Source organism: Euprymna scolopes, chromosome 32, assembly GCF_053919585.1.
Source record: "Euprymna scolopes isolate OS-2025 chromosome 32, ASM5391958v1, whole genome shotgun sequence".
In the NCBI taxonomy this organism is placed as follows: domain Eukaryota; kingdom Metazoa; phylum Mollusca; class Cephalopoda; order Sepiida; family Sepiolidae; genus Euprymna; species Euprymna scolopes.
The window spans coordinates 78,651,114-78,723,202 of record NC_136513.1 but is presented as its reverse complement, the minus strand read 5'-3'; the positions used below and the strand labels follow the sequence as shown (position 1 = coordinate 78,723,202).

The 72,089-nt window shown below is 34.7% G+C and overlaps 1 protein-coding gene and 1 pseudogene across 1 annotated transcript; both read left to right on the top strand.

Annotated features, from left to right (window-relative positions):
* Positions 1–32,734: 32,734 nt before the first annotated feature.
* LOC145256454 (uncharacterized) lies at positions 32,735–69,794 on the top strand. The gene is made up of 7 exons (XM_080115380.1): positions 32,735–32,927; positions 34,951–35,266; positions 42,328–42,428; positions 45,268–45,335; positions 47,977–48,082; positions 63,454–63,505; positions 69,541–69,794. Exons 1-7 carry the CDS (start codon positions 32,852–32,854, stop codon positions 69,683–69,685), a joined length of 864 nt encoding a protein of 287 aa, XP_079971506.1. The 5' UTR covers positions 32,735–32,851; the 3' UTR covers positions 69,686–69,794.
* LOC145256547 (5S ribosomal RNA) lies at positions 42,531–42,648 on the top strand (annotated as a pseudogene).
* Positions 69,795–72,089: the final 2,295 nt, after the last annotated feature.

Sequence of the window (72,089 nt, the reverse complement as noted above, 5' to 3'; positions counted from 1 at the left end):
GTTTGAAAGGGATGTGATTGCAACATTGAAAGAAAAATTTAAGGTGGGATCTCATGAAAGTGGAACATTCAAATATGTTGGACTGAATGTTAATCAACAGGAAAATGGGATCACTGTAGAACAAGATCTATATGTATCTTCCATATCTCCAATAGAAATAAGCAAAGGGAGGATACTGAGGAAAAATGATGAACTGAATGAAGAAGAAAAGCATGAGTTGAAGAGACTTGCAGGTCAGATGATGTGGGTTTCAACTCAAACACGCCCTGATATAGCTTTTGATGTGTGTAAAATGAGCAACACTGGAAAGCATCCCAAAGTAAAAGCCTTATTTGAGGCGAATAAAGCCTTATCAAAATTGAAATCCAAGAAGGGTTCTATAACATTTCCAAAATTGGGAAAGCCCTCAGATTTACACATTTTGTGTTATACTGATGCCTCTTATGCCAGTCTGGAAGATGGATCTTCACAGGGTGGTTTTGTTGTCTTTATTGGAGGAAGTACTGACAAAATGGCCCCCATGTGTTGGGCGTCAAAGAAATTGGACAGAGTGACAAAAAGCCCATTGGCCTCAGAGACTCTTGCTCTGAATGAGGGAGCTGATGCTGGTGTTTTGACTGCGGTTATGATACAAGAGGTATTTCAGTTATCTAAATTGCCAGACGTTCTCTGCAAGACAGATAATGCATCACTTGTGGAGACATTGAATTCCAACAATCTGGTAAGCGATCGACGATTGAGAATAGATGTAGTAAGGCTGAAGGAAATGAAGAGTAGAGGAGAGATACAGATAGAATGGATCAAGGGTTGTGATCAGGTCTCTGATTGTTTGACCAAGGCAGGAGCTTCGTCTGAGCTTCTAAGGGACTTGTTAAATCAGAAATAAATTATTCACTTGAGGACAGCAGCAATGTTAATGTAGACATTGGTTACCTCCCTTGCTTCAGTTACATGGTTACCTCCCTTGCTTGTGGTGATATAAATAGGAGTCGGCCATCTTGGTTTAGTCAGTTCGTTCGTACAGTTTAGACAGACTACAAGTGTCTCAACATTTCAGAAGAGAAATTTTTTTTTTTTTTTTTTTTTACACTCGAGGTTAAAGAGTGTACAGTGGTCAAAAGGAAGGATAATATAGTAATCGTTAGAAGCGTAAATTTGGTAAATTGAATTGCAGGGAAGAGAAAATGGCATCCCTACTAGGCTATGAAGTCTATTCTGAACTCTGTTAAAGCAGGATAAGGTCTTTCTAGCAGCTCCTGCCCAGATGCGGTAACAATACTCCATCCATGGATGTACCTGGCTCTTATATAGGTGGAGAATTGCATCACAACACAAGGTAGATATCAACTGGATCGATAGAAGGATCCAACGATTTTTCCAGCGACCTTGGCAACAGATTTGATGTACGTGTTCCATTTTAGATCAGAAATAAAGGTCAAGCCCAGAAGCTTGTCAAAACATGGAGCCTCCTCAAGATGAAAGCCATTCATTTCAATTCATGCCAGATGGGGATCAGAACGTTGATTATGTAAAGATAAAAGCTTCGTTTTAGATGCATTAAAAGTAACCAGCCACTTTTTTCTCCCATTGTCCCACGTGATCAAGATCAGAAGAAAGATAATCAGAGAGAACTTGGTCATTTACAGTCTTTGGTGCATTGCCATAGATGGCAGTGTCATCAGCATAAATGTCTATGAATGATCCAAGGATATGATTTGGAAGACCATTAATGTAGATCAGGGAGAAAGTTGGACCCCTGAGGGACTCCAGCATTAATACTTTCTGATATAGGAGGAAATATGAGGGATTAGTGGCCTTGGGCGCATAGGGTAGAATTAGCTGCAAAGTTCTTGGCAAAGAGTTTGGCTTTGTCTGATGCTGATGAGATTACTTCAGGTCCATTGATAAAAGATGGGATAGAGCACATGCTTCTGTTCAGGATCGTGTTTGCTATTTGCCAAAACTGGTGGGAACCAAGCCGCTGCTCAGCCACTTTGAACGTGACAGACTGAGCATACAACTCTCTCACATTCTTTATTACTCTTTTACAATGGTTGCTGGCAGTTCTGAAAGCAGCTTTAGTCTCAGTACATCTGTTATGTTGGAAGCAATGGAAAAAGTGATTTTTCGTTGCCGTACGTTTAACCGTACGGTTAATTCGCATGTCGTGGGAAGAAAGAAAGACAGATTTTCTACGAATGTCGGAACAGGAAAAGAAAAAGGATTGTTGTTTTTGCATACGCCGGGAACATTGCAAGCCAAAGAAAAAACATTTTTTTCCCCAAACATTTGACACATTTGGCAGTTCAAAAGAAAACTTTAATTTCAGCCCTAGAGTAATATAATGCGGAGGTGTAATGGATAACTGCAAACTGAAACAAATGAAGATGATGATGATGGAATGAGCGATGCAGTTGCAAATCTGCAAAGTGTTCCAATCATTCAATATATCTGTAATCGCACTGAACCACAAACCAATCACTCCGTGAGTGATAACATGTAAATGCAAAAGAAAATAGATCTTACATTCTAAAATGAATACCGTTACCACATCTGAGCAGGAGCTACTCAAAACACTATCCTTTCTTGACAGAGTTCAAAACTAGTTTCAAAACTTAGAAAGTGATGCCCTCTTTTCCTCCAAGACACCTCTTTCCGTGCAGAAGAGACGTTACAAACCTGTTTCTTCCTTTTTTTTATTTTACATAGGAGTCACCAGTTATCAGAGCCCGGAGGCCACTCGAGGATAAGGGTTATTGAGTGTTTAGTAATCAATGGGATAATATAGTAGTAATCGTCGTTAGTAATGGAGATTTGGTAAATTGAATTACTTAAGGTGGCGGTTCATCAAGAATTTGTTTATGTTGGACTTGAAGACAACCAAGTTGTAGTCAGCTGGGAAACAGGCAAATGGAAGAGAGTTCCACATGCGCGCACTTCTAAGAAAGAAACTTTGTTCATGGAATCTACGGTATGATTTAGGCACAGATAAAGAGTGGGGAAAATTATTGACAGTGGTTTCAGCTAGACAGGGGTTTTTCATGAAAGATTGGCGGGGGGGAGGGGGACCAGTGATTGGAGCTCAGATGAGCACTTGCCATTGAAATAACAATAAAACAAAGACAGGCTCACAACGTCTCTTCTGTGGGAAAGAGGTTCCAGGGAAGAGGAAAGGGCATTCCCCACTAAGCTTCGAAGTTTATTTTGTACTTTATCAAGGAAAGACAAGCTGCTTCTAGTAGCTCCTGCCCAGATGTGGCAGTAGTATTCCATCCGTGGACGTACTCGGTTTTTATATAGATAGAGAATTGCATCAACAGTGAGATATCTACTGGAGCAGTAGAAGGATCCCACCATTTTTCCAGGAATCTTGGCAACAGATTTGATGTACGTGTTCCATTTTATATCATTATTTTTATGGCAAAAGCTCGTCTCAGCTTCAGCTTCCGGTGCCCTTCGCCCCTTCGCCACCAAATTTCACAAAAAAGTACTCGTAAACCTACAACCACTATCAATAAAACCACAATCAACACTTTATGACCAGGTTGACCTAATTCGTTCAGTCATAAAAATATTAAATATAAGGCATAAATAAAATGAGAATTGATTCAAACACACCTTGTACATATTAGTTCAGTATTTTCTATTGAAATATACGTTTTACAGTTTGAAGACAATTATAGTATCATTACTATTTAATATTTTTTAATCATCTACATCATAATCTACATCACATGTCCATCTAGCCTGGTCGTGTTTCTGTTTTTTCTGACAACATGCCGGCCCATTCTCTTCCTCAAATTTACACGCCCATTTTTGCACTCTGCTTCTCCCTTCATTTCACACGTCCTGTGACAAGTATGAACTGTATGTCGCAGTTATGAAAATATCCAAAAATTACGAAAAATGATGAGGCAGAAAATTATTACAGAAAATAGTTTTCAAATAAATTAGCAATTTTAGCCTAAATCCTACTTTATTTCGTTTGTGTTTATGTCATATGTCCCACGTGACAAAACAAATATGGCCGAAAGCATTTTTGCGTTGAATCATGAAAATGTGTTTTATGTAATATTCCAGACATATTTAACAAATCGTGACATGACAATTGGGTAGATAACATTGCTTATTGTTGAAATTGATAAAAAAACGTAAGTTGTTATAAATATCATGTTTTTTTTGTTTTTTTTTTTTTTTTTTGCTTTGTTTTTTTAATGAATACTCAGTTTTTCGGCTGTTAGATTTCGCTACAATAACGGAGAAGAACTAACTTTTTTAGGGGAAGGATATTCACCTTACACCGGTAGATCTCAAAGACGGGTGGGAGGGATAATTGTTTCTTTTCGGGGTGTTTAATTCAAGGGAGGTAATAACTGGGTCATCTTCGCATGTAACAGATGGTTGTTCTGGAAATTAATTCAACTCCAAATATCTCCGTTTTCTTTGCTTTGTAAAGAAAAAAAGTGCACCAACAAAATGATAAGACTATCTTGTTATTTCTACTGTTTATACTTACATGTTTTATGATAATAAATAAAATAAAATAAAAATTAAAGCTGCTATTGCCTTAGGCGTGTCGTATATGAATAACTTAAAGATGTTATCTATTTCGCGAAATGAATTAGCAGACGAATTTTTATTTTATTTATTTATTTCTCTTACTTAAGCGGCCACGTTGTAAAAAAGACGTTTGCTTGGCCTAGATTTCTCTAACAATAAAATTCCGTGTCTATTTCTCGGAGAAATAGACACACGAGAAATTTTCTCCTGTGTCTGTGTGGGCGTTTCTCGCATCTACGTAACTTACATATTTCTTTTTTTTTAATTATTATTTACTAGTAATTGAATAGCTATTGAAACCAATATGGCATAGCGTGACGGGCTAAAATCAAGTTCCGTTTGTATTTGTTTACATTCTTCGTCAGCTGATATGTGTGGTTGTTAATTCACGATGAATGCCCTGGAAAAGTTACGGTAAATATTACCTTACCCTACAACAGAACACCGACCACTCTAATTTGTTTTTCTAGCGGTAACGAATCTGATAATTGAACCCGTTGCAAATTTACCGTTTGCATGGTATGAACCCCTGGAACCTGGGACTATTTTAGGCCATTTTACCGCCTTCAGTAGTGTTTTCTTACATGATGCGTTTGCGTACGCACGCGCCTAGTAAAGTGACTTATCACATCGCGGAGGAATCTTTTTAGCGGACATTTGAAATAACAAAGTTTTTTTAAAAATGTGGTTCATTTTTTTTTTTTTTACGTAGTTTTTAATGCATTTTAATTTAATTGTAATTTAACAGGTGCTTCTGTAGGTGTGTCAGAATTTTTTGGGAATTTTTGATACCACTAAGACACAACTGCGAATAAAATATTAAAAGAACTCGTAATTTCTCCTTTTAAAGTAGGTTGTTTATTTTCTTTATGGAATATACTTAAAAAATAAACTATTAAAGTTGTTTAAAAAATAATAGAAATATTATTTTTTATTTAAAAAAAAAAACCAGTGTTTACAAAGTGCCTGCGCGCTGCAGCGGACCAGGGTATAATACCCTAGCTCGCCACAAGAAAATAATGAAACGAATGGAATCGAAGGAAACAAAGACTCAATTGATGGATAAGATAAACGTTGTTTATTTGCTGTTGAAAGAATGAACGTTTTAGTTATAACATGTGTTCATGTCCACGCGAGTGTAACCAATGTTCGTTGCGGGACTGGTGTTGTAACAAGAATAGGAAATGTGTTTTCATCTCAAGTTTGGGTCACTATCGTTTGTTCGCGCGTGGGAAAAGAAATAAGTGTTGTAGTGGAAATTGAGAATGATAGTCCAGCATTTAGACAAAGAAGAGGATATGAGAGTTGACATCAGTTAGTAGTCAGCTACGCGAAGGTGTTCTCAGGGACCAGTAGTAGATAGAGAGAGAAAAAGTGTGAATGCGTGCATACGGTCTGTTAGCTCGTGCCCCATACGTAGTAGTAAGGGGGTGCGAGCGTGCACCTCCCGAAAGGGAGGCGGCTGGTTAGTCCAACCTCTTTGGTCGAGAGCTAGTCCTAAAAGGGTTAGAAACAGCTTGTCTCTTTGTTTTATACTCGTTTCCGGTGGTCTTTTGCGCATGTGTATATTTCCTTAGAAAGCGGAAGTGACGTCGTCCATGTGTTCGTTTGTGTGCGCGTGTGTGAGTACATGTGTATACGTAAGCGTGTGTGTATGTATACATGAATGTGAGTGTATGTACGCAAACGTGAATATGCGTACGTGTGTGGACGTGGGCACGTATGTTTGTGTGCGCGTATGTATATGACATAGCTTGAAATGTGAATGTGTGTTTTTGTGTGAGGCTTGAAAAAGGCTCGTACAGCGCGTTCATGCAGCCATTTTTTTTCTACATAATGAAATCAATTGAATTTTACAAGTTAATTTTTTTTCAATTTTTAAACTTTAAAAATCTATCAAAATTTTTCTAATCATTCAATTCTTACGATATTTGCAAGTTCAATGTGAAATGTTATGCTCTTTCCAATAAACCAAATATAATATTGTAGACAAGCGTTTTTTTCTAATTGACCCTCCTCATTTTGAAATATCTATTCAAATTAAAATCATTAATTTTCTCACCTCAAATTTATATATCACAAATTGAAGATAAAAGATCAATAAATAAAATTAGCTTATTTAAAACAAAAAAAAAGAAAGGACAGTTATTTGCAAATTTACCTGTACAGTCCAAAGTTAAAAACCCCTTTTTTTAAAAACCATGTTGAATTTTTTGTTTTTTTTAAGTGAAACCTTATAATCTTGTTATATTGTTAAGAAAATTTCGTAGAATTATGACAATTTTTTCTGTTTCATTCAATGTTTTTTGTGTGTTTTTTTTTAGATATTGAAAAAAAAATTTCGCTCCATAAAGAAGAAATAAAATATATTAAATCAAAAACTCATGTATTTCTTTGAGAAAAGAAAAAAAAATAATCCAAAATTCCTCGAGTGGTTTTTTCTTTACAGGCAAAAACTGATAAGTGAAATGTGACTATTTTTAAACTACGGTGGCCCATATTCACTAACTTTCGTTTACAGCCAGCAATAAAAAGGGAGGTTAATTCTGGCGCTTAAAGCCACCAAAGTTCTCAACTGGAAGAAAAGGTGGCATTTGTCTTCCTTTATTCCAGTTGTGAAACATCTCATGCCACGGTATTTTTTATAATCATTGCTTAAAAAAGTATTTTATTTAAAAAGGACATGGAATATAAAATATAAATATGGATAAATTCTTAACAATGAAGAATGGAAGTACCCATTGAACATTATTTTTTTATAGGAAAGTGATTTTTTGGAATTTATATATATTTTTATATCCGAAATAAGTTAAAATTCCTTGATTTTCTTTAAATTATTTTTTAAGAAAACCGGTTTAAAAAAACATATATTGCATAATTTGCTATTAAACCTGTTATTTTAAAAAAATTTGGTCTTTGCTCCTTTAATTGAAAAAAAAATAGGGTTTGAATTACATTTTTTTAAGCAGTTATAAGCTTCGAAAGATAGGAGGTCGAATTATTCAAGTTTTTATCACGCATTTTTAATGGCGATTTCTGACTGTTAGTGCTTCTGTAGTTTAATTAACCGTTTTTTCCGTAAGGCGCCGACATTTACCGAATAGAATACCGTTTAACATTTCACAAAAATTCTGTTTACATTGGGGAGGTCCTTCTAACTTTAACTGTTGTTGTTTTTTTTTTTTTTTAAACAGACATGTCAACGGTACAAGTATTATAGAACACTTATGTAAGAATCATCTGTAGTAGTTAATTACGCCTGTTACAGAGAGAGAGAGAGAGAGAGAGAGAGAGAGAGAGAGAGAGAGAGGTGAGTAAACGTGGAGTGTAGACACGTTTACCAGAACCGAAGGTCAGCTGACCAGATTACGTATGAGTGACGTGGTCAGGTTGGCTAGATCTGTGAGATTTGATTTGGACTTTGAAGAAGACGGACGGCTTCCCGTTGTCTCCCCCTCTCACTAGGGAGGAGGGAGACGAACGCTGACGTGTGTAGAAGAAGAACCCACACAGGCCGATTTCACTTCCACCTTCTGCAGGACCTCTGGGGAAACTGAAATGAAAACTATAAACTAATTCCTTGTCTTGGAGTGATTGAATCTTCATCCAAAAACAGGTATCAAGTCTCCCTCCAGGATGAGAAATTTCCAGATGGTCCAACATCGAAGAAGCAGAGGTAGGTTCTGAAAATATATGTCAAACACACGATTCCCTTTATGATAATCAAACACGCAACCCTTTATATTAGAGACAATCATACGCACATGGAATCCTTTTTATGTTATACACCAAACGTAAATGGTGCTCCGCAATGATAACCCTAGGATAACTTCAATGATAACTATGTAACAAACGTTCAATTTGGTGCCGTAACTGACCAGACCACCTAGCAAGGGTGGGTTTAAAAGGCGCATCACCGATGCGATAATCGAACCTGTGTTTAAGAAAATACAACGTGGAAGCATGGAGATTTAGTGTCAAGAAAAAAAAGAAATAGACTAAAAAAGAAAAAAAAACAATACAACACAATTTAAATGTCTGGAAAAAAAAAGAAAGAACAGTAGAAAAAAATACAAATCAACACACACAACGTAGGGTCCATTAAAACACTAGGCGAATTAGAAAAATAATTAAGAAAAAAAAAAGAAAAGCAATACACACGTACAATCTTTTCACAAAGAAAGAAAAGGAAGACATACAGACACACAGATGTAAAACTTTATGTATAGAAATAGTTTTTAAAAAATGTTTATCGTATTAGGAATTAGCTCATTATAGAAGAAATTGAAAAAAAAAACAGCTATGACGATAGACATACAGATAATAAATTGTAAATTTTTAATGAACAGCCAGTGAGTAAACCAGAAAGAAAAAAAAAAGAAATAGAACATATGACTTTAGTAAGTGTGCGTCAGGAATGAACCTTTCAGCTTACCAAAAGATAAACACGTCAATCATAAATATGTGTTATGAATATTTTGTTGAATTTTTAAACTATGGAACTAAGTGTAACTTTTAATGAAAAACAATATGTACTCTTGATGAAAAACAATGGATAGGTTCTGAAATGTGATTTTTTTCCCCCTTTTTCACTAATTGTACGATTTTTTATTTCTTAGGAATTTTTTTTCTGACATGTACAATTTTAGTTCCATCGAGGTTAGGATTGTCTGAGACTTTATAAGTGAGTCGTTTTATTTTATTTTAGAAACGACTATGTATTTTAATTGTAAATGTCTAGGTATTTTTTGTAAACGATTGTGATTTTTCTTTAATTTTGAATTCTGTGGAATGGTAAAAGATGATGCACTATGCAGCCGACCTAGTTGATGACGTGGTCAAATTGGTTTCCACGAATCTGTGTTTTGTTATTTGGAATTTTGTTGTTAGTGAGATGGGACTTTGTGATTGCTTATAGGATATTTTTGTATTTTTTAATTTATTATTTTTATGCAATTGATGTGTTGTCAAACGGTATTGGCAGAATTTTCTTGTTCTTTGACATGTATTTTTTTTTTCGCAGAATGGGGAGGTGGAATCTTTGCTTGTGGGGTCTATTGAAAGAATGATTAATAAAAGAAAGAACGTGTTGTTAATTAATTAATTAATAATCATAATAGTAATAATAAAATAGGGAAAAAGAGAAAGAAATAAGATTTAAACAGTGTAATAAATAATAATAATAAAAAAAAAAGTTTCGGAAGAGTCAAAGGTTCAGTCGGTATTAATTTTAATTTTCGAAATGTAGAATAAATGTTCTATTCGACATGAGTGACGTTTTGACCACATAAGTAAGGTAGAAAAAAAAAAGGATAAATATAGGGTTAAATAAACTATATGAAGAAATGAAAGAAAAAAGTGGGGCGTGAATGGAATTTAATTTCTGTGGTAAGCATGTTAGAATTTTGGAGAGGTGTTGAATTACATGGGTAGTTATTAATTTCATTATTCTCGAGAAATGATTCTAATTTTATTTTTTTTTTATCGTGATTTCTATTGATTTCGAGTAGAATCAACATGGAGCAACTTTGAGTACTTCATGTGTGGAAATCCTATGTTTTCCGTGAAGCTATGTGTCTTCAAGGCAGGTTGCGCTTACCGACTTTGGAAAAAAAAAGTTTTTTCTGACATAGCAGTAAACGGAATATATTCTGTCCAGCGTGAGCGGATCTAGTTGTAATCAACTTCAGGGAGCAAATGAAATGCCCTCTGACATGGCGTAAGGGGCAGAGGGGGTGCAATGGCTGACGTGGCCATTATGTTACAAATCGCTCAAGAGAAGATGAATGAAATATGTATGCAAGTACTTAGGAAAATAGAAGGCTACCCACCATAAGGAATGTTAAGAGGTTTTTTGTTTCCCACAAAATACTAGTAATAAGAGTAGGCTTACGATGAATAGGATAAGGCTTTGGATGGGAAAAAATTTTTTTGTGTGCTACCTATGGGAAGAAAAGCTGATCTGTAAAGCCAAGGACGATGATAGTCCGTTTTGAAGAGGCAGATGGACCTCGATTTTATTATTCGGTTGATTGCCGAGAATTTATCGATCACGTGTAGTGTCGACGGGAGTAAAGGATGCTCCTGAAATTCTGATTTAAATTATGAAGAGACCATGGGGTCACAGGGAGTTGTTGACCTTCGAGGGCGCAAGGATTAGCGCCACATGGTATTAATTGCTGATATTATTTTACTTAGTATATGTTATTAATTATTGAATAAAGGTATGACAGTTTTCTTTGCCAGTGGGGTGAGCATATATATCCCATTCTTAGTAAATGTGGGAAGTAGAAAATGTATGCCTTCGCCATACATTTTGATAAAAAGGGGGGAAGGAATGTTACAGAAAGAGAGAGAGAGAGAGAGAGGGGTGAGTAAACGTGGAGTGTAGACACTTTTACCAGAACCGAAGGTCAGCTGATCAGATTACGTATGAGTGACGTGGTCAGGTTGGCTAGATCTGTGAGATTTGATTTGGACTTTGAAGAAGATGGACGACTTCCCGTTGTCTCCCCCTCTCATTGGGGAGAGGGGAGACGAACGCTGACGTGTGTAGAAGAAGAACCCACACAGGCCGATTTCACTTCCACCTTCTGCAGGACCTCTGGGGAAACTGAAATAAAAACTATAAACTAATTCCTTGTCTTGGAGTGATTGAATCTTCATCCAAAAACAGGTATCAAGTCTCCCTCCAGGATGAGAAATTTCCAGATGGTCCAACATCGAAGAAGCAGAGGTAGGTTCTGAAAATACATGTCACACACACGATTCCCTTTATGATAATCAAACACGCAACCCTTTATATTAGAGACAATCATACGCACACGGAATCCTTTTTATGTTATACACCAAACGTAAATGGTGCCCCTCGATGATAACCAATATATAACACGCCTATGAATCGGCGTACTTTTCTGACATATGTGGGTTGTGGGAAATTTAAAATAGCACTTACTGTCTCAGGTAGTGGCGATATTCCATCTTTGTCAATCAAATGTCCGAGGAAATTAACCCCTGGTCGGCCAAAAATGAAGTTCTCTATGTTTATTTTTAGACCATAATGTGACAGTCTTTGAAAGATTTGCTCCAAGTGTTGTCTGTGCTCGTCAAGGTTTCTGCCGGCAATTAAAACGTCATCAACATATGCAAATATGAATGGCAGACCTCTAAAAACTTTGTCTATTAGCCTTTGAAAGGTTTGGCAGGCGTTTCTAAGCCCGCAATGCATCCGTACGAACTCGTAAAGGTCAAATGGTGTGGTCAGTGCAGTTTTATGAATGTCTTCTTCTGCCACTGGAACTTGGTAGTATGATTTTATGAGATCCAATTTAGAAAATATGGTGGCACCTTGCAGTCCGGCGGCAAAATCGTGGATATGTGAAATAGGGTATCTATCTATATTTCGCATTTAATCTTCTAAAATCACCACAAGGGCACCATGATGTAGCGTCCAACTTTAGCACCATGTGGAGAGTGGAAGATCAAGCATTTTTTGATGGTTAGATGATCCCCGCTGTAACATATATTGAAACTCGTCTTTTGCAATCTTGTATTTATCCAGTTTCAATCGTCTGGGGGTGGTGTAAACAGGTTGTCCCATTGTTTTGATGTAATGCTTGGCATTATGCTTTATGGTGTCTGTGTTTTTAAATGGTTGGGAGAGTTGTGGATGTTTCCTTAGTATCTGGTGAATGTACATGTCCTTGGGTAGGGCAGAGCTGATTCCAGTAGATTGGTATCTCGAGGTGATTCCTCTTACCGAAATCTTGCTTTGATTGTCTGTTAGTGTCCACAGACAAGTTGAATCTGGCTAAAATATCTGCTCCCAATATTGGTGTTGTTATACTGGCTATGGTAAAATTCCACAAAAAATTCTGTTGCATTCCGAGATTTATATTAAAAGATTTCTCTCCGTAAGTTGGTATTTTTGTACCGTTAGCTGCTTGTTGATGGTAAAACTATGGCATAGCCTTATGATTTTGTGTTGGTAGTATCACGCTTATTTCAGCTCCAGTATCTATTAAAAAATCATATTCATAAATTTGGTCGCGGATATAAAATAGATAACTTTTGTTGAAAATCCAGCAACAGTTGTTGTCTCTACTGGCTGGAATTTCTGTTTCTTTGTTTTATGCTGTTAAAAGAACACAGGTGTATATGGAATCTTGCTGTATACACCTGTGCTCTTTTATAGTTAAATATGTAGAGATTTTTAAATCCATCAGAATACATTTTGGTTTCTTCTTGAATAAAAATGCAATTATGTCAATATTAAAAATAACTTTTGTTTTAAATAATCTAATTACGAAATTAAATCCATCAGAAAATATTTTGGTCTCTTCTGGAACAAAAATGCAATTAGGTAAAGTCTTAAAAGTAACTTTTGTTTTATATAATCTAATTACAAAATTAAATCCACCAGAATACATTTTGGTTTCTTTATAAATAAAAATGTAATAATATAAATCATTAGAAGTAACTTTTGATTTAAATAATTTAATTATGAAATTAAATCCACCAGAATACATTTTGGTTTCTTTATAAATAAAAATGTAATAATATAAATCATTAGAAGTAACTTTTGATTTAAATAATTTAATTATGAAATTAAATCCACCAAAATATTGAGGTGATTTGTCCGTCGCTTCGCAGCACTAGTTCTCCTTTGTATTAATGTCTGGTTGATTAATCAGAATAGAAATCCGAATCAGAAAAATCGGAACTTTTGGTGTATCGGAATGGGTAGTAAAATCAGAAAAAAATTGTACTTATTTTCCGATGCCAGAAACGATTTCTTTAAATTATCTTTTTTGTTTAGCTGATTTTGTTTAAAACAAAATCTTCCACCGGTGGTAGTAATAATAAAATAATAAATATTTATTGATATCGGAATCAGAAAAATTTCTTCCTATATACCAATGCCAAAAACGATTCCTCTAATTATTTTTTTTTTTATTTGATTTTGTTTAAAACGAAATCTTCCACTGCTAGTAGTAATAATAAAATAATAAATATTTATTGATTTTAAACTATGAGTAAAGCTAAAATCAAGAAACCACGCCCACACAAGTGTGTTTTTATGTTTGAGAAAATATATGCACTTTTAACATGTCTTTCTACGGTAATCGAAAAAAAGAAATATAACTTCATAATTAAATATGTAGAGATTTATAAAGAATCGGAATCGAAAATTTAGTATGAAATTGGGAAAATATTGGTTGGTTGGTTGGTTGGTTGTTTTTGTTTTACGGCATATCAACCCTTTTCAGGTTATTTAATGCCGAATTCAAAGATTTTGAAGACAAATTTTTTTAATAGAATATATTTGTTGTTTTCACGTCGGCTTCTATTTAACCCATAGTTGGGACCCTAACAGATACTACCACTTCGGTTCAGAGTGGACCTGAGAGCAATGGTAATTGAAGGGTGGTTCCACACTCCCCAAAGCCCACAAGCTGGGGCCTCACCACTGGATATAGTTTAAGGTCATATCCAGGACCCCCATTGAGAGACTTTTACCCTCTGCAGGGGGGCAGTCGGCGTATTCTAATGCCCCACCGACAGGGCCAGGAAAATATTGGAATCGTCCCATCACTAATATTTATGCTCAAATACAAGCGTACATCAATGAAAGCAAAGTAACAACTCAAAAACAATGATGTATATGAAAAAATTATTTATTACATTCGAAATGAAATTATGTCCATGAGAATATGAATAACAAAGTCTACAAATGAAATGTACATGAGCAAATTGAAAGAAGAATCACGGTTTTTAATTTTTGAGATAATCATCATCATATCATATTAATCCGAAAATTCTATTATTGGCATTGGTTTCCCCGATATTTTTGTAGTCAGAATTTTTTTCTGGAAAGACATTGGGTACTTACGGGAGGGACTACAAGAAGATTACCAACATATTAGATCAAAGTGATTTTTTTGTGGAATGAACTGGATTCGAACTTGGAACACCCAGATCATCAGTTCGTGTCATTAACCACTTGACCACAGTCACCTTCCAATTTTTTAGATGAAGATTGATAATTTAGATTATGTGGATTATTCGGACTATTGTTCTCATCTTGTACAATATTTCGGATGATGTAACATTCTTTAGGTGTATTTTCTCAAACTCAAGAATCTTTGTGTCAAATTTAGGACTCTGCATAGAATTTTGAACAGAACCCTTCATTTAATCCATGGCAGTAGCCTGCTTTCATTCTGTTAGCCATGACCAGGTAGAAGTCTGAAGTAATTTGCAACTGCATTCTTTGTATCGCCCGAACTGAGGATTGAACCTTCAGCCTCCAGGAGAGTTTCACTTAAAACTGAATTTACCCAGTATTTTTTCCATTACGGCATAAAGAATACAATATAGTGATATTTTTAATCCGTACTTGAATTTTAAGCTCGGTTCTAATCTGTGCATGCATTTAACTTTGTTTCTGGTTTATCCAATCAGAGATCATCTCTTATGCGGACTGATAGTTAATAAAAGTGAGTGCTCACTACGATTCTTTCTATTTTGGCCATGAGATAGCATAGCTATCTCACTCTTTTACAGCGCTTTGTTCACCCCCCCTCCCACTCTTCTGTATTAGAACACAATCAAAAAACTTGGGTTGTCTGACTCTGGGTTAGACTAGGTGATTCAAGAATTTCACATGGTGATAGTTGCAAATACGTATAGCTAAACATATATATACACACACACAAAGCTAGATACACACACACATAACTACATATACACACACATAGATGTATACACACACATAGCTACTTGAACACATGCACACACACGTAGCTACATACACACTCACATAGCTACATGCATACTCACATAGCTACATGCACGTTCACATAGCTACATACACACACATAGCTATATACACACATTTTTTATTTATTTTTTATCATTATTGTTGTTTTTTTTTTATTTTTTACCATTTCTTACAAGGGAATTCCAGGAAACTTCACTGGTCACGTGACTAATCACGTGACACGTCAGTAAAGAAATGGACAATAAGTCAGAGAGCAGTTATAACGAGAAAGTGAACCCTCTTATTAAAAGTCATTAAATTTTTTTTTTTTTCAAATCTACTAATATGATATTTACGTCTGTAATCTATGATAATTGTCAGAAAAAGTTAGAGAAGGTGAAAAACACGCATTTTTAGGGGGAGGGGCCCTCTTGTACAGGTCTGCCGTTAGATGTATTGGAAATTTGTTAATGTTAGTCGTGTTTTTAATACTGTGAAGATTACAACAGTTTTGTACCTTGAACGATATATAAAGAGTTGCCTCCCTTGTCTGGATAGAGGTGACATGTCATTTAAGCATTTGAATAACTTGGAGTTATCCTCCCTTTGGTTGTTCATATAAATGAGTGTTTTATGTGTAATTTTTCTCTTTGTGTCTCATCATGTAAATAAAGCAGACGTGTCTGTTCTGTGTCTCTGTGTGTAAGACTAAAAAACATGTTACATTTTAATTGATTAATCTTTAAGTCAATCGTGGATATGACTTCCAATATGAATTTTATTTAAAACAAGCAAAGTATGTTTTTTATTTAATTCATAATTAGCTATCAAAGGTTATTAATAATTAACCTACAAGAAGCAGATTTTTTCTGTGTATTCTACACAAGCACCAGACCATCAAAGCTCTTAGAGACAAAGAATTAAAATTTAGATTCTTCCTAGTCAGTTTGGTTTGATTTGGTTTTACAGAATATCAACTTGTTTTGGGTTATTTAATGCAGAATCCAATAATTTTAGAAAAAAAGTTTTTATATCTTCAAGATGGTGCTTGTTTTTTTGTTTTTTTTTTTGTCTTAAGTCATATCAACTTTTGGTGGGGGTTATTTAATGCCGAATCTGGTCATTTTATTGCTTCTACTTCCGTGTACCTTAAAATATTTATTAATGTGTTTTTTTATTTTTTTTTAATGTCATATCAACCCTTTTTGGGTTATTTAATGCTGAATCCAGTAATTTTGGTGCTTCAAGTTCTTTATGTTTTCTGATATTTATTCATGGTGTTTGTTTGTTTTTTTTTTGTTTTATTTTTTTAACATCATATCAACCCTTTTCAGGTTATTTAATTATTTTAGTGCCTCAAGTTCTTTCTATCTTCAAGTATTCATTCTTAGTGTTTAGTTTGGTTATTTTATAGAAGAAAATTGATTGGGAGGGAATTTTCAGAACATGATTGAATTTTGCAAATGGAAACGAAAAAAAGAATAACGTCAATGGTTTGGTGTATTTTAAGTCAGGAAGCCAGTATCTTAAGACAGCCTGATCTAGTATCAACAGATCTTAGTTGCAGTTAAGTTGTGAACAACAAAGTTGTTTCTCATCTGTCAGTCAAACATAAGTGTGTGTACTGAGGATTTGCTTTAATCGAATCCACTTCATTCACCAGCAGGTCCATTTTGCTGTTATTTACACTGTGCCAACCAGGAGTGTTTAGCCAGTTAGGTAATAAGTGGGAGACCGACATTGGTATCAGAATAGCCTGTGCTACTTTGGCATGATATCTACAAATAAAATATTAGGTATTGGTACTAGAATTTTTCTTGTGTTTATGACAAACTTATTAATGAAGTGACTAGTGGAACCTGTGGAAATTCCACAGGGGATTCATTGATATGTAATATATTGATGTTGGTTTTCTGTAAATGTTCAGCGTAAATGGAGATGCTCTGATATTATTGTAGCTCTTTTGTTAAAACTGCAAAGGTATTTATTTAAGCTAGCAAGGACGCCCGCTTAAATATGATATTTTAATTCTTGCAGATTCCATATATTATAGAGTTAATGTTTTATCAATTTTTATGTATTATAAAGTTGCGATTCCTCCCCAACAAAAAAAAAGATATCCATATGACTTGGGTTAATCAGCTTGAACTGAAATCGAAACAAAAAATTATGAAATATATATATATATCATTTTTTTAAATATAATTATCCATTGACACGTGTTTTGTCGTCCACGACTCATCAGAGTAGCTGAATCTAGCAAGAGTCGAAATCGGCACATCACAAGGTGTCGATTTCGACTCTTGCTAGATTCAGCCACTCTGATGAGTCGTGGATGACGAAACACGTGTCAGTGGATAATTATATTTAAAAAAAAATAATATATATGCCGCTCCCCATTAAGGGGGTACCAGATTGGTCAATGGGAAAATTATTCCCAACAAGCATTTAGATAAAAATGCACTTTCGTATAAATACTTGAATTCATTCAAGAAAGTATCGCTAACAAAAACAAATAAAAACATCTCTCTCTCTCTCTCTCTCTCTCTCTCTCTATATATATATATATATATATATATATATATATATGTATATATATATATATATATATATACATATATATATATATAGCTTGAGTGCCATCAGCTATAATCAAAACCTAAACCAAAACTTATGAAGAATTTTTGGTAAAATTATTTATTACAAGAAATGGAAGTACATAACAATTAAACGACCCGGATGTAAGCGTGACAGAGAAAATAACACACCCGCTATTGCATTAATCTATCGATTATTATTAAGTTGGTGCAAAAGGTTTTACTGATTTAAAAGTTCATCTTGAAAATGAAAAACTGTGTTTTTGAGAATCTTTATTCATAACAATAACGATCTTTGCTCTCTGTAACTTGATTCCGTCCGTTAATGAGATTATAAATGTTTCGCTTGTTTAGTTTTTAAATATTAATCTAATTCGTGCTCAAACTTTTGATGTTGTTAACCTAAAGCCATCTAAACGGTTTTGTAACCCTCGAAATAAGCAATAATCTGAAGGCACTAAGTTAGGAGAATATGCAGGGTGAGACAAGATTTCCCCAATAAATATTCCTAGAGGATATTTGATTAATTGTGCTGTTTGAGGACAGGTATTATTATAATCTAAGCTAACTCCCTTTCTGTTGACTAAAGATGGTCGGTTTCAGATTAACAGGAGTGAGAATATTTAAGAACTATATGAATGGTGCTTTAATAATTTGAAAGAAAGAAGTTATAAACTAATCATCACCAGACTAACTTGCAGTGGTCATGTAATGATACGATGGACATACTCCTCAAGACTTGCTGATAGAACCGTTTTCAATGAGCTAAGATCTAGGCTTGATCTTTTTTTTTTTTTTCTTACTCATGTTCACCCCTTACAAAGCATATCGCCACTTGGACATAAGGAGCTACTATTTGGGGCCATGTCTAGGAAAGATTAACAAGATATTTGTTTATGTTACATTTAAACTTCTGTACAGTCAGGGAAGCAGACAGCAGGAAGGGAGTTCCAAAGTCTGGCTGTTTGAGGGAAGAAACTATTATAATAGAAAGCTTTCTGGCATTTAGGGACACCAACAGTGAAGGGGTGAGATCTTATTGCTAAGCGGGTTTGTCGGGGATATTGTCGGGGATATAGGGGGTACAAGTGAAACGAGTTCATCAGGACACATTCCATTAAAATATTTGTAAAACAGGCACAGTGATGCAACATAGTGGTGATAGGACAGGAGTTGGAGCCTAATTGACAAAGTGGGACGGAACCTATTAAATTGAAAACTCTTTTTTGGATCCTATCTAAGAGGGAGAGACTAGTGGTAGATGCACCAACCCAGATGTGGCAACAATACTCCATGCATGGGCGAGTAGTAACCTTGTAAAGGTACAGGATACTCTCAGGCGTGAGTAGTCTTCTAGCTGGATAGAGGGAACCCACCTTCTTTGCAGCAGCCTTTGCAATGTCCTCTATGTATTTGTTTCAGTTCAAATCAGTAGATGAAACCCAATGCTGGAATAGACTGAGCTGGTTTGGCCACATCCAACGCATGGTAGTTGACAAGTGGTCAAGAAGAATCATTAACTTTGATGTTGATGGAGCCTCTCCAAGAGATCAACCTAGGATGTTGGTTGGTTGTTTTTGTTTTATGGCATATCAACCCTTTTCGGGTTATTTAATGCCGAATTCAAAGATTTTGAAGAAAAAATTTTTTTAATAGAATATATTTGTTGTTTTCACGTCGGTTCCTATTTAACCCATAGTTGGGATCCTAACAGGTACTACCACTCCGGGTCAGAGTGGACCTGGGAGCAATGGTAATTAAAGGGTGGCTCCACACTCCCCCAAAGCCCACAAGCTGGGGCCTCACCACTGGATATAGTTTAAGGTCATATCCAGGACCCCCATTGAGGGACTTTTACCCTCTGCAGGGGGGCAGTCGGCGTATTCTAATGCCCCATCGACAGGGCCAGATCAACCTAGGAAGAGGTGGAGTAACAACATCATGTAGGACCTGAAACATCATAGGTTAACAGAATCATTGGTAATGGATCAAGTGGAGAGAAGCCATTTCACCAAGTTGATGATTCAAATGTCCAAACTTCGAACTCAGGGAACAAGTGATGATAAACGTGCAGTAGTAGTAGCAGTAGTATGGTGATATGATCAAATACAATAGTCTGATGAATCGGGCTTAGATCAGAGTGTAGTATCAGTTCTGATGCTACACTTAAAATTATTTTGTCCTTAGTCAATGTAGAGGAAAAACTTCTATACTAAGGCAATTTTTACTTTTGGCTAATTTAAGAGGGTCCCTTTTTGGGGAACTGGTTTTCCCCCACATAAAAAACGAGCTTGTGTCATGTTTTTCTCTCGTGGGGAAGAAAATAAATACCAATAATAATATGCATAAATAAATCACAATGCTTTAAAATGGCTTTCTACAAACCGACAAAAACTTTTCCACAAACCTGATATTTCAAATTTTAATTTCAAGTATTTCAAGTAGCAAACTTTGCAAAGTGATATCGAACTGGTAAGGCTATAATCATAATGAAATATTTAATGATAAGGTAGTTGAAGAAGCCCATTTAGTTGAGTCAAACATTTAGACAAGCCCATTTGGTTGAGTCAAACATTTGGAGAAGCCCATTTGGACAAGTCAAACATTTAGAGAAGCCGATTTGATTGAGTCAAACATTTGGAGAAGCCGATTAATTTAAACCTACGTCACTTCCGGACGCAACAGCAAAGACGTCAGGTTTGGGGGGGGGTTCATGTTCTCTTCTTCCTTCACAGAATGGGTTAGAGCCTTCCTGCCTACTACCACTTTTTTCTTTTTTTTTCTTTTTTTTGCGTTCATAATTTTTCCTTTTTTTTTGTTCAACCAACACCCTTACACTTATCTCCACTTTCTTTTCTGCCTACTACAACATTTTTTTTGCTCAGCACACACCTACAAACACCTGGGCAACGCCGGGAACCCAAGCTAATATCAGATAAGGAGAACAATGAGGTTTTTAGAGTATGGTGAAGTTTATTTTTTATTAATTTCTCAGTGTTCTTATTCATTTGGAATTTTCTGCAATCTCCGACAACTTTTAGAATCTTACGAAATCCCATGGCAAAAGAATCAGCTATTAGAAATAACCAAATATAACCAAACATATCTCTGAAATATATTTGTGATAAATTTCAAACAAGTAAAATATTTGTTTATTTTCCTAATATTACGTTGTGATTTGGCTTTCAAGCGCACTTGATGCATATTTTATTTTATTCAAATTAAAACAACGTTTCTATATTAACTCTCATCCTTGACGTTATTCTCGCGTTGCCTACGCATAGTTCAAACATTTCAAAATACAACTGCTAGATACAACACGAGGCTCTTTACAAACAGACTTCTTTCTCCAATTTTACAACATGCAAAGGAAGAAGAAAAGGGAAAAAAAGAAACAAAATAACACACTGAAGATGGAGTCTACCTCTGAAATATATTTGTGATAAATTTCAAACAAGTAAAATATTTGTTTATTTTTTAATGTTACGTTGTGATTTGGCTTTCAAGCGCACTTGATGCATATTTTATTTTATCCAAAATAATTATATTACAAAGTAACAATTATGAATAAATAAATTAAAATTGTTTTTTATATAAGTTATACAAAAATACAAAAAACGTAATAAATATATAACAATTATTGATAAATAGTAAATAAGTTAAAACTGTTTTTTATAAATCATACAAAAAAATAATGATTATATTACAAAGTAATTATTAATAAATAAATTTTTAACTGTTTTTATAAATTACATAAAAAGAGAAATAATTATGTGACAAACTAACTTAATTAATTAATAAAAAATAATCATGATATTTCAAACTATTTGGGCAGGAGCTGCTAGAAAGGACTTATCCTGCCTTGATAGAGTTCAAAATAGACTTCGTAGCCTCGTAGGGTATGTCCTTTTCTCTTCCCTGCAACCTCTTTCTCACAGAAAAGATGTTCCGAGTTTGTCTCTGCTTTATCGTTATTTTCATGGCAAATGCTCGTCTGAGCTCTAATCTATGCCCCCCCCTCGCCAAACTTTCACAAGAAACACCCGTCTAGCAGAAAAAACTATCACTAATTTCCCCCACTCTTTAACTGTGCCTAAACCTAAACGTAGATTCCATGAGCAAAGCTTCTTTCTTAGAACTGCACGTCTATGGAATTGTCTTCCATTTTCCTGCTTTTCAGCCGACTACAATACAGTTGCCTTCAAGTCTAACATAAAAATTTTTTTGATGAGCCGTTCCATAGAAGTTAACAAATTTACCGAATTTCCATTACTAACGAGTTCTATAATGTTCAATTTCTACTGTGCACTCTTTAACCCTTATCCCCGAGTGGTCTCTTGGCCTTAATAAGTGGTGATGCCTATGTAAAAAAAACAAAAACAAAAAAAAATAAAACTAACAATTTTAACAATCAATAAATAAATTTAGACTGCTTTTTAAAATTCTGCAAAAAAAAAAAAAAATTCTGCAAAAAATTACATGGTTTAAAATAATTGGGTATTTTTAAGGGATTAACACTGATTCACAATTTCCGATTTCAGGTACAGTAGCCATGATGAAGTGGATATTTTCTATTTTACCAAATTATTATACTATTTATTGTTCACTAACGAGATTGCTAGAGTATGGTGAAATTTATTTTTTGATATGTTTCTTGGTGTTCCTTTGGAATTTTTCAGAATCTTCTGCAATTTCTGGCAACTTTCGGAATCTTTTAGAATTTTGTGGCAAAAGAATCAAGTTATTTAGCCCTAGATTATTTTCACACCATTTTGGCCAATCTTGGCACATTTTACGTCTAACTTTAGAAACTATTCAGAATTTCAAAACGAACCGTTTATTTAATCTATTGTAATAAATTGATCACTCTTTATATTTGTCCTTTATTTCTTTAAATTCTTTGTTTTAGTCTTGCAAGATGAGTCTACGACATTAGAATTTCTAGGAATCCTTTGGAATCTTTTGTAAAGTAGTGCATTCATAAATAAATCATTCCTTGATACTCAGATACTCGATTTAAGGCAGCAAAAATATTAATTTTGTCATTAAAAGGGTTTTGAATTGATAATTCTAATTTTCTTATTGGATTTTCAGATAAGATAGATTACATTTGCATTTACTGAAGTTATTTTGTCTGTTACTTAGTTGAAAAATTTTAATATACTTTTTAAAAAGCTCAAGATATGTTTAACCCAATTTTTTTTTTAGAATCTTTTGATCATTGTTTAGAATCTTCTGGAATTGTTCAGAATCATTTGGAATCTTTTAAAAATCTTTTTGAATCTTTTGGAATCTCATATAAAAAAATCAAGCTATTTACCTCAGTTGGTGAGACTTGAAAATCTATCAGCAGCATCTGACACTTATATAGGTACTCATTCATTAGCAAACACTAATACAGGTGTCCCACTTGTCAGTCGAGGTGATAGTCTGCCTCTTTGATGATGCGAGATTAAAAAATTGTTCACAATTAACTTGGTGTAGACCTCTTGGCAATCCTGACAAGAGTCACAAGTGTGAGTAAATACAGACTTTAATTTATATGTTTAACAAGGAAAGAACCTCTTCTTCTCTCTCTGTCTGACTCTCTCTCTCTCTCTCTCTCTCTCTCTCTCTCTCTCTCCTTCTCTATCTCTCTCTGTCTGTCTCTCTTATCTGTGTTACTATTTTCATACACTCTTTCTCTCTCTTGTAATACAAGATACTTTTCTCACACTCTCTCTTCCTCTCATCATCATCACAATTCTCATAACTTTCTTTCCTTTCTATTATAAACGCCCCACTCTCTCTCTCTCTCTCTCTCTCTCTCTCTCTCTCTCTATCTATCTATCTATCACTCCTCTCTCTCTCTCTCCCTCTTTCTCCTCTGTCACACACACACAACTTTCTCTCTTTCTTTTTTTCTCTCTGTTTATTTATAGATTAGACTTGAAGATGGTAATGTTGTAATCAACCGGGAAGCAGCCCAGCGGTATTGCATTACACAAACGAGCATCGAAGTTCAGCTTAGTTCTAAGTACATATAGGGAGGAAGAGAATTTATTGACAATCGTTGTAACTAGAAAGGTTCTTTATTGTGAATGTTTTACAAGGCTAGGATAGTATGAACCTCAGTTGAGCATCTGCCATGAAAGTAATAATAAGGTAGAGCACTAATATATATATATATATATATATATATATATATATATATATATATATATATATATAGCAAATGGTTTTCGTTGTTATTATTGTTTGTATATTGTTTTATAGTATTTTGGGGTTAGGAAGCAAATAACCCCAAAATACTATAAAACAATATACACATTCCCAAACCAATAAAAGCAAACACACACACGCACACACACGCGCACACACACACACACGCGCACACACACACACACACACACACACACACACACACACACACACACACACACACACACACACACACACACCCTAAAGGAAAAGAAAAACACATTAGCAGAAAAAGATAGCGACTGACTACAGCGAGGTCAAAATCTCCCTGGAAAAAGCAATAAAAATTCAGCATACCAATGTATAATAAACACTTACAAGCCTCCACCCCTTGGAAAAACTTCAAACTAACTACGAAAATCGCCATTTTTACATATTTGAAAATAATTTCTGACGAGGACGCATCACAGACCGTCTGAAACGCGCGTAAACGATTTCAATGACTTAAAAACATTATTACAATGATCCAAACATAATTCTCAATGAAAAACCAAGACACGGAATAATAAAATAATGTTAAAAAATACACATTGTTGGTGACTACTCCCTTATTTAAATATACATCTTTCTTTCATTGGAATTTATTAACCCATTTTATATATATATATATATATATATATACATATATATATATATATATATATATATATATATATATATATATATATATATATATATATATGAGCAAACAGTTAATAAAACATGTTAAAAAACACTTTGAAAAAGAGTTACAAACATATTTAATCTGAAAAGGAAGCACTTGATAAGTTGATAGTCCTTAATCCACGGAATTTCGAAGAAATACTTTCCTTCTCATCAGAGGGTAGGAATTAGCAAAATGCGGGATCGGATTTTTTTTTTTTTCGCACCTTTTAACATTTCCTGTCTGGGTCATTTTGACATTTGTTTTTCTATTTTCTATTTAATTCTATCACGATTCAATTTTTTTTTCCTCTTATTCTTCCCTGATCTTTCTTATTTATATTTATGTCTCGGCAGCAATGTTAAAAGCATATCTTATTTTTCTTTTATTAATATTATTGGAATTTTTCCACTTTTCCCTTGTACATATTTGTGAATTATTCCATGGATTTCGGCCTTTGGATTATTTTGGACCATCTTCTAATTACGGGATTTCCTTGGATTTTACTTGTGCAAATAGAAATTCAATTAACTTTCTTGAAATTATATTTTTGGATTTTACCATCATTGGATTTTTTATCTTTCACCAGACTATTCATTCACGTGTAATCACCTTTTTCTTCACCATATTCCCTCTGCTTCACTTTTTGTTACCAAGTAAGATCTTTGACTTACTTGTTGTTTTATCAAATACTTTTGTATGTAAAATCCGATCCCGCATTTTGCTAATTCCTACCCTCTGATGAGAAGGAAAGTATTTTTTCAAAACTCTGCGGATTAAGGACTATCCACTTATCAAATGTTTCCTTTTCAGATTAAATATGTTTTTAACTCATTTCAAAGTGCTTTTAACATGTTTTATTAACTGTTTGCTCGTATTATAAGCTCTATCTCCTATTTAGTTTAATCGAGCTTTTACATCTGGCTGAGATAACTTTATAAATATTAATTCTTTAATATTTATATTATATTTTAATTTTACCATCTTGGATCATTTTGGTAAATTTAATTGTAATTTTTATTTTATATATATATATATATATATATATATATATATATATATATATATATATATATATATATATATATATATTCCTTGATTTTTTTTTTAAACGATAAATACGGTTAAATAGCTAGCGTATTCGCCTCCAAGATCGTTTTACTTAGAAAATCGCCCATATTTTATTTGAGCGTAGATAAATAATATTTTTATTTTTTTAAAATCATTTTTAAAACAGTAATCTACGGACATGAATGTTATGAGGTTCCTACCTCTCTTCAGCGTAACTTGACTCTGTCTCTAGGAATCGAACCTTGAACCATGTGTATTTTAACTGTGTTACAAATAATTAATAAAACATGTTAAAAACACTTTAAGAAGAGTTAAAAACATATTTAATTTTCCAAAAGGAAACACAAATTAAGTGGATTGGCCTTAATCTGCGGAGTTACATATATATATATATATATATATATATATATATATATATATATATATGTAACTCCGCGGATTAAGGCCAATCCACTTAATGACAGCCCCTTTAAGAAATTCGTTTCTTATCGTTGAGCACTTTCTGTTGAATTAAAAGTCGGTCAATTTAGCTCTTATGCGTAGATCATCGTATAACGATTTGATCACTGTCTGTCTGACGTAATGAACATTTAAATTTAAATGTTTAAAAAATCAACGCTATTTCACATGATTAATGGTAGCCGAATGGATACGGCCTCCGCTAATCGAGCCAGAGATGTCTCGTGTCGCGGGGTTCGAATCGTTCGACTGGTAGTAATCGTGACACCCTGCACTGAAGAATCCCGAAAGGATGAAACACTAGTGTCTGTAGGTATTTAATTATTATAGTAAAAAAAATAATTATATATATATATATATATATATATATATATATTCTATATATTCCTTTTGTCAAGCAATAAATTCTTAAATCGAATATATGTCTCCATATGTTGTTTTTTCAGAATTTAAATTTAACCACGAAACATATATATATATATATATATATATATATATATATATATATATATATATATATATATATATATATATATATATATATGTAGTATTGGGAATCCCAGATTAAATGCTATAAAGGTAGTTTTTAGAAATAGAAAGTCATGTTGATAGATTCGAACCCAGCAACAGAAGCCATCTCTGGCTTCATTAGCAAGGACCTAATTCATTTCTCCACCATTAACAGCGAGAAATACTGTTGAAATTTAAACATTTATTTTTTAAATGTTTTTTAACGTCTGTCAGAGTGATGATGATCTGCGCATAAGACCTAAATGGACCGACTTTTTATTTCAACTAAAATTGCTCAACGATGAGAAATGATTTTCTTTAGGGAGCTGACATGATTATTTACTATAATAATTATTAAATATCTACAGACACTAGTGTTTCATCCTTTTGGGAATCATCAGTGCGGGGTATCACGATTAACACTGGTCGATAGATTTGAATCCAGCAACAGAAGCCATCTCTGGTTTCATTAGCAAGGACCTAATCCATTCGGCCATATATATATATATATATATATATATATATATATATATACATACATATATATATATATATATATATATATGATGATTGCAACGTCTTGTCAGACGAGTGCCACTCCCTCAGACATTTAAAATCCATGAGCCCAAATGTCTGAGGGTGTATCTATACAAATATGATGTTACAGAGTCTTAGCTTTGTAAGACAGCTAAGTCTCTCTCTCGGTTCAAAATGTTGAGATCCAGCAACAAGCAAGAGCAAGATAGCCAGCAACAAATTAAACTGCAGACCAGCTTAATGCGGGTACTGGTCTTCCGCTTTATGGTTTTTTAAATCAGAGATTTGCTTCTCCTAGAACGGTTACCTTCACCACGGCTTACGGGAGCCCTCTCTACCCCAATACACATATACACACACACACAAAAATATACACGGTGCTAGTTGGCCGTTGACCCAGAAAAAAGTTCATTCGCCCTTTGGAAGGTCTTGTTTTAATCCTTCAGGGAGACTAGCCGCCCTCCTCACCAAACAAGTCTGGTGGGGGAACCAGTTTAGTCGCCGGTGACCCGACCATGAGGCAAGTAGTACTGGGTTACATCGTTCCAGTAGCATATGACATGACCTGACATATATATATATATACATACATACATATATATATATATATATGAGAGAGAGAATAAATGACAAAAAGTTATATTCCAAAATTCATGATGTTGACCATCTTATAATTTATTTCTTTAATTCAGTGTACTTATACAATTCTTGACAGTATCTGATTCGTAGCACAAAATCAATCAATTATTATATCAATCAGTGAATCTATTATGCCCTTAACTCATCAGAAGAAATAGCAACAATCAATCCGTCAAAGGAATTGAAGTGTGATTTGACATGATTAAAATCTGAAAATTGAAAGAGAGACTGTAAATACCTTGTTATTTTTTCATTGCACCATATTGAATTTTTTATATTCAATTACAAATTCAATATGGCGTAATGGAAAAATCAAAAGGTATTTACAGTCTCTCTTCCAATTTTTGGATTTTAATCATGTCAAATCACACTTCAATTCCTTTGAAGGATTGATTTTTTTGTCCCCCCGACAAAAGGAGGGTGGACCTGTAAATTCACCCTTGTCCGTTCATCCGTTCATCTGTTCCCACTTTTCTCAATAACTATGTCTTGGAATTTTTTGAAATTTTGCATAAACATTAAACATGATATGAGTAAAGTTAACAGAACGGATTTTCTGGGAAAACTCCGGTTGCCACCCTAGTGGTGCCTTTCGGGTTAAAATGGCTAAAATTGAGACTTTTGTGCTTATTAAAAAATATTGATGCCTTGGATTTTTATAAAACTTTCTGAAAAGTTGCAACTAACTGATTTCTATATAATTTTGTTTGTCTATACTTCGTGATAATGCTTGGGTGTGCCCCAGGGCTCTTTTAGGGCTAATAAAAACACTCCGTTTTTGGGACTATTTTACCATATTTGTCGAAAATTTTCTGTGTATGTCTATTTAGCAGTTTCACATGATGCTGAACTCAAATTTAAATATGTTAAGACCCTGGGGACTTTTAGGTGTAAATGGGGGGGGGGGATATGCTAAACTTCTTTTATACCTCGTTCACTATGCATTCACGGGGGACCATGCATGCTTCACTTGTTTCTTTACTTATCATTTTCATATTATTTAAGTTAGTTTACAATTTGAAAGTTGAAAAAAAAAAGGAAAAAAAAAAACAAAAACAGGCAGATGTGTGGAGAAAGTGGCTTAGCGTTAAAGAGACTGCGCGTTTGTGCCTGCAGAGCACAAACCAAGAATCAAGATGGCGCCCGCATGCGTTTATGTGGAAAAAAGTCTCGTGGAATCTCGGTGAATCTCGTACCCTGATTCCATAAATAATGAGGGGAGAAAAGCGGGAAGAGAGACGATTTTGAGTCACGAAAACGAACGGACGTGTGTAAAAGAAGAGGTAGAAGAAAAGAGTGTGGTGAACGAAACAAACAACAACTCGGTTGAAAGTAGAGTTGTAACGAACACAAGCTATTCCAACATGACGTCAGGATTTGACCACAAGCTAATTCCCCTGTTTGATGGCAGTAGCACTGATCACTCAGTGCAAGAATGGGTGGAAAAAGCAGAATTAATATGTCAGCTCAGTGGGGTGAAGCGTATAGAATGCGTGGTCCCAATGCGCCTCACTGGGGGAGCATATGCAGTATACCAGCAGTTGGCTGATGAGGAAAAACAGATTTTGCCTGCATCAAGCGCGCCCTTTTTACAGCATTTGCATTAGATCCAATTACTGCATGGAAGGAATTCATGGCCCGAAAATTACATCCCGGGGAAACGGTGGATGTGTATCTGGCTGAGCTAAAAAAGCTATCGGTCCTTTTTGGAGGGATGTCAGACAAAGGCTTGGTGTGCGCCTTTGTTGCAGGATTACCTAAGAGTGTGGAAGATCTGCTCCATGCCTCATCCCAAGTGGACGAAATGGACATATCGGTGTATTGGCGCGGGCACGAGCAATATTAAAGAAAAGCCCTAACACTATAGACCAAGTGGCAGCTGTACAACCATCACAGGTTGGATTGCAGGACCTGGGCGCAGCTACAGCCTGCTATAAGTGTGGAGGACCAAACCATTTGGCCCGTGATTGTCTTTCGTCACGTCAACCAACTCAGAAACTTGACGGGCCGCAGTGCTACAAGTGCAAAAACACAGACACCTGGCCCGCACCTGTCCGGGAAACGGGCAAGGGGAAGAAGCTACAGCGCCAGTCTTCTCCCCAGATCGTCATTGAGCAGGGCGCTACCCACTGTAAGCATACACATTAATGGAAGCGAGCGCCTCGCGCTTGTGGACACTGGGTGCACCCAGACTCTCGTAAGCAAGATATGCTGTGCCACTTGGAAAGCAGAGAGAATTCCGGTACTAACTGTAGGCGGGGGTTCACTAGCCTCTTGTGGGGTGAGCATTATCCGCGCAAGCATCAACGACGGGCCTGCAGTAGCCGTGCGAGCCCTGGTGATGGAGGGAGAGCTTCTCGGGTACGACCTACTCTTGGGTATGGACTTGATTACACAACTGGGTGGAATTACCGTGGACAGAACCGGCAAGGTACAGTTCTCCTGATGTGAGGAACATGTTTGTGCTTCCATAACTCTCGACAAGCCTGACTTTCATGCAGAATATGATAGAAACACCAATGCATGGACGGCGTCTTGGAAGTGGTCAAACGATCAGCCGCCAATATCCTTGCAAAACCGGTTATCGGAATATCCCCCAACCATGTGGCTAAGGGAACAGTATGAAGAAGAACTGCAAATGTGGATCGACAATGGCTGGCTTCTTCCATACCCAGAGGATGAGCTTGGCCCCCCGCGAGGGCTGATTCCCTTGATGGCCGTCATACAAGAGACCAAACAAAAGGTCCGCCCCGTATAGACTACCGTGAGCTCAATGAGCATGTCGACCCATATACAGCAAGGGCTGATGTGTGTGCACTCAAATTAAGGGAGTGGCGACAGCAGGGATCGAAAGTGGCAAATCTGGACCTATGCAGGGCCTATCTGCAAATACGCATTGAGAAGAAATTGTGGCCATTTCAGACTGTGGAAATTAGAGGAACCCGATATTGTCTAACCAGGCGAGGGTTCGGTCTAAATGTGGCCCCAGGCATTATGACAGTAATCATGCATGCTATCCGGCAGCAAGATGAAGCAGTGCAACAGGCAACATCCTCATACATCGATGATATATTCGTCAATGAGAACCTTATGTCAGCGCAATCGGTTAGAACGCACTTTGAAAGCTTTGTACTGACATGTAAGGAACTAGAGCGTCTGTGCGATGGAGCAAAAGTTCTCGGCCTGCACGTGCGCAATAGCAAGGAGGGACTTTGCTGGAGAAGAGGAAGTCACATTCCCAAGGTCCCAGCAGACATCACTCGACGAACAGTGTTTTCGCTTTGTGGAAAAATGGTAGGCCATTTCCCTGTGTGCGGTTGGCTCAGGGTGGCCGTGGCAGCCATAAAAAGATGTGCAACAGCCATGTCGTCGGGATGGGACGATGCAGTACATGATGTCACCCTAAGGAGCATGTTGACAGAGACTGTGTCCAGAGTGACCAGTCATGACCCCGTTCAGGGAAAGTGGTGCGTCAGCGGGAATGAGTTAACGGTCTGGGTGGATGCTAGTTCACTGGCCCTTGGAGTTGCCCTTGCAGTTAATGATCCCATTATTGAAGATGCCTCTTGGCTTCGGCCAGAGAATGATTCGAGGCACATAAACCTGGCCGAACTTGATGGCACATTGAAGGGCGTTAACTTGGCGCTTCAATGGCACGCCAAGGTTCTACATATCATGACTGACTCGGCATGCACTCATCGGTGGATAACCGATGCATTAAGTGGAAGAGCACGGCTGACGACACGAGCATTGAGTGAGATGTTTATTCGAAGACGGCTTGCCACCTTGGTCGACACCATCACAGAGTACGACCTGACCGTGGACGTAGTGTTGATCAGGTCTGCGCTCAACAGAGCAGATGCTTTGACAAGAGTCCCTCAACGATGGCTTCTGGCTGGTGCTCGGAGAGATGCTGATAATCTGCAAAATGCAGCACGCATCATGGACATTCATCGACAGTGTGGACATCTTGGCATCAAGCGGACACTGTACTTTGTCAAGATGATTGATCCAGGAGTAGGAAAAAAAAGATATCCAAAGAGTGGTGGAAAGTTGCGAGGCCTACCAATCCATCAACCCAGCTCCAGCACGATGGAAGAAAGGGGAGTTAGGAGTGAGTGGTAAGTGGCAGAGAGTGGGCATGGACATCACACACTACGTATGTATGTCGGTGCGTTACTTACGGAAAAACGGTAAATTAAACTGGAGAAGCACCTGTTAAATGTTGTACAAGTTTTATAATTGACCCCCCCTCCAAAAAAAAAACATAAAATAAATAAAACGAAAAATATAAAAATGCTTTTGTAAGACCGCTCGTGAAAACTTCACGTAAGAATAGCGGGGAGTTGGCACAAAATAGTGCGAGCGTTCAGGGGTTAATACCATGCAAACAGTAAATTTGCGACGGGTTTGAATATCAGATTCGTTTTCAGCTACCCCGAAAGCCTACAAAAAACAAATTTTATTGGTCGGTGTTTTGTTGTAGTTAAAGTAAACATTTACCCATTAAATTTTTTTGCTGGTCGCCATGGAACTCAACGCCCAAGGAGCACCCCCTATCGGTTTCCGTAATTTTTGGATATGTTCATTCATTACTCTGACATGATAATTTAGTGGATACCATTGGTTTCACTTGAAATTCAATATTTCAGTTTTCGAATTTCGTCACAATAAAGGAGAAAAAGTTGCAGTTGAAGGGGAGATAATCGTGTAATAATCTCTGTTTTAAGCACTCTTCCCAATGTGAAATCATATTTGGTATATCACGTAACGCATGGCGTTCACTCATTGGATTTTTTTAATATTACGAATTTGAGCGTAACTACAACAGAAATGCCTCTACCACCGGCTTTATTGGCTAGACTTTCTAAACGTGGTATTATTAAACCACCCGAAACAAAAAAATCAGGTTAGTTAATGTTAATATTAAAAAAACGAACGATGTTTTAATGCTATTGATCATTGTTTATGTTTAAAACCCGACAGATTCATTTAAGATGTCGCGAAGACAATAAAATATGACTAGTTTTGTGTTGTGTATTTTAAGAATTATTTCGGTGAAAGTGCACTGGGGAAACGCCTGAAGACTTTTTAAGAAATTGATTGAGGGAAGGTTGAAAATAAGAAAATGCGGGTTTGTATTACTGTACACATAGATTCGAAAAAGTTGTCAAAAAACAAATATATAACAAATAAATGTTATCAAAGGCAAGATAAGGTACTTTTCTACCAAACTGGATATATTTTTCGTGTTTTTATTCAATGTAACATGTTTATTCAGCTCGAAAACCATACAGTGTTTACCGATGTATTGGAACATTCAAGATGGTGTCTTATTCTCTCTTTAACACGGTAAGTTTGGGAAAAGATGTTATAAATAAAAAACCGGATAAAATACTGCTAAAAACTCGCTCAATATATGTTACCGTGACATAAGCTTGACATATATTCGGCGGGGTTTTAATAGTATTTTGTATAGTTTTTTATTTATAACACCTTTTTCCAAACTTACGGTGTTAAAGAGGGTGTGAGACGCCATCTTGAATTTTCGAATACATCGGTAAACAGTGTAAACACTACGTTTTTCGAGCTAAATAAATACGTTACATTGAATAAAAACACAAAAAAATATATCCAGTTTGGCAGAAAAGTAACTTATCTTGCCTTTGATAACATTTATTTGTTATATATTTGTTTTTTGACAACTTTTTCGAATCTGTGTACAGTAATACAAACCCGGTTAGACAACCACATGCACACTGACCAAAAATTTGAAAAAAAGGTGGTAATGTACTTACTGATCCGCGCTATTTTAAAAATTGTATTTCCAAGTTTAATTAAAGTTTTATGATATGTTTTTTTTTTTAAAAATTCAATTGTAAGGTTAAAGTACAGAATAGGTACAAAACACCCTCCCCACCCCATGTTAAGAATGGCTTTTTAAATAATAACGTTATTATTTCAGCACATATCAATAAGTGCATGGCATGAGTACCAAAAAGAAATTTAATGACTTTTAAGAAGGGGGTTCACTTTCTCTTTATAATGTTCTAATTACACGTCGGTAAAGAAATGGACAGTTAGTCAGGCAGCAATAAAAGTAGAAAGTTGTAACGAGAAAGTATACCCGCTTCTTGAAAGTCATTAATTTTTTTTTCTGCTAATATGATACTTAAGTCTGTAATTTATGATAATCGTCGAACAAAAAAAAATTGAGTTTGTATTACTGTACACATAGATTCGAAAAAGTTGTCAAAGGCAAGATAAGTTACTTTTCTGCCTAACTGGATATGTTTTTAGTGTTTTTATTTAATGTAACATGTTTATTCAGCTCGAAAAATCGTACTAGTGCAGAGAGTTATCCGAACGTAAATAATAACGTTATTATTTAAAAAGCCATTCTTAACATGGAGAGAGGAGGGTGTTTTGTACCTATTCTATACTTCAACATTACAATTGAATAAAATAACATATCATAAAACTTTAATTAAACTTGGAAATACGATTGAAAAAAATAGCGCGGATCAGTAAGTGCCACTGGCACCCGAAAAACATACAATGTTTACCGATGCATGGGAAAATTAAAAATGGCGCCCGACCTTCTCTTTGACACGGTAAATTTGGGAAAAGGAGTTAAAAATTTAAAAAAATATACAAAATACTGTTAACTACCACTGAATATATGTCAGCCTATCTCACGACAACCTATATTGAGCCAGTTTCTAACAGTATTTTGTCTAGTTTCTTATTTATAACTCCTTTTCCCAAACTTACCGTGCCAAAGAGAGGGTTGGGCGCCATTTTTATTTTTCCAATACATCGGTAAACACTATGTTTTTCGAGCTGAATAAACATGTTACAAAAAACAAAAAAAAGTTTGTGAACCACTGGTACAGATAATGATCGTTACGTTGTTTATTTATACTTTGCAGAGGATGTTGAAGAAGTATTTGCAGAGGACTATGATGAACCCCCTCAGCCATTTTCAGAGTTGGAAACACCCGAGCCGGAAGCCCCAGTTACAAAAGATGACGACTTGGAGGAGGAGGAAGAGGAAGAAACCAATTCTCTTGAGACGATAGCTTGTCCCAATAAGTCCAACCCCTACCATGAATGTTCTGAATACTGCCGGAAACGGTATGGAAAAAAAGAGTTTACTCCTGATCCTGATATGGAACGTCGTCGTTTTCGAATGCTGAATAAGTATCCATTGCCAGAAGGGTGGGAAGAAGTTCCTGACTTATCTACGTAAGGCACAGTTTGTTTTTATCAAAAAGGAATATGAAAATTGTTTATATATATATATATATATATATATAATATTTAGTAATGTGATTGATAATTTAAAAATCAAATTATAATTAAATTAAAAATCCATTTGATAAGAAGCAACAACAACAAAATCAATAATTTGTATGATCGTTTCGGAAAACAATGGTTTTTATTGTGGTAGACATCAAGTTACGGACAATAATTTTTACATATAGTGTTTTTAACAAACAAAGTTTCCTCATCAGCAAAATATTGGGAAGGGTTTTTATTATATGTAAAAGACACCATAAATAAACCTAGCATTAAAAGTAAGGTAGATGTATCTGGAAAAAATTAAAATAAAGGTATAAATAATTACAACGAGCACTTTTTCTTTCCCTGTATTTTAATTAAACTAGTAATTTTACTATTACATTAAAATACACTCTGCTCTTTAGACTATTGTTCTAATCTCCTTTATATATATATATGTATATATATAAAGCTGAATTTCTGTGTATGTATGTGTGTGTGTGTGTGTGTGGTCACGAATAGGCTCCTATATGGTTGACTATTTTAAAAAACTGATTACATATAATGATAGAAGATGTATCAAGACACAGGAATGGGTATGTTTGATCTGTCAGAACGGTGGTTCATTAAAATTGTGGGGTCTGCGTTTGCGCCTGGTTCACAAAGTATGGAAATTAAAAAAAAAACGTTTACAAGTGTTTTTGATATAGATGTACATAATGATACTTTGATAAGTATGTTTTAACTTAAATAGGGATGATATAATAAAATTGTGGGGTCTGTGTTCGCGCCTGGCCTCCATAGAATAGAAATAGGGACAAACTTTAATAAAGACTTTTCATATCTATCTGCGTAAGTATACTTTGATAATTGTTTTAGTTTGAAGAAATATGGTATAATAAAATTATGGGGTGTTCGTTCGCGCCTGACCTCCATAGAATGTAAATATGTCACAAAATTTAACAAGGTTTTTTAATATAGATCCACAGAATATTGTGATAAGTGTGAACAGGTATGGTATAATAAATTATGGGGTTTATCTATTTTATTTTTACTTTCATCATATTTTGTTTTGATATCCCGAATTCGAAGCTATCTCTTTACAACCCTTTCTTTTCATAACCTATCATACTTTAATAAATCAGAGTCCATTTTCTGTAGGCTGTTTTTGAACCCAGTCAACGACGGGTACTTTTGCTAGTATATATATGTGTGTGTGTGTGATGCAGATCATAAAGTTAAAATCACTTGATCACTCTTGGTCTCCTTGAATTAGATTTACACTTTATATAAATGTTAATTTCAACTGTATTCTTACCATGGTTCATGCTGGCTGAAAGATTTGTTCCTTGCTAATGGAGTCAGAGATGCACTGATGCTTCTTGAAAGGATGAAACACTAGTCTCTGTAGATATTAAAAATAATTATAGTAATAATTTATATATATATATATATATATATATATAGATAGAGAAATAAAAATTACAATAAGTTTACCAAGGTAATCAAAATGGTGTATATATATATATATATATATATATATATATATAGTGTGTGTGTGTATGACTTTGTTTGTGTGTTCATGTAAAATCGCCTCTACGAAAAAACTATGTCAATTTTAAGTCTACAAATTTGAAAATTGATGTATAGGGTATTTGAACTTGTGGGGCAAATTTGATTTCATTTTTAGCGGGAAAAAATAGCTACTAAGGAGTCAAAATTGGAACTTGGCAGAAGTAAGTTGACTTAATTTGTATCTTTCACGTATGCGCAAATATACATTTATAAGTTTAGCTGCATTGATTTTTAAAGCTTTGATATCCATCTTTCCTTAGGTCATAGGGTAGCGTATACCGCTAGGTTTCAATTCTAGCTAATGGCGTATTTTCTTTAAAACTTTTGAAATTGCTATTATGTATTGAGTACAAGATAATAATCAGTAGAGAATTGGCTCTATGATAATAAATGCAGAATCTGCATGAATTAAAATATCATGTTTAAGCATATTTTATGACTGGGCAATGCTGGGGGCCTTGCTAGTCTTATAGCTAACTAGCTTTGCCAGCTCCCTATTGCTTTTCAACATTTGCTATTTGAAATTAACATTTGTTATACACATGGTAAACTTTTGGATTTATTCATATAGATATATTAACATTTTAGTAAGTTTTAATGCAAATTTATGTATTTTTCAACTAAAACCATAAAGAAATGAAAAGAAAGAAGAAATCAACTCTACTGAATGTTGCTGTGTGTGTTTTGGGGAGGAGCTCCATTACTTTATTGTTGTTTACTTATAATTTAAAAATGGGCTGTAACTTATTGGCCTTTTGGCTAGGAACAAATTGCAGTATCTGTCCTAATGCTACCATTCTGTCCTCTGTCATTAAAGTAGAAGTCCTTCTAGAGTGAGGCAATTTTTATTTTTGTTCCAATCCAGTACTCCCTTTTGGGAGAGTTGGATTTTTCTCACATTAAAAACTGACTTTCTATCTAGCTTTGCTCTTGTAGGGAGACAAGTGAGTAACATGTTGGAAATCAAGTCAGTCCCCTTAACGGAAAAGCCAGAAAGGAACAATGGAACGCAATAAGAAACGTTTGACCACACGATTGTTTATTTGTATTTAGATTATTCGAACTAGTGCTTTCATCTTAAATGTTATTTTCACAACGTTTCGGTCGATGTAACGTCCCACCTTTTTCGGGTGTATCTGGTCAAATTCTGGTTACTTGTACAGTTTAATCAAGACTTTAAAATATGAAAATATCAAAAAAAGGTTATATTGTACGTATCCGTTTTGGACCGAAGGTCTCCGAAAATAAATTTCACTTAATTTAATCGAGTAGTTTCTATTTACAGCGGAAAAACGCGTTTTTATGAGAACGTGTTGAAGTCAGCCATCTTAGAATTTTTTGAACACGACACGGGGAGATAACTCAATTTAAAATGCCGACACTCCCTCCCCATTGCTCAGTATCATAACAAATTGTTTTTTCACTGTAAAAAAAAACAAAAAAACTACTTGATGAAATTAAGTGAAATTTTTTTTCCGGAGAACTTTGTTCCATAACAGATATGTACGATATAACCTTTTTTCGATATTTTCATTTTTTAATGTCTTGATTAAACTGTACAAGTACCAAATTCTATAATCTTTTTATCGAACCAGGAATTTGTTATGGCTGACAGAACATGCTAACCTCGTGGATTAGATAAAGGGTTCCGTTCGAAATTCCGTGCAGATTCTAGAGTTTGACAGAAAGATTCTCTAAACCTAATCACTGATGTCTGTTTCTCTTCTCTGCAACCCTTTCCCCACAGGTGAGATGTTGTGAGCTTGTCTCTGCTCTATCATTATTTTCATGGCAAGTGCTTGTCTGAGCTCCAATCTATGGCCTTCCCTTGTCAGATTTTCACAAAAAAACACTTAACTAGCTACAACCACTATCAACAATTTCCCCCACTGTACCTAAATTTAAACACAGATTCCATGAACGAAGTTTCTTTCCTAGAACTGCCCACATGTGGAATACTGTTCAGCTGGCCTGCTTCCTGGCCAATTAAATATGGTAGCCTTCAAGTCCAATGTAAACAAGTTCTTGTTGAGCCGTCACCATAAATAATAGAATTATATTCAAACTATACCATTTATGATTACTACACTACCACCTTACATTCATTAACCCTTCTCCTCGAGTGGCCTTCGGGTCTTGATAAGTGGTAATTCCCCTGTACAAAAAAAAAATAAAGGGTTTGACTAAAAGATTCTCGAGTTCGACAAGATACACTTGATGAAGGTCAGAGGTTGCATCGACTGAAACGTGCAAATAACACTTAAGATGAAAACAATAGTTCAAATAATGAAATACGTATACAAGATCAAAAAAATCATAGAATTTAAAAACAATATAAAAAAAATTTGGTGTCACTAATGGAATAGAAGGAAAGAGAGAGTGAGTTTAAATATGTGGTCACTTGCTATGAACTCTTCTTGCTTATGCTTTGTCGGTATATCTAGCAATGTTAATTGTTTAATTATCTCCCTTGAAAATTAATGAACAAATATTTAAAAAAAAATGGTTTTAGAAATTTATCCTTTTTTTTTTTTTTTTATTAAATCACTTTAATTACTTTTTGTTTACTTGCCTTCCCACAAGGGCAGAGTTAGACACAAGGTCGGTTTTTAATGTGGTGGGAAACCAGTTCCCCAAAAAGGGGCACTCTGGTTAGTAACAAAAATAAAAAATGTATCAGTCATGAAGGATTTCTTCTCCACTGACCGAGACCAAAAATATTGACAAAACTAATTTGTAATTGTATTGTTCTATTTTATATATATATATATATATATATATATATATATATATATATATATATAAAATAGAACAATGCAATTACAAATGAATCACACCAAACATTAGTTTATTATGAACATTTAAAAAAAATTGTTCTGCAAATTAGGCATACAAACAGCTGCGTTTGGAACTATTTTTCTCTGCATATTTCAAAAGACTATGTTGTATTACTGATTTATATAAGTGTAAGCTGTTTTAATGGTAACAGGGTTCGTACAGACTTGAAAAGTCCTTGAACTTTGACTTTTGCCTTATTTCTAATATCACCTTGAAAAATCCTTGAAAATATGGAGAATGTCTGGAAAAAGCCTTGAAAATTGTATTCTTTATGTCTAGGAAAAATTTGTGTCGAAATATTAAAAATAAAATTGAAATAAACACTATTAAATTATTTTTTAAATATTAATAAAAAATACCATTAAAATATTTTTTGCATATTGAGAATAAAATCGAAATACATTGTTTTGAAATGCCAGCATATTATTGTGGATACAAGTGTTACATTTCTTTATTACAAAACTACCTCGGGTAATTTCATGATAAACATTCAAATCTCCATCTATTTTTGTTCTCATTTATAATTTAATTTTTTTGTGCGGTGTGGGCACAAAGGGAGAAGGAGTAGTGGCGACCACTATAAATAAAATTACCCCCCCCCCCTCTAAAATATACTTTCCTTGCATAGACGAGACTTTCCAATGCCCCCCCCCCCTCTCCAAATTTAAAACTACTTAAAAAAAAAAAACACCAAAAAATGATGCAGGTAGATTGTAAAGTAACTGTTACTGGCTATGATAACATTTATTTGTTGTATATTTGATTTTTTACTATTTTTTCGAATCGCTGTGGATTGTAAAACAAGCCCCAAATTTTTTTTTGAAAACTTGAATTTTGTCTGAAGAAGTCCTTGAAAAACTTTGAAAATGGATATTGAAACTCTGTACAAACCCTGGCTAATATAGGTGTTATAAATAAGAAAAAATGAAAAAAATTTATTCATTTAGAAGTGAAATCAGTTACTCTCTCCCAATACTTTTGTGATCAGTAGCTTTTTTGCTACATGCTCTGTAAAAAAGAATCTGTTTCAACAGTCAAACATGTCATATTGGTCTACATTAAAGACGAAAATTTTATTTCCAATTAATTTCATCAAATTCCAATCAGTAATTTTTGTCTTCATTACTTATATAATAGAGAGAGTAGGAGGAGCTGATTCTTGCACGGTTCCACGTCTTAAGACTGGTGAAGTCTCAACTTCTGTCCACACACCATACTTTTTCTGGATAACTTGGAGACACTTTCTTGTTGCTTAGTTTTACATGACTAGTCTGAGCCGCTCTTGTTTTGATAGTTTGAGTTTATAGGTTGTATGGCTGCTGTTTCTGACTGGTAGGATAAGAGTCCAAACTCTTAGGTAGCGTTAAGAGCAGCTTCTCTATCAACAGTTCTATGATATCAGGATAACTATAGTGCCATGTTTTTTTGTTTTTTTTACACAGGAGTCACCACTTATCAAGGCCCGAAGGCCACTTGAGGATAAGGGTTAATGGGTATACATTAGACCATAGATTGAAGCTCAGCTGAGCACTTGCCATGGAAATAACGATAAAGCAGAGACAGGCTTGCAGTGTCTCTTCTATGGGAAAGAAGTTGCAGGGAAGAGAGAAGGACATCCGCCACTAAGCTACGAAGTCTATTTTAAACTATGTTATGTATGAAAAGAGACCTGCAATTATCTCTGAGGTTTTCCCAACGCTACAATAGATGAAGATTCGGCTAATAATCTACTTGTATGAACATTGTTTTCTGATAACTCACTTAAGCACCAATTCAGAAAGGCACTAACTGTACTGATATATAGTGATACTGTCAGGTTCACAATAGGTGTTAAAAACACCTTTTAAAGGACTCCATGAAGGACGTGTGCTCCAGAGGCAGGTCCCATATGGAGGCTATTGTAGAGGTTTGAGTGACTTTTATTCAGCAAAAGATCCTCTAATACATAGATTATTGGCCAAGATATGACACTTCATATTATTTGGATTCTTTGGACTATTGTTCTCATCTTCAGTGTCATTTTCACAACATTTCTGCCAATGTAACCTCCGACCTTCTTCAGGTATACCTTATCAAACTCTGGCATGTTTCTGTTGAACTTGGCAATCTGGACAGAATTTGGAATGAAACCCTTTATTTACTTCACAGGGGTAGCATGCTCTTGTTCCATCAACCATGACTGGATAAAGGTCCTAAGTAATTTGCAATTGTATTTTTCGGTCGCCCATACTGAGAATTGAACCTTTAACCTTTAAGAAAATATCACTTTTACAATTGATTGTTCCAAGTATTCTAACCACTGCGCCATAGGTCCTTGCGGACGATTCAGTTCAAATTCCCAGATTCAACAGAAACATTCCTGAGTTCGACCAGATACACTTGAAGAAGGTCAGAGGTTACATTGACCGAAACGTTGTGAAAAAGATGAGAACAGTAGTCTGATAAATCCAAAATAATACAAATAACCAATCCTCATCTAAAAAATTCAAAAACGTGATATGACACTTGCTTTTTTTTCCTTTATAAAAAATGTTCCAAACACTGTGTATGTTAATAATAACTTTCATAACGAACAAGATTCGACCAATGATTGTTTCTCTTCACTCTTACAGTGGCCGTTATTATTATTGGAACATGCTTACAGATCAGGTATCTTGGTTGGCACCTTTGCATCCAAAAGCTCAAATAACGATGCCTGTTACAAAGGTTTCAGGTAAGTGATTTTTTTTTTTTCATCTTTTTTATTTTTTAAAAAATTAAAAAAAAAATTTTTTTTTTTTTTTTTCTTATTCTTCTTCTTTCTCTCTGGACATCTATATACGGCATAATCACATCGACACACCGGTTACCGTTAGATCACCTGAGTTAAGCAATGTTGAGCCTGGTCAGTACTAAAATGGGTGATCATTTGGGAATTCCAGGTGCTGTATGTGCTCTCCGCTTATCTCGGCATTGTTTTCCATTGTCCTGGACTTCTCCTTGCAACTGGATTCAAGCAGTGCTCATTCAGAGGAGGTGTGGATTGCACAACCCTTGCCTTATAATTACATGTGCAGCTACCCTTATAGAGGGCCTTAGATATATCAGGGGTTACAGCTCTGGCTTCACCTGCCTTATTCAGTGCACAGTATATGCATCCAGAGATGACTGTTAAAACATCTGCAGTAAAACGACATTGCTTAAATCCATACTGTTTGTCAGAGATTTGATTTTGTGAGGTGGTGGACTAGTGCTTGATTAATTAAAGTCTCAAAGGTTTTAGCGAAGAGAGGAAGGAGACTAATAGGGTGATAATTGAGAGGGTCAGTCCTTTCACCAGTAACACAGAAACCATCTTCTAGGAAGCAAGATTCAGCCAGGCATTTATTCTAGAGCTTAGAAAATACGTGGGCTAGCTCAGCTGAGCATTTCTTAATTAGTATAGCAGGGGTGAGATCAGGCCTACATGCCTTGGCAGTGTCTAAGTTTTTTTATGATATTGCAGACATTAGAAGGAGTGATTTTTACATTATCTAGTGTAGCTTCAGTCTGCATAGGGAAATTTGGCAGGGAGTTGTTTGTTAACTCTAAGGTGGAGTTGGAGACAAATCGCTGGGCAAGCAGTTTCACCTTCTTCGTTGCTGTGTATGCGATCTTCTGGTTGTTGGATAGTGGAGAAATTACTGATTGCGCTTTATTCACTACACTATTACAGATTTTCCAGAAATCATGAGTTCCTATGTTTTGCAATTCTTTGCATTCCCTGGTTATTTCTGCATGCTTTTTTTTGGCTGTTGCTATTTCTCTCTTACAATGATTTCTAGCATCTACAAATTTTTGCCGATTTTTATTTGACATATGACGCATGAACCCGTGGAATGCATGCTGTCTTAGTACAATAGCAACTGCACAATCTGTAGTGAACCATGGGGGTGAGTGGGGCTTGCTATAATACTTCTGTGTGGAAACATGTGCTTCAATACCCGCTTTGCACCATTCAGTTGTCTCATTGGCACACTGTCCAGCAGGAAGAGAGAAGATATTGGTCCATGGGGCCTCTCTGATGGCGTTGATGATCATTTCATCACTAGAAGGAATGATCTTAAATTAGCTTCACACTCACCTAAAATTAACTGTGGACTGATGTGAAAGACAGTATCTATCAAAATAATCTGATTATTCTATTCTTAAAATGTAAGGGAGGGGGGCATCACAACCAAAATGAGTGTGTTAGAGCTATTGAAAAATTTTCACGTCGTAGCCAGTCGTATCTATTAGTATTGGAAAAAAATTAAAAAATGGAAACAGCATTAACCCTATGTGGGCTTAACTGGCTTCCTCCAAAAGAGGAAGTGCCATGGGAGTATGAAATTCATGTTCACATGTATATCCCTGTTAGGGGAAATGACGACGTTAATATTTTTACAATATCGTTGGATTGTGGAGGTTATTAATGATTTCTATAGGTGGCTTTTTGGTGAGGGAGGAGGTTATTGTGTACAAACGCAAGAATAACAGATATAAATACTAAATAAGGAATTAATGTCTGAAATACAATACAAAAAAGAACACGTGTTGTTGAGGAGGGAAGATATCCTCATATAATAATGTACAGGGTGGAACGATAAAATTGTCGTTTTAGAAAAGACAACAACATGATTCCATTTCCGTTTGATGAAAAGCAGTTTTCATTTTTTATTTTTTTTTTGTAGACCATCTACTAGTTTACCATTTGTGTACAAATCCCAAGAGCAATAGGAGCCTTCTATCATGTCTGAAAGTCACACAAAGTTCAATGAGCAGAATTAGAGATGTGCCGCTGTATAACTCATGCTCTCTACTGATCCAAGTTATGATAACAGGACCATTGCCAGCACTCTCAAAATACAAATCCGGGCAGTTGAATGCTTGAGGGCACTGCTCAACAAAGTTTCTGGCCACGGTTATAGTTAGTGGTGTGGTTTCAAGTGAGGGTCACATCATGCCACCTCACATCTTCGAAGTCAGCTTGAAAGTCAACACCAAAATGTACCTCGATGTGCTGAAGAGTGTGGTGATCTCCTGGTGTAATCAGGTGGCCGCTGGCAGATCCTGGGTGTGGCAGCAGGACTCGGCACCGGCCACGAGTCTAAAGAGACCCAGGCTTGACTTTAGAAGGAGTGTTACGACTTTGTACCCTTCTCTCACTGGCTCCCTCTCTCCTCCCCTGACCTGAACCCACTGAGCTACTTTGTTTGGTCATATGTCGAGAACATCACCAACATGACCTCCAACAACACCAAAGCCAGCCTGATCGCCGCCATCCACCGAGCTCATGCCATGCTGACACTTGTGGAAAAGGCATGCTGCCAGTTTCGGACCTGTACCGAGGCAGTGATTTACTGAAGACCGCTACATTGAATAAATATCAGTTCTATTACATAATCAAGTTAGTCGAATTCATTTTTTAATAAAACTTTTAAAATGAAAGTGTTGTTTTCTTTAGGGTGACAAATTTATTGTTCCACCTTGTATGTGTAATATGTGGACTTTAAAAATGATTTTTCTTGTTTTTTTTTTTTTTTCAAATTTAGAATCAATCAGTAAAGCATCTTCAAAGACAGGGAATGATTCTGACGGGATGGAGAACGAAAGCGATATGGTAAGTGAGAAAATTGAGTTTTGGCTGCCATTATTTCAGCATCTCCTTCACCAAAGAGGAGACCATTTTTTCATCAACATTAGTTTGTTAGCTGATTTTTTTTAGCAAGATTAAAATCTACTGGTGTGATTTCCACACAATTTAGAACAGTGCTTGGTAACAGGTTCTGTCACGTGGAAATAAAGTATGTTAGCCACTTGACATAAGCTTTCATTGCAGGACAGCTACCATACAATGCAAAATAATGGACTGTGTAAAATATCTCCACTGGACCACCTGTAAAACATTGAATATCCAGTGTTCTAGCAAGTCCAGAACATACATAAGAAAGAACTCTTGGAAATAAATCCTACACCCTCCACTATAACGATGCAATTCCTACAGCTATGTACCTAGAAAACAAAACTTGGCATGAACATGAATATGAGGCAAGAAGAAGAAAGTAGCAACCTTAGTAGAAGTTATTGTCTCCCAATGATTCTGGGTTAAACAAAGCTGAAAGGTACTTGAGGGTTTAGAGTTATCCCCCTTGAATTGCATCATTAGAGATATTCAGAGTTGTATCCCCTTTCGTTAGGTGGCAAGGCAGGCGAACATGAAAGATGAAACAGGATTCTGGATGAACCAAAAGGATTCATTGTGTGCTTAACGACTTCTCCATCTTGAACCTTATCAATGACACCAATGTATCTTTTTTTTTGCGTGTAACTGATTCATTGCATATACGAGGGATGTTCCAAAAGTAACGCCTCCTATTTTGTGATTCCGCCCGAATGGATCAGAGGGGGATTGCAAATTGCATTGTTATGATGACTGAACTTATGCATTCATGACCTGGAAGTTTTATCTCTCCGTTGCAGATATTGACGGTGTGAGACTCTTAAGAAAACAACGCCTGACATGGATGTACATCAAGAGCAGAGATGCATCATTGAATTCCTCCATGCAGAAAAAAATGAACTGATTTATATTCACTGGCTTCTATTGAATGTTTATGAAGCTGATGTGGTTGATGCCAGTACAGTTAGATGGGTTTGTCGATTTCAGAGTGGCGACAGATACGAGTGACAAAGAGCACTCCGAACTTTTACGATCGGGCACCAAAAGAGGCTAGCAAAAATGCATTGAGAATAAGGGTGACTATGTAGAAAAATAAATTCTTGAGCACAAAAAAGTTGCATGTTGTAATGGTATCACTCCGGTTTTCAACACTTCAGTTTTTGAGTTTTAGTGCATCAGAACATAATATATAATACTACATTTCTGACCCTTCCATCAGATTCTGAATTTCTGAGATTCGTATTATTTGGATTCTTTGGACTACTATTCTCATATTAAGTGTCATTAAGTGTAATTGTAAAGAAAGAGTTGCGGAGTCTCCAACCATTAAATGATTGCAGTGATAAGGGAAAATCCAGGATTACTAAAAACAATGCTGAGATAAGCGGAGAGCAAATAGAGCACCTGGTATTCCCAAATGGTCACCCAATTTTGTACTAATTAGGCTCAATGTTGCTTAACTTTGGTGATCTAACAGGAACCGGTCGTCCAAGGATGGAATACTGCTGCCACATCTGGGCAGGGGCTGCTAAAAACAGCCTATCCTGCCTTGACAGAGTACAAAATAGACTTCGTGGTTTAGTGGGGGATGCCCTTTTCTCTTCCCTGCAACCTCTCTCCCACAGAAGAGACGTTGCGAACCTGTCTTTGTTTTATCGTTATTTCCATGGCAGATGCTCGTCTGAGCTCCAATCTCTGGTCCCCCCCTCGCCAATCTTTCACGAGAAACACCCGTCTGGCTGAAACTACTGTCAATAAGTTTCCCCACTCTTTATCTGTGCCTAAATCCAAACGTAGATTCCATGAGCAAAGCTTCTTTCTTAGAACTGCACGCCAGTGGAACTCTCTACCGCTTGCCTGTTTCCCACCTGACTACAACTTGGACGTCTTCAAGTCCAACATAAACAAACTCCTGACAAACCGCCCCCTTAAGTAAGACACTCTATCAAAACTCCCAATACTAATGATTACTGCAATACTATCTCATTGATTACTGTGCATGCAATAACCCTTATCCCTGAGTGGCCTTCGGGCCTTGATAAGTAGTGACCCCCATGTAAAAAAAACAAAAAATAACATGATTATCTTGTATATATATATCTAGCATGGCTACCCAGAGTTGCCCGGGTGGAGAGAGGTGGTATACTAAGGATATTGAGCACCTTCTCCTGAGTCTGCATTGTTAAATAGCAGTGGCAAGTGGAAGTTCAGAACAACTGGAAAAAATGTTGAGATAAGTGGAGAGCACATACAGTGCCTAGAATTCCCAAATGGTCACCCATCTGGTACTAACCGGGCTCAACATTGCTTAACTTCGGTAATCTGATGAGAACCGTTGTGTTGACGTGATTATGTCATATACACAAACATACATACATACATACTATCAGACATCTCTCCTTTATGTATTAGATATACTGTTACAATGATATTATGTCATAATGTATTATTACAACTACATTAATTTAATTCTGGAGCTATGCCGGTTAAAGAGAGCTAGTTTTAATAAAAGCTGTTGAACCTTTGTTTTTCTATGGAATTGGTATTTGAAAATGTTTTTTTTGTTTGTTTATTATTCCAGGATGATGATGATGTTGTTAGCGGTTCTGATCTGGATGAAGAATCTGAAGAGGAGGTGGAAGATAAAAAGCGGAAAGACTGGAATTCAAAACGAGAATCCAAAAAAGGTCAATTCAATTGTTTCTGTTACTTAAAATATGTTGTATCTCATCTTGTTTCTTCAGGGTCCGATATGAAAACCTGTATGAAAGATGAAGACTTTTTTGTTTGGTCGTTCTGTCTCCTTTGCTGGATGCACATGTTGTAAATCTAGAGATTCAACGTCACTATCAACTAAGAAAAGATGAGGATAATAGCCCGCAATAAATAAATAAATAATACTCATCTCAATAATGAATTTCAATTAAATAATAAAAATACCATTCGGTACGGACCCGACCCTGGAAGATCAGATAATGAATAAACGTGGGTTTATAAGACCAAAAATCCAATCTTGATCGCCCTTCGGGGTCCGTGGCGTAGTGGATAGAGGCGTTGAATCTCTACGGTTCCAGTTGAGAATTGCCTGAAGATAGCGGTTTCAATCCTACCCAAAGGCTTACTTGGCCAAAACATGGTGAGACGACAAAAACTATGGATGGCAGTAATTGCTGAGAATACAATTAAGAGATTTGTCACGTCGCGGTTACCACCTGACGAAGGCCAGAGGAATAATTGGCCGAAACGTCGTGAAACAGCAATACTCATCTCAATAATGAATTCCAATTAAATAATATATTTTTTCTGCTGCTTAAAATATGTTGTATCTCATCTTGTTTATATTTACAATGCCTCCCCACAGGACAGAGTTAGACACCAGGGTCGTTTTTTTAATGTGGAGAAAAGGAAGAAAAATTAAAGATTGTCTCAGTTGTGAAGGATTTTTCCTCCACTGACAGAGAACAAGAAATTGAAGTGCAGCATCTGAAGAACAGATACTACACTTTGAGGTATTTATTTGCTCCCCCACTGAGCAAATTAGGCACAAGGCCGATTTTTAAAGTGAGGAGTGAAGGGGAAATGGGGACCAACTCCCCGGGGAGTAGGATAGTGACAATTGGTATGAAGGGTTGCCCCTACATTGACCAAGGTCTTATATGTGGGGTTTCCCCCACATATGGTCTTTGCTTGCAGTATCTGCCGGAACAAATACTACACTTTGATCTTGTCCATAAGATACTACACTTTGATCTTGTCCCGAAGGCCAAGAACTTCAGGATCTGATATGGAAACCTGTGTGAAAGATGAAGACTTTTTTGTTTGGTCGTTTTGTCATCTTCGCTGGACGCATGTGTTGTAAATCTATTCGATTTTTTCCCTGCGAAACTTTGGCCATTATATTATTTCCTATGCTAATCTTTAATACTTACTACTTACAGCAACTACTAAAGCGTGGTTCTCAAAAAGTATGGGCGCTTTTGCAATCAGTGTCATTCCTTAAAAAGAGATAACTGAGAAATTTGTTCATTTTTTTGCGTACGAGAATTTGAGACGCTAAAAAATTTAAGCTTACAAAAGACGTTATTGTAATTTTTATTAAACACTAAACTATTTAATGCAACAAAGGTTTATAACATTAATCACAAAAAAATGTAAAGGTGTAATAACAAAATAGAAAAAAAGCCTTTCGATAATGCCAGGTAGGTAAATGTTTTTACCTAGTTATAGGTACATAAAAAAAATAAATTGTTTCTGTTTTTTTTAATCTTAATTCTTTATTTTGTCTTAAAATTTCATAATAGTTCTTTTTTCTCTTCTCCACTTTGAAACTTTGAAATTTGCAAAACCTAATGTAAAAATGATCGTGAACTACATATTTATTATTATTAAGACAATTCTCTATTGATTATTATAGTGTACCTAATATATAGTAGTGAGATAAAAACCATATATATATATATACATCTTGGGTGCCATCATTTAGAATCAAAACCAAAACATACGACTTTCTACCCTTATTTCTCAGCCTCTGATCCCTGCCCATATGCATAAAAGATGGAATCGCTCATTCGTTGAGAACCAATTTCTTTTAGGTAAGAAATCGAGCAAGGTCCACAGGGCTTTTCTGATTATTTTTTTGACTATTTATTCCCAAGGATATTGAATTATACCAGGAAGCAATATTGTTGTATGTTAAATAGAAAATGTTGTTGCAGTTTCGTTTTAATAAAAAGTAACTTTAATTGTTGCATTAAAAAAAGTTATCACAGCTTTATTTTTAAAATAACTTTCCCTCTGCAATTACTGTGACACTTTTCTTTTTTCTTAATAATGTTACAAAACTTTGTTACATTAAAAATAACCTTTCCTCTGCAATTACTGTGACACTTTTCTTTTTTCTTAATAATGTTACAAAACTTTGTTACATTAAAAATAACCTTTCCTCTGCAATTACTGTGACACTTTTCTTTTTTCTTAATAATGTTACAAAACTTTGTTACATTAAAGTAGTTGAATGTCTTATTTAATAAAAATTACAATATAGCAACGTTAAATTTCTTAGCATCCCAAGTTCTTGTAAGAAAAAAAAATGAATGAATCTCTCGGTTATCTCCCTCTAACTAATGACGATGATTGTAAAAGCACCAAAGTATGTATACATTTCATTCCCATTTACAAATTATTACATTTAATCCAACTAGACTTACTCTTTCAAATATGCAATACCATGAAGAAAGTAGGAAACACTTTTATCCTCCTGAAATGACCAACTATTTCCTACCTGCTTCCCTGACTGTACTGATTTGAAAAGGTTTAAATATAATGCAAATCAACATCTTGCTAGTCTTCCTTAGTCATGGTCCCAAATAGTAGCCTTTTATGTCAAAGTGGTGATATGCCTGTTAGGGGTGAACATGAGTAAAGAAAAAACAAAAAAACACAACATTTTTTTTCTTGGGTTAAAGTCATAACAGTGAACGGTAGAGAGAAGTGTTAACAAACCTGTCATATTAGTACCTGAGTTATTCAAAGTTAGTCGGACATTGCGTCTTGTGTGACACACCACAAAAGGCTAACTTAAAAACATTTTATAACTGAAAATAAGCTTCAAATAAATGAAAAATCTTTATGAATATAAAATGTTATAGTTTATTAAAAGATGGAATTAATTCTTAGATATACGCAGTCTTAAAAATTTGAAAACACAAGCTGCCTTAAAAATTGTGCGAAAATGATTCAGAAGAGCAATTTGAAGTCCATAAAGTTTTATTTTAACAGCTAACCTATTGAAACTTATTATGATTCATGACACCTTACTGATTAAACATAGATTCTTTTTTTTTTTATTAGTACATCCATAAAACTTTTTCTAACATGTAAACACAGACTTAATTAGGAAATTGGTGAGAAAAATGTGTTAAATGTAACCGTATTAAACTTTCTATAAAAGTTACACATTAAAGATTCAAGCCTGAAACTTTTATGCTCAATTAATGTTAAGATGAGGAATTAAATAATATATATATATATTAGCAATACACATGAAAAAATTGAAATAGCTTGAAATATTTCAATATTGGTATGCATAGAAAGAGCTTGATGAGCTAAGAAAGAATCTTTTTAAATTTTTAAAATCTGATTAAAATTAAGGAAGTTATGGCTATTTTTGTACCTCACGTTTGGATATTTTCCCCTCTTTAAGACCATATGCGTTTCGTCACATTTTTTACACTACTTTTTCAGTAAAAATGTCATATCTTTGTTAAAACACAAGACTAAAAAATGAAATTTACTGTATAAGTGTATTTTTGTACAAGGAATCAGAATATGCAACTGAAAATCTCCCAAAGTTTATGGTTTCCAAATAATCTGCAGTAAATGTGCATAAATATGCAGCAATTCCTTAAAAATGCCATGTATCCATAAACAGAAAAGAAGTTGGAGAACTCAAAGTTGAATTGTAATGTGCTTTATGTACAAAAAACTTAAATCTAAACATAAGACCATTTAAAAATGAATATATTGCAATATTTCTTTGGTATTATTGTAGATTAACACCTTCTGTTTAACCCCACTCAACTCCTTCTGACCACCCCTCCAAAATGTGATTCTACCTTTTTAGGAAATTATGTATAAAATGCCATGAAAGATAAACAAATTATTTTAGAATTGAATGTAAAATAATTTCCTATTACAGATCATTCTAGCATTTTAGGACAGTTAACTGTTTTTTTTTTCTATGGGAAAATATGCATGCTTTTTTTTTTTTTTTTTAAGATGATTATGTGTAGTTTTAAGAGGGTTTCTATGCAATGAGAATATGTGGAGGGTTGCCATTCGGACTTTGAATTAATTGTAGGGCTAAGGAAAATTATGTGTGAACATACTGAAAACTTGACAGAGACAAAGCTAACAAAAACAATATTAGAGGGGGGAGCGGTTAGTTTCACAAAAATTTAATGTAAAATAATTCACCATTTCCTGGCCATTCTAGCATTTTAGGACAGTTAACCAATTTATTTTTATGTGTATTTTCTTTAAAGAAGGATCTATTTTTTGTTTGTTTGTTTTAGATGCTTGTATGTGGCTTACAGAGGTATTTTGTTGGGGGGGGGCTTGCCACTCGAACTTAGTGTTATTGTTAGGGTTAAAGAGTGTTTTAGGAGGAGACTTGCCACACATAATTTGGATTAGAGGTGAAGTTAAGAGAGCTTTTTTTCAAAGAGAGCGTTCATCACTCATATTTACTGTTAGCGGTTCATAATTATTGGCTTTATTTAGTTTTAATTTAATAAGAAACTGCGTTGCAAAATTTCAAAGAAAATTCCATAAATTTGTTGATTTCTATTTTCGAGGTTGAAGGTGTTAATTCCATAGGCCGTTTATACTACGCTGGAGCAGGTTGTAAAAATATCTTTCGCTTAATAAGTAGAAAAAAAAATTAACGAAATAAAAAGCTTCCTAATTGTAGTTTGATGTGTTTTCTAACTGCTTTTAAAATTTCAAGAATATTGATATAGATTTTGAGGGTTTGTATTACTATACACATAGATTCAAAAAAGTTGTCAAAAAAACAAATATATAACAAATAAATGTTATCAAAAGCAAGTTACTTTTCTACCTAACTGGATAATTTTTTAGTGTTTTTATTTAATGTAACATGTTTATTCAGCTTGAAAACAGTGTTTACCGATGTTTTGGAAAATTTTAAATGGCGCCCGCCGCCCGACTCTATTGAAACGGTAAGTTTGGGGAAAAGAGTTAAAAATAAAAAAGTAGACAAAATACTGCTAGAAACTCGCTCAATATATGTTACCGTGACATAGGCTGACATATATTCGGTGAGTTTTTAACAGTATTTTGTATAGTTTTTTTTTTTTTAAATTTTTAACTCCTTTTCTCAAACTTACTGTGTCAAAGAGAGTCGGGCCGGGCGCCATTTTTAATTTTCCAATACATCGGTAAACACTGTACGTTTTTCGAGCTGAATAAACATGTTTCATTAGATAAAAACACTAGAAAATTATCCAGTTAGGTAGAAAAGTAACTTATCTTGCCTTTGATAACATTTATTTGTTATATATTTGTTTTTTGACAACTTTTTCGAATCTATGTATAAACGAGATTTTGATACTTATTTTGATTTTGAAAAAAAACATTTGTGGCTGTTCGCAGTAAAACATTGTTTTAATTCGCTGTTCAAAACTAATTTAAAGAATAAAAGTGCATGCAAGCTATATATCTACAAAAGTTTATTTTGTTTTTTTTAACCATGTTTTTAAATTTGATGAAAAATGTGAGAAATTGCAACAGATTCATAATGCCGAATTGGTTGGGATTGTTGTTATTATACATTTTGAAAACCGAATAGTTCTAATGTTATTCTGATAACAAAATAGCTCTAATTAAACATAAGAACATTTATATTCATATTTCATTATGTTTTCATTTTGTTTCATTTTGTTTTTCTTAATTATTTTCATTATGTTTCATTTTGTTTTTCTTAATTCGTTCTTGAATAAAAATTAAAGAACGCGTGTTTGTTTATACACTGTGCTATGGCTGATTATACAGGCTGTAGCTGCTGCTGCTTCTAGTAATATTAACCTCATTTGACCAAATTCGAGAAATAGAAACAATTTTTTTTTTCGGGTAGGTCCTTTTAAATTATCAATTACCGCGGTCCTACTCAACATAAAATAATACTTTTAATTGATAAAGATAGTAAAAAGATTGATTTACTTACTACTGGGTGTCCGAAGAATTTTTTTTTCAAAATGTTCGATACTCGGCATATTAAAGTCTTATTTTTAACACGACAAAAAAAGAAATGGTCAAAAATATTTCAGACACTTGACAGTATTAAGATTAACACCTCTTCTTATTGATTCCCAAATTTCATGACGAAATTCTTCATACAATCACGGTACGGACCTTTAGAAAACAGGGGGGGTCATTACAAAACCTTACCGAAAACGCCATTTTATGACATTCACATTTTTATCACTTTATTTGCTCCAAACTCTTAAAATATATAATGTACATTCATATTTATTAATTCATTTGAAAGTATATTCATTTCCGAACAAAACAGTAGTAATTTGAAGACTTGAAGTGCTTTGGTTTAAAAAATATGGCTATTTTAGTAGAACTACCTTGAAATCTGTGATTATCCAATGCGTTTTTTCGTCCGTGTGTATTACTACACATATATATATATATATATATATATATATATACAGGGTGACCCCCAAAAAAACAAAAGCTAAATGGAGGCCATCTAGAACATATGCTGTAGAACGGAAAAAAAAAGGCCAAAGACCAAAGACCCTAGTGTTTTGGTGTGATGATTTGAATATAATAAACTAGTTATGACCAAAGTTTCACTGCATTCGGACAAAACACTAAGAAACAGGCCCTAATTAGAGTTGGGACCCAGTTTTTTTTGGGGGGGGTCATATGTATATATATATATTAGAAATATTTTGCAGAGTTATTAAAAAACCCTTCAAATTTACTACCTAAAAGAAATTGGTTCTTATCCAGAATTTTCCCAATATTAAAATACAAAAATAAAGAAAAATCTGTATGACTTACTTACCTGCAACAAAACAAAAGTATGGTATTCCAAAAATCACTTAAATTGATTTAGTAGTTTTATTTTTAAACAAGGAAATCAAATTCTATGAGCATTAAAGAGGTGACTGTCTTGCCTGCCATTTTGAAAAAAAAATCTAAAAAAAAAGGGAGGTAACTTAACAATAAATCATACTAGATTTATGTTGTAATGCCTATGAATTCCCATCAATCACTTAAAAATGGTTTTCTTTATAAAAATAAAGCCACGTGATCAATTTACGTGATTTTTGGAATATGCTATTTTCATTTCTGTCATGGATATGTGCATCATAGAGAATTTTCTATATTTTTATTTTTTAATTTATGGAGAATCCGGCCCTGTCAGTGGGGCATTAGAATACACTGACTGCCCCCCTGCAGAGGGTAAAAGTCCCTCAATGGGGCCACCTGTTGGCCGTGGGCGGCGACCCGTGACACCTTGGAACGGAATCCTGGTGATTGAAGGTCCTGGAGGACGAGTTCATGAGCCTCCTCTTCCTAACACATCTCTTTGGCCCTTACCTCGGTTAGACGGGCGGTCGGAGGGGCCCGATCCGATCAATCGGCTGGTCAGGTCAAGCCCTACGTCTACTATCAATGGTTCAGACTAAACTGAGAAATTTAAAATTAGCAAAAGAAATCCTCTTAAACAAAACCATAGAAACTGATAAACCTCACCCCTAAAGTAGACGTTCGAAAGCGCTGGCCAAGGGTCAATCAGCAAGTGTAGAATCCAATCCCGACATGGCTGCAATCACAAAATTTTGTTCACTCTAGATTTGGGTAGTGAAAAATTGAGTAACGACAGATGCTCGGTATTTCTTACTTGACTGAGTATACTGCCTGTGTAGCCCTGACTCTGTCAAGGCGAATGGGTTTCCCCCTTGACAAGTCCCAATATTGGGCTCCGGGGTGGGTGGGGAACACAGGCAGAGAAAGTTTTATCCATATTTATGGCAAAACAAAAAAAAAAACCCAAACGCGCCTTATCGGACTCAGATAATGAGGAAAATACGGATTTTCCTAAATACTATGTATTAGAATCTTTGGACGAAACGCCAATGTCAAAATTATCCCCTTTTCTCATTGAAAAGGTGTTAACAAGAAAAATAAATCCTAAAATGGTAAAAAAAACTAAAGATGATAACCTATTAATAGAAATTGAGACAAAAAGCCAAAGCCTAAATTTAGAAAATATGAAAACTTTCCATAATATTAACATTAAAGTTACCCCACACAATAAACTAAATCAATCCAAAGGAGTTATCCGTAGCCGGGAACTATCTCTGGCTTCACCAGAAGAAATCCAAAACGAACTGAGCAAACAAGGAGTCATTGACTCTAAAAGAATCTATATAAGATAAAACTCAGAAAAAATACCAACCCATACTTACATTATTACATTTAACACTCCAAAAATTCCACCTAAAATTAAAATTGGTTACACCATGGAACCAGTTGAAATATACATCCCAGATCCTCTGAGATGTTTCAACTGTCAAAAATTCGGTCACCATAGAGATGCCTGCAGAGGTCATCCCACATGCGCTAAATGTGGCTCTAAAGAAATAAGTCACAATGAACAAGAATGTCACGAGTCCAAATGTATAAATTGCCAAGGGGAGCACCCTGCCTACTCAAAAAGCTGTGAACGATGGAAAACTGAAAAAGAAATCTTAGCCACAAAGCATAAACGAAACATTTCTTACTTAGAAGCGAAGACAATAGTGGAAGGAGTCATTAGAAATAAAACATATGCGAAAATAACAGAAAAAACAAATCCCACCAACCAGCCTGATAAATATAATGAACTTATTGAAAAACTGGTACATCTAGAACCAAACGAATTGCTTAACTTCCAAAAAAACCTAAAAATACAACACTTTCAAAAACTAGAAAAATTAAAACTAGAAACTAGGAAAGAACCCAATAAAGTATTTATCTCCTCCCAAACCCAAACCTCCCCTCTTAAAAGCCAATATCCCCAAGAACTAACTTTCTTAAAACCAAATAATAAACCAGCAAAACAAAAAATAGAAATCCTCACCAAAAATTTAATTGAAACTGATGAAATGGAGACTGAATATCAAACAGAAACCCCAAAACAAGAAATTTCCTATCGAACACCACCAAAACAAAAGAAAAACCTAAACAAAACAGTTATAAGGTCCCATTCAAACTCCAGAACTAGAACCCCAATCCCTAAAAATCAAACTGAACCTGAAGATGAAATGGAAACAGAATACCCAAACCAACAAACAGAAACCTTAAATCAAGAAATCTCCCATCGATCAACGTCAAAACAAAAGAAAAACCAAAACAAAACGGACATAAGGTCCCATGCTAATTCTAGTTCCAGATCCCCAAACAAAAAACCCGAAACAAAAGACCAAACAGAAGACAAGACAAAAACAGAAGAAAAAAACAAAGCTAATTGAAAACCCTCCACAACTTACACTAAATCCATACCTTATATCAACACCAATACTAAAACCCATAATCAACTAAAAAAAAAAAAGAAAGAAAAAAAAACACAGCACAGAGGATCATTACCTTACCACCAATGACCTATAAACCAGTATTCCTTCAATGGAACATTAGAGGTGAAAAGGCAAATTTCGACGAATTGAACCTTCTCATTGCCTCTTTTCACCCAGCAGTCATATGCCTACAAGAAACTTATAAGAAAATTCAGAACACACTACATATCAAACGATATACAACCTATGATTATATACACGAACAAGGAAATAGAGCCTCCGGAGGAGTGTCCATTCTAATTAATAATAATATAATTCAAAGCGAAATCAAACTGAATACAACACTACAAGCCGTTGCAGTAACTATCAGTCTAAGAAAACCGCTAACAATTTGCTCCCTATACCTGCCACCTAATGAAAACATAAATAAAACAGACTTGAACTTATTGATCCAACAACTCCCTAAACCTTTTATCCTCATGGGTGACTTTAATAGCCACAATGAACTATGGGGAAACAAACAAACAAGTAGAAGAGGTAAAATTATCGAAAATTTTCTAGATGAAAACCAACTATGTTTGTTTAACAACGGAACCAACACCTATCTTCACCCTAGCTCTGGAACACTCTCGGCTATTGACCTCACCATATCAGAACCCAGTATTTTCCCAGAATATAAATGGAATGTACATCATGAGACCTGTGGGAGTGATCACTTCCCGATCATCCTAGAAGGTCAAGAACCAGAGAATGACACTAAAACACCCCGATGGAACTTGCATAAGGCCAACTGGGAAGATTTCAAAAAAAGGTGCCACACAGACCTAGTGCAAGAAGCTAATTTAACAAAAGATGATGACATTACCCATTTCACCAATACTCTAAATATTATAGCTGAGAAAACTATTCCTAAAAGCTCCCCATCAACAAGATATAACAAGCCTTGGTATAACAAAGATTGCAAAGAAGCGCTCAGAGCCAGACGAACAGCACTCAGAAAATTTAATAGCCAACCAACTAAAGAAAATTTAGAAAATTACAAAATAAACCGAGCCAAAGCTCGCAGAACCATTAAACAAGCTAAGCAATCAACATGGCAAACTTATGTTAGCCAACTAAATTCAAACACCAAACCTAAGGAAATATGGAACATGATAAACAAAATTACTGGGAAATACACAAAACAAGCTAATAAACATCTCATCCATCACAATGTCAAAATCACTAACAAAGAAAAAATAGCTGAAATCTTAGCAGAAAACTTTGCCAAAAACTCCTCACCGACTAATAGGAACAAAGAATTCCAAGTCATCAAAAACCAAGCAGAACAACAACAAATCCGCTTCCATTCAGACAACACTGAATACTACAATCAAATCCTTACTATGTGCGAATTAGAAGAATCTCTCAAAAACATCCATAATTCAACAGCCGGACCAGATGAAATCCCTTATGTCTTCCTAAAAGAATTGCCAATGAAATCAAAAGAATACCTCCTCAAAATTTTCAATGATATCTGGATCAATGAAAAATTCCCCGACACTTGGAGACATGCCATTATAATTCCCATACCTAAACCTTCAAAAGACCCCTCAGATCCAATAAACTACCGTCCCATTGCACTTACTAGTTGCATCTGCAAAACCCTCGAGCGAATGATCAATAGAAGACTATCCTGGTATCTAGAAAGAAATCACCTAATCTCTGAACACCAAGCAGGCTTCCAAAAGGGCAGAAGCCCTATTGACCATATCATAAATTTGGAAACCTATATTAGAGAAGCTTTCATCCTCAAAGAACATGTGGTAACAGTTTTCTTTGACATAGAAAAAGCTTTTGATACCACTTGGAAGTATGGAATATTAAAAGACCTGAATGAACTAGGTCTAAGAGGCAGAATGCCAACATTTATCAAAAACTATCTGAGTGACAGAACCTTCCAAGTAAGACTCGGAAACATCTTATCAAAGTCTCAAAAACAAGAATTGGGAGTTCCCCAAGGTGGAATTCTTTCAGTTACACTCTTTAATGTGAAAATAAACAATATAGTTAATAACATAAACTTCGGAACAAACTATGCCATCTATGTTGATGATCTCATGATTAGTTTTAAGGCCAAACATATGAACACTATTGAACGACACCTACAATTAGGCATCAACAAAATTACTAGCTGGGCTACCAAAAATGGCTTCAGCTTTTCTCAAACAAAAACAAAATGTGTTCACTTCTGCCAACATAGAAAAATGCATCCTGACCCCGAGCTAAAAATTAACAATAATAGACTAACAGTTACGGATCAATACAAGTATCTTGGAATCACCTTTGACAAAAAACTCACCTTCATACCCCACATTAAATACTTAAGGAAAAAATGCAACCAAAGAATGCAACTTGTGAGAACCATAGCTCATACAAACTGGGGAACTGATTGCAAAACAATTCTAAAACTCTATCAAACACTGATAAGATCAAAGTTGGACTATGGCTGCTTTATCTACGGTGCAACAAGAAAATCCTACATTAAAGAACTGAACACAATTCACCACCAAGGACTCCGACTAGCACTTGGAGCATTTCCCACTACACCAGTCGAGAGTCTTTATGCAGAAGCGAATGAACCTACACTTGAAATGAGACGGACAAAATTAGCCCTACAATACTATACAAAACTTGCATCTAACACTTCGAGCCCTATATACCAGAGTGTCTTTCACCCCAAACACCAAATCCTATTCCAAAAAAAGGAAAAAGCAATCAAGCCTTATGGTCTCCGTATGAAAGAAATAAAAGACGAAGCCAAAATTAACATCTCGCAAATACACAAAGCTTCTACACTCAAACATCCACTCTGGCTTTCCAAAACTGCTGTAAACCCACCCGAACATCTAAAACACTCTCCTATACTATTAGATCTCTCTAAACACCCCAAATCGAACACAATCAAACCCATCTATATGGAAAAAATACATGACATTCTTCATGACTATCCGGACTATGAACACATTTATACTGACGGAGCTAAAACGAAAGAAAAAGTCGGAAGCTCTGCTATTTATCGGCAAAGAAAAATCCAAAAACGCCTACCTGATAGGTCTTCCATCTTTAGTGCTGAAGCCTCAGCAATAAACCTGGCCCTTAATATTATAAGTGCTGATCAAGCAAACAAGTTTATAATATTTTCGGACTCTTTATCAGTTCTAACTTCATTAAAAGAAAAGAACATTTGCAATCCGCTAATAACTAATCTATTAAACAAACTCGATTTTCTTCATACTCAAAAACAAATCATCCTATGCTGGATCCCAAGCCATATTGGCATCCTAGGGAATACAAAAGCTGACCTAGCTGCTAAAGAGTCACTAAACTTGGAAATCTCCAACATAAAAATCCCCTACACTGACTTTAAACCAACCATAAACCTGTATATCAAAACAAAATGGCAACAACAATGGAACACTTATACAAAAAACAAGCTACAAGAAATCAAACCTACACTTGGAGAATGGAATCCCAAATCTAAACTAAACCGAAGAGAAGAAGTGATCATTACAAGATTAAGAACAGGGCATACAAATATCACCCACTCATTCCTATTAAAAGGAGAAAATCCACCTGAATGCTTACCTTGCCAAGAAAACTACACCGTTAAACATTTTTTAATTAACTGCATTGACCTAGCTCCCCTACGCCAAAAACACTACAGCATTAACAACATTAAAGATCTCTTTGAAAAAATAAATGAAAAAACAATTCTAAATTACTTGAAAGAGGTAAACCTCTCCTCCAAAGTATAAATCTCCCGCAAAAAAAAAAAAATAAATAAATAAAATAAAAATAAAAAAACAAACTTTTCAACCCAAATCTCTTACAGACCTTCCTCCAATCTTACCTTGACATACTGGAAAATAAAGAACACCTACCTTACTAAGACATCCAAAGAAAAAAAAATGAACTTATTTGGCCTTAAATGACCATGCAGCTGTTGATAGGCCAATAAACTGAACAAACAAACAAACAAACAATTATGGAGAATCCTGGACAAGGACCAAAAGATTATCAGTCAATTTTTAAACAAAGGCTTATTTTATAAAGCTTTAAATTATATTTAAAAAAAAAAAAAAAGCTATCATCTTCATATTCAGTTTAATGTCCATACATTATGGTCTCTGCAATGTCTTGTGAGAATGGATGGATACCCTCTGTAAAGACACTGCTTGATTTCAGTGACAAGGAAAATCCAGGATGATTGGAAACATTGCCAAGAAAAATAGAGAGCACATACAGCACCTGGTATCCAAAATGGTCACCCGTTTATTAATGACCAGTTTCAACATTGCTTAACTTTTGTTATCTGATGGGAACCAGTGTGTTAACATGATTATTCCATATATGTGTTACATGCTGGCATCATGTATACCAAAATACTTAATTTAAAATTTGTAAAGATAAAATATATTGATAGCCATGAACAAAGTTTCTTTCTTGGAACAGCACACCTGTGGAACTGGCTTCCGTTTGCCTGCTTTTCAGCTACAATAGATATGGCTTTTTGGTCAAGATCAAAGTGTGATATCTGTTCTTCAGATGCTGCACTTCATTTTCTTGTTCTCTTTCGGTGGAGGAGAAATCTCTCACGACTGAGACAATTTTTTTATTTTTGTACCTTTTCTCCACATTAAAAAAACGACACTGGTGTCTAACTCTGTCCCGTGGGGAGGCATAGTAAATAGGTACAATATAGTCATCTTCAAGTCCAATGTAAACAAGTTTGTAATGAGCCGTTCCCCCCTAAGTAATGCAATTTGCCAAATTTACACTACTAACGGTTACTATGATATTGTCCCATTGACTACTGTACACTTATTAACCCTTATCCTCGAGTTGCCTCTGGGCCTTAATAAGTCATGACTCCTGTGTAAAAAAAAAAAAAAAAAAATATTGCATTGATATAGTTTTGATTTGGTTATAGGTTTTTTGTTATAAACTATGCATAAGGGTATGCTACACTTTTCCATCGCTTGGTTGAAGATAGCAGGAAGATCCTTTATGAAACCATCCACTATGACTCGTGACCGTACAGATTACGTATTGTCGAAGATGGAACAGGGACTTCATTTTAAGAAATACTTTTATCATAATAAAAGGTCACATAAGTTTCTTTTCGACATGACAAGTTAGCACAAAAATGTAAATATTTAGCCACAAAGAAAGAAAGTGTCAAAAGAAGAGAGGGAGAAAATATATTAATATTACACTAGCCGGCGAGAATTGAGGACATGCAGTGCATGGAGAGAAATGATATGAGAATGTTTTGATGAATGTGTAGTGTGAGTTTTCAAAACAGGTTTAGAACTGATGACCTCAGAATAAAGAGATGAGTGCAGAACAGGAGACTTTGTTGATTTGGTCACATTGAAAGAAAATGGGTGAGAGTTCTTCAGTTAGTAGATATAGAACAGTTGAGGTAACAGGGGAAGGGGAAGAAAAACATAGGAATTGATAAGAATGGACTTGAGAGAAAGAGGAATAAAGATGTGGTTACATATAGTTTGGAAATCAGTTTCTTAAAGCTGTCCAACACATGCCAGCATGTAGAGTAGACGTTAAACCAAATATGATGATGAGAACAAATATTTTGCTTCCCAACTCCCAACCCAGATTACTCCCCCTTTAATCTGGCCCCAATTACAATATTCCTTTATGCTGAAATGGCAATCAGCCTTGTCTAAGGTAAAAAAAAAAAAAAAAAAAAAAAGAATTGGTAGAAATACCAAACTAATTTAAAAAATATTACCCTTTGCAGGAGTGAAAAAAAATTGTTTTAATAAAAAAAAAAAAAGCAATCTAATACTCATTCATTTTTTTTTTGTCTGAGTTTAGACAGTCATTAGAACTAATTCTGGTTTTGATTAGTTATTTTCCTGTTGACGATTTATAAATATTAATTTTTTTTACAGCTCAAGAAGAACTCGATCCCATGGACCCGGCTTCTTATTCGAATGCACCAAGGTGAGTTATCTCCCATTAACTTGAGGATTAAACCCCCCCTCCAAAAGAAAAAACAGTGCTTTTTTTTTTTTTTCAAAATAAGAACGAAAATTGAAAGTTGTAAAATGAAATTTCTATTAAAAACCAATGTTATTTACTTAATTGTTATGTCAATTTCAATTAAAAACAATGTTAAAACCAACTCAACTGTCATGTCATGATTAGTAATATATTACTATATTTTTACATAAAACCTGTACTTTCATAATTTCACGACTGCCATCATGTTGGGGAAAAATGTAACAAGACAGACTGTTCTGTTCTAATTATTATTTAAGTATAACTCGCAATTTTAATTAATAATTAATTTTCTTCTTTATCATTTGCCACAATTTTTGGATATTTTACTAATTTCGACATAAAACTGAAATTCAATATTTTGATTTTCGATTTTTGTTCTAATTCTGAAGAAGCACCAATAAACCAAAACAAAAGTCTAACTTAAAAGCTGTCCCCTGCTTTTTAATCTAATTAATAATAGCAGTTGTATTATTAGGTTGGTGCAAAAATGTTGTTTTTTGACGTTCAACTTCAAAAGATCATAACTCCTTTCATAATAAAATTTATTGAAATAAGAAACATTAGAATTGACGCACTTTTGCCAACGAGAAACAAGTTTATTTATCCCATTAGCATAGAAATCCGGAGTTCTGGAAGCGATGATGTCATTGAAGGCTGATTGGGCAACATGGCCAAGTTGTCAAGATGCTTGAAAAAGTGATAATTGGTGGGTGAGAGGTCTGGTGAATATGGCGGTTGAGACAAAGTCTCATAGCCCAATTCGTTCAGCTTCTGCAGGATCAGTTGAACAACATGTGGGCGAGCGATGTCATGGAGGAGAATTGCTCCCTTCATGTTGATTAATCTCAAGCACATACGTTGGAGCTTCTGATGCATTTTGTCAATTTGTCGACGGTACTTCTCCACCGTAATCGTTTCACCTGGATTCAAGAAACTGTGATAGATGAGACCGGCTGCAGACCACCAAACAGTCACTATAACCTTTTTTGGTGCAATTTCAGCCTTGGGAAGTGTTGTGGAGCTTCTCCAGCATCCAACTTTTGTGCTGAACATTGAAGATCCACTTAATATCACAATCCGCTTGAGAAATGGGTCGTTTTTGTTGCGCAGAAGGAGCGTAGAAGACACCTCAAAACAACAATATTTTTTGATTATCATTCAATTAATGCGGCACACATTTATCCAACTTTTTTGACTTCCCTATTTGCTTTAAATGGCGAACAACTGTTGAGTGGTCGACCTCGAGTTCAACAACAACTTCTCATGTGGTTTTGCAAGGATCGGCTTCAATTAAGGCTTTCAAATGTTCGTTATCAACCGCAGTTCGAGGCTCTGGCCAAACACATCATTGATATCATGAGCTGTCTCGGCAATTTTTCGGCCTAGTTTGAACTGGGATAAGAAAATTGTGCGGATTTCAATTTTGTTCATGCTGTCGAAAAGCCTGCAAAAAAAAATGAAGGAAGAGATTGAGAATGGTAACAAATAACACAATTTGATAAAGCGAAAACGCGTTTCAAAATGATATATAATATGGCTATATATATCAATGAATTAATTCAGAAATCATATATAACATGGCTATATATATCAATGAATTATATATATATCAATGAATTAATTCAGAAATCATATATAACATGGCTATATATATCAATGAATTAATTCAGGAATCATATATAACATGGTTATATATATATATCAATGAATTAATTCAGAAATCATATATAACATGGTTATATATATAGATGAATTAATTCAGAAATCGTATATAACATGGTTATATATATATCAATGAATTAATTCAGAAATCATATATAACATGGTTATATATATATCAATGAATTAATTCAGAAATCATATATAACATGGTTATATATATATCAATGAATTAATTCAGAAATCATATATAACATGGTTATATATATATCAATGAATTAATTCAGAAATCATATATAACATGGTTATATATAAATCAATGAATTAATTCAGAAATCATATATAACATGGTTATATATATATCAATGAATTAATTCAGAAATCATATATAACATGGTTATATATATCAATGAATTAATTCAGAAATCATATATAACATGGTTATATATATCAATGAATTAATTCAGAAATCATATATAACATGGCTATATATAACAATGAATTAATTCAGAAATCATATATAACATGGTTATATATATATCAATGAATTAATTCAGAAATCATATATAACATGGCTATATATATATCAATGAATTAATTCAGAAATCATATATAACATGGTTATATATATATCAATGAATTAATTCAGAAATCATATATAACATGGCTATATATATATCAATGAATTAATTCAGAAATCATATATAACATGGTTATATATATAAATGAATTAATTCAGAAATCGTATATAACATGGTTATATATATATCAATGAATTCATGTGAGAAAACGATATTGTTATTGCACCAACCTAATATAATGTTGACCTCTTTATGGTGACATATAATTCTGTCTAATACTTTGGAAACCTAATAAATGTTTTTAATTTTTTATTTTATTTCATTTATAGTTCTTGCACATGTAATTAGCAACAATTTCTCACAGGCAATAACAAGTGATGTTCCATCTGTTTTTTTTTTTTATAACCGTTGCAAATCATTTATCCTTAATGTAACATTTATTATAGCAAAGCTGAGTTAATAAACGTTTGTTTCCCTAAGTCTTTTTTTCATGTACACTTAAATCACACAAAATACATATTAAAATATTCCTTGGTATTAGTATGTTTAAAAAATATCCACAGTAATTGTTTTACTTAGCTGTAATTTGCAGTTAACTCACCAAGTGTCCCATCTCTTAAGTTTTAGACTGTTGCTCTCACTCTATCTAACTGTATATTGCATGACCCATCACTCTTGTTTATACACTTTCTATTGCTCTTACTCCTCTTATTCTCTCTCTCTCTCTCTCTCTCTCTCTCTCTCTCTCTCTCTCTCTCTCTCTTTCCATCTGTTAACTATTATAATGTTTAAAGTAGTGATGGGATGATTCCAATATTTTTCCCCGATTCCGATACAATTACTGATTCTGTACTAAATTTCCGATTCCGATTCTTTATACATCTGTAATTATTTAACTATAATATTGTTATTTTCCCCTATTTTCATAAAAACGCATGTTAAGTATGCAGATATTATCCTAAACGTTCAAATACACTTGTGGAAGATGATCTATCAATTTTAGCTTTACTCGTATTTTAAAATCAGTAAATTTTTATTATTTTATCATTATTACCAGCAATGGAAGGTTTTACTTTAATAAGAAATAAAATAAAAAAAACACAATTAAAAGAATCGTGTTGGCATTGGAAAATAGGCATCAATTTTTCCGATTCCGATACCCTCGAATCTTCCGATTTTTCCAATTCCTGATTAATCGTCCCAACACTAGTTTAAAGTGGCTTACTTGGCAAAGATGCCAGTAGCATATCAGATTATTGTATACACACTACTTATAGGTGATAAAATTTGGTTATGCTGATTATTCTATTAGCCAAGCTAACCATATTGCATTAACAATCGAAGGTAATAACATAGAAGATTGCAGTAGTCTGTCATAGACAATAGGGAATATCATCACAGTTATTAATACTATTTAACTCCTTGCTGATGGAGAATAAGATAGAGAGAGAGAGAGAAAGAAATGGAGATATAACAAACACAAATACACTAATTTAAGATTTTTATTTTTTATATTTCATTCTCTTTGCAAATTGAATTTTCTTCGTTTCAAACAATCTAACTTGAGCTCAATGGATGACTCAACGGGTCACATTTTATTTATTTTTTTATTTTAATTCAAGTAATTTTTACTAACCTATCACACTGATAGTTCGATGTAGTAAAAGCAGTTACACAATTTTGAATTCATTAAAACCTTTGCTTTATGACAGTGAAATATCTCACTGTTGATCCAATTCTCTACCTATATAAGAGCCAGGTATGTCCAAGGATGGAGTACTGTTGCCCCATCTGGGCAGGAGCTGCTAGAAAGACCTTATCCTGCCTTGACAGAGTTCAAAATAGACTTCGTAGCCTAGTGGAGGATGCCATTTTCTCTTCCCCGAAACCTCTTTCTCACAGAAGAGACATTGTGAGTCTGTCTCTGCTTTATCGTTATTTTCATGGCAAGTGCTTGGCTGAGCTCCAATCTGTGGTCCCCCTCTCGCCAAACTTACATAAGAAACACTCTTCTAGCTGAAAACACTATCAATAATTTCCCCCACTCTTTATCTGTGCCTGTGGAACTCTATTCCATTTGCCTGCTTTCCGGCTGATTATAATATGATCGTCTTCAAGTCCAACGTAAACAAGTTCTTGATGAGCCGTTCCCCTTAAGTAATCCAATTTACCAAATTTCCACTACTAACAATTACGACATTGTCCCATTGACCACTGTACACTTATTAACCCTTATCCTCGAGTGGCCTCTGGCCTTGATAAGTGATGACTCCTTTGTAAAAAAAAAAAAAAAAAATGATAGATTTTTTTGACTCTATATAAAATAATTGGAAGAAATGTTTTTTTTTTCCAAATTCTTTTTATAAACAAGTAATTTTAAACAGTAGTTAATTCTTTTTCTTTTTTCCTTTTAAAAACACATTTTAAACGGAAGCTAAATTGGCCCAAGCTAAATTATTTTCTACTAAATTTTCCTACTTGTTTATTGCCTGGGATTAAACTAGTTATTGAAAAAGGAAAACAGTTTACTTTATGATTGTTTCCGGTTGTGAAATCAGAAATTAACAAGCAATCAAAAAACAGTTATCTCCCTCTCATCATTTGTGGCTGTTTAAATTTTGATGGAATTTTTAATTTTAATAGTTTCATTAGACTAGTTTCGAAATTTTCATAAATAAAATATAATTTCTTTAGATATATTCTGTACTGGATATATTGTTATTATAATGTTTAGTATATTTATATTTTGTTAAATTTCTGTTTTTAAAAAAGAAAGAAAGAAAAATTCTGTTTATAAAAAAATTAGACTATTTAAAAATGTAATAAAGTATTTAAAAAAATTTTTCAATATAAACTATTCAAAAAGTATTTTCAAACAAGAAATAAATTCTAAGTATAAACAATAGTAAATAAACTATTAAAAATATTTTCAAAATAAACTATTAAAAAATATTTTCAAAATAAACTATTAAAAAATATTTTCAAAATAAACTATTAAAAAATATTTTCAAAATAAACTATTAAAAAATATTTTCAAAATAAACTATTAAAAAAAAATTTAATAATAAAATCTTTTATTTGATTATTTATAATAATCTATATCGATAAAACAGATATGTGTTTGTCTGTGTGAAAATATTTAACCAAAGAACTCTTAAATGTAACACTGAAGTTAACAAGAAATAGTAATCATTCGCCAAGGTTGGTTTATAATGAGTAAAATCTTTGTTTGGATGGATGAATAATGCGTGCATAAAAATGTCTACAAGTTGAAATGCAAAATGTACAATTCAATTTGCCAACATATTTTTATTATTTTTGCATATGCGCAAATTCATTCATAGCTTGAAGTGATTTAATTTTAAATATTTCTTATCTATCTGTCAGTAGCTCCAATGGTAGGGAACATGTCTGGAGTGCTAAATGTTTTTGTTTCGATTCTAGCTAATGGCACTGAAGTTATTTTTTTTTAAATCTTTTTAAATCACTACTATATATTAGGTACAATATAATATTCAATAGAGAATTGGCTCTATAATAATAAATATGAAATCTGCATGAAGTAAACTATATTTAAGCATCTTTTATTACTGGCCAAGGCCCCTCTCCCTAATAATGAAAAAAAATTACAATCATGAAGAACAGATTTTCTTAGGTGTTCTGAATTTGAAAAAATTCTTAGAAAACAAATTATTGTGTTTTTTACATTTGATTTTTTTTTTTTTTTCTGTATAGGGGCACTTGGTCAACTGGCTTGGACAAAAGAGGGGAAGCAAAAACAGGAGCGGATGTCACAGCTACGGGACCGTTGTACCAACAGCGTCCGTATCCAGCACCGGGAGATGTTCTGCGCATGAATCGGCAACTCAAAGATGATTGAGATTCCATTTTGACTCACCAGATCATTTTTTTTTTTTTTTTTTTTCATTTGAATTTTTTTTTTGTATATATTTTCCATTTCAAATAAAACATCTGCTTTGATTATTTTACTTTTGTAAACTTTTCTTGTTGATGTCCCAACAAACATTTGTTTCTGAAAATCTCAAATCATTTCTTGTCAGTTTTTTTTCATACCAAATTGAGGATACATTCTCAACAATCAGTCAAATATAGTCTCGGCCATTGTTGAGGTGGCTTGTTCTCTGTTGGCTGACGTATGGGCCTGTGCAGTTCTAGGAGGTCCACCCTTCCAGGCAATATCTTCTTACACTCTGAGAAAGTGGTTATTTTGTTACTAATCGCCTGAGGCGCCCCTACTGGGGAATACTAATAAGGCTGGCCAAGTATGTTTTGCAGGCGAGAGTGCTTTTTCTCTAGGATGCTGGCTTTTTAAATCTCACTTTCCCGACCGTGTGTCACATCTTTCCATGATGGGAGAGAGAGGGCTAAACAACAAATATGGGTCATTTGATCTAGACGGCTGTTTTTTTTTTTTTTTTCAGGCTGTAGTATGGTTCGATGGCAATCTTAGAGACACCCCTTGCCTCTTCCAGGCATTATCTTTTATTTTTGAGAAGAGATTAATTTATTGCTAATCATCTAAATGCTCCTACTGAGATATAGTGACATGGCTGCTCATTTCTTTTAGGCTGGAATTCACATGCCTATTATGTGCTGGTGTTTCAATCCCCAACTTTCAACCTTGTATAAAATGTCAAATGGATAGTTCAATATGGTTAACTTGCATTAATACTAATCTCTTAATTTCTAACTGTGCATCGAATGAATACCATAATACTTAGTTTGATGCACCTTATTATAACAAAATTCCACACAAAAATTTTACCAGATTGGTCTGCAAGAAAATGTGGAATGGACAGACAGAGAAAGTGACATATGATATAAATATGTGTACAGGTGGAATGATAAAATTGTTGGCCTAGAAAAGACGACATGATTCCATTTCCATTTGATAAAAAACGGTTTCCTTTTTTAGTTGCAGACCATCTACTAGTTGGCCAGTTGTGTACAAATCCCAAGAGCAATAGGCGCCTTCTCTCATCTCTGAAAGTGACACCTGACACCTAACGAACGAGATCAAAGATCTGCCGCTGTACAAATTATGCTCTCTACTGGTCCAAGTTATGATAGCAGGACCATTGCCAGCGCCTTCAAAATGCAAATCTGGATGATTCAATGCATAAGGGATGCATCGGGCAACGTTTCCAGTTATGGTTTTTGGTGTGATTTCAAGTGAGGACCACATCATATCACCTCACATCTTCGAAGTCAGCTTGAAAGTCAACACCAAAGTGTACCTGGATGTGCTGAAAAGTGTGGTGATCTCTGGTGTAATCAGGTGGCCTCTGGCAGGCTCTGGGTGTGGCAGTAGGATCTGGCACCAGCCCACAAATCCAGAGAGACCCAGGCCTGGCTTCAGAAGGAGTGCTATTACTTTGTACCCTTCACTCACTGGCTTCCCTCTTCCCCCAACCTTAACCTGCTGGACTACTTCGTTTGGTCATATGTCGAGAACATCACCAACATGACCTCCCACAATACCAAAGTCAGTCTGATCGCCGCCATCTGCCGAGTATTCACCAAGCTTTCGCTAAGTTCAGGACACATATCAAGGCGGTGATCGAGGCTGATGGCTGCTACATTGACTAGATGTCAGTTCTACTACATAATCAAGTTACCTGAATTGATTTTTTTCAATAAATCTTTTAAAATAAAGCTGTAGTGTTTTCTTTAGGGCAACACTTCTATCGTTTCACCCTGTGTTATCAAATATGGTGGTGTCATGAATTTGATCTTAACCCATGCTGATGATGGCTGAGAGCTAGAAACATGCATGTCCATGGGTATACCTTTTTATGCACATAATAATATTTAATGATATAAAAATAAATAAAAGTACATCCTATAAAAAATATGGAGGTGACTTATTCATATATATCTTATAAATTTTCTTACTGTCTGTCTGACGCGGTTTATCTCAGCCTACAGGCAACCCATCCAGGCAAGTTAGGTACCGAAATGAAGCTTATGACCCAGCGGATGTTTAAGTGATATTTATATCAATGTTTGGTGTATGGAAATGCAAAAAAAAAAAAAATGATTTACTAAACAACGTTTTATTTACTGGATATTTTTCCGGTACAAGAACCCAAGTTTGCCCAGTTGAGCAAACTTGGGTTCTTGTGTGTGTGTATATATATATATATATATATATATATATATATAAACAAAAAAAAAGCTTGTAGCTCTTTAAAAAATGCTAGGTAGTGGGGAAATACATAAATAACAGCGTTTCTAAGCTATTAATATCGCTAAAAAATCAT

Bases quoted from the DNA above. Each gene is read 5' to 3' on its own strand.
- LOC145256454 (XM_080115380.1), top strand. From the start codon at position 32,852: ATGCCTCTACCACCGGCTTTATTGGCTAGACTTTCTAAACGTGGTATT. The intron at 32,928-34,950 runs GTTAGTTAATGT...TATACTTTGCAG, and splicing joins ACCCGAAACAAAAAAATCAG to AGGATGTTGAAGAAGTATTT. The intron at 63,506-69,540 runs GTGAGTTATCTC...TTTTCTGTATAG, and splicing joins TCTTATTCGAATGCACCAAG to GGGCACTTGGTCAACTGGCT.